The 71,309-nt window shown below is 41.5% G+C and overlaps 6 protein-coding genes across 9 annotated transcripts in view; 2 read left to right on the top strand and 4 right to left on the bottom strand.

Annotated features, from left to right (window-relative positions):
• Positions 1-2,997, top strand: part of LOC111979395 (homer protein homolog 3) — a 33,162-nt gene extending 30,165 nt beyond the window's left edge. Inside the window, exons 9-10 of one of the 2 annotated variants that reach the window (XM_024009905.2) lie at positions 323-403; positions 528-2,997. In XM_024009905.2, the coding sequence (XP_023865673.1) occupies positions 323-403; positions 528-713 (267 nt within the window). In that variant the 3' untranslated portion in view covers positions 714-2,997. The remainder of the gene's footprint in view (positions 1-322; positions 404-527) is intronic. The other variant, XM_070448962.1, reaches the window with a different exon arrangement.
• LOC111979405 (ubiquitin-ribosomal protein eL40 fusion protein) lies at positions 2,656-6,207 on the bottom strand. Of its 2 annotated transcripts, none has more exons than XM_024009915.2 (5): positions 5,996-6,207; positions 5,290-5,401; positions 5,027-5,113; positions 4,263-4,365; positions 2,656-2,814 (listed from the first exon to the last, which is right to left on the bottom strand). In XM_024009915.2, the coding sequence occupies exons 2-5, from the start codon at positions 5,390-5,392 to the stop codon at positions 2,721-2,723; spliced, it is 387 nt and encodes a 128-aa protein (XP_023865683.1). In that variant the 5' UTR covers positions 5,393-5,401; positions 5,996-6,207; the 3' UTR covers positions 2,656-2,720. The 2 variants fall into 2 exon arrangements, with proteins under 2 accessions (XP_023865683.1, XP_023865684.1); XM_024009916.2 differs by having other exon boundaries at positions 5,575-6,013.
• Positions 6,208-28,306: 22,099 nt separating this feature from the next.
• Positions 28,307-28,597, bottom strand: LOC139029355 (cortexin-1-like). The gene has a single exon (XM_070449091.1). The coding sequence runs from the start codon at positions 28,595-28,597 to the stop codon at positions 28,307-28,309; it is 291 nt and encodes a 96-aa protein (XP_070305192.1).
• Positions 28,598-37,859: 9,262 nt separating this feature from the next.
• On the bottom strand, positions 37,860-43,292 carry LOC111979397 (mitochondrial import inner membrane translocase subunit TIM44). 2 transcript variants are annotated; one of them, XR_011481599.1, is made up of 14 exons: positions 43,192-43,268; positions 42,760-42,864; positions 42,450-42,623; positions 42,078-42,158; positions 41,593-41,742; positions 41,111-41,244; positions 40,875-40,960; positions 40,465-40,557; positions 40,134-40,258; positions 39,865-39,915; positions 39,565-39,654; positions 39,267-39,377; positions 37,994-38,393; positions 37,860-37,956 (listed from the first exon to the last, which is right to left on the bottom strand). XR_011481599.1 is itself a non-coding variant. In XM_024009908.3 (13 exons), the coding sequence occupies exons 1-13, from the start codon at positions 43,243-43,245 to the stop codon at positions 38,274-38,276; spliced, it is 1,374 nt and encodes a 457-aa protein (XP_023865676.1). In that variant the 5' UTR covers positions 43,246-43,292; the 3' UTR covers positions 37,860-38,273. The 2 variants fall into 2 exon arrangements, 1 of the variants encoding a protein (XP_023865676.1); XM_024009908.3 differs by having other exon boundaries at positions 37,860-38,393; positions 43,192-43,292.
• A 5,081-nt stretch (positions 43,293-48,373) lies between these two features.
• On the top strand, positions 48,374-56,614 carry LOC111979402 (ras-related protein Rab-11B). The gene is made up of 5 exons (XM_024009912.2): positions 48,374-48,616; positions 50,277-50,472; positions 55,285-55,478; positions 56,124-56,204; positions 56,333-56,614. Exons 1-5 carry the CDS (start codon positions 48,577-48,579, stop codon positions 56,473-56,475), a joined length of 654 nt encoding a protein of 217 aa, XP_023865680.1. The 5' UTR covers positions 48,374-48,576; the 3' UTR covers positions 56,476-56,614.
• Positions 56,615-56,813: 199 nt separating this feature from the next.
• LOC111979399 (E3 ubiquitin-protein ligase MARCHF2) lies at positions 56,814-59,898 on the bottom strand. The gene is made up of 5 exons (XM_024009910.2): positions 59,690-59,898; positions 58,885-59,120; positions 58,389-58,584; positions 58,052-58,261; positions 56,814-57,576 (listed from the first exon to the last, which is right to left on the bottom strand). The coding sequence occupies exons 2-5, from the start codon at positions 59,061-59,063 to the stop codon at positions 57,421-57,423; spliced, it is 741 nt and encodes a 246-aa protein (XP_023865678.1). The 5' UTR covers positions 59,064-59,120; positions 59,690-59,898; the 3' UTR covers positions 56,814-57,420.
• Between the last annotated feature and the right edge of the window lie 11,411 nt (positions 59,899-71,309).

Below are 71,309 nucleotides of genomic sequence, written 5' to 3'. Positions count from 1 at the left end.
GAGCCTGTCCTAGCTCCTCCCACCAGCCTCCTCTGGTACAGCTGTTTGCCCTTTGCAACTTATGCATAAGATGAGGCTAGGGGGAGCCATTTCTAGTTCGGACCAAGATCAAAAGTAGCTGGGGTTGAAATGGAATTGTATGCAATTATAGATGGAGAACAGTCTTATCACAAAGATAGCATAACCAGGCAACTGATCTCAAATCAGTTGTCTTTAAACAGAATAAATAAAGGCTGATGTGAAAACCTGTAACTTCCTTTGTTTTGTGTTGCTGATCGCAAAGGTCCTAATGTGCGATTGATAATGTTTTTTTTTATCCCAGGAAATCCACATTCTGCAGAACAAGAAATCAGAATACCATGAGATGGAGCAGGAGAGAGAAGAAGCCATACATAGATTACAGGTAGAACTGCACACTGAAGAAGAATTTGCTGAAACCTTGCAGGAACAAGCAGCAAGTAGGATGCACTAAGGGTGAATTAAGACGGGTGAAATTGTCTTCCCTTTTCCCCCCTGTGGTTCTTCAGGAGATGGAGATGCGTAACCTGGAGCTGGAGCGGCGGGTGCAGAATGCCGAGCAGAACCTGGCCGCCTCCCTAGAGGAGCGGGACCACACAGAGAGTGAGGTGCAGAGGGCCATCGAGATCCTGGATGTCAAGCTCTTTGACCTGAACGACCTCCGGCAGAGCCTGGTCAAGCTGATTGACAAATGATGCCAAAGAGGAAGGGTCTGTTGGGGATGGCCAATGCAAAGAGGGAGCTGGTCCTCTCCTGCTATAAAGCACAACACCGCTTCTGCTGTGGGAAGATTGCTGCATCGCTGTACTGTACTTTCCAGCTTGTTAAGCAATATGTTGTGGTGTTACCTAGGCAGTGTTTCCCAACCCAGGTCCTCCATTGTACATTTTTATTGTAACCTGGACAAGCACACCTGATTCAACTTGTCAACTAATCATCAAGCCCTCACTGAGTTGAATGAGGTGTGTTTGTCAAGGGCCACAACGAAACGGTGTACTGTTGGGGGTACTGGAGAATCAGGGTTGGGAAACACTGACCAAGGCGGTGTATCTGCTGTGTCCGGTGTTGTGCTGCGTTTCATGTTGCTCTCTTAAGCAACATTCAAGGCAATAGTCTAAGTGCTAGGCTGTTTTTTTGCGATTAGGAATATTGTCAAGAATGAGAACAATGACATTAGGTGCTTGTAGATTTTGAATTCAACTGATTTTATACAAATTTGGTAATATAATGGTATAATGAGCAATGTGGATTATCTATTTTAATTTTCCAGTGAGAGGAGTTGATTTATTTTCGGGGGGAGAGATCTCAGTGCAACCATGTATTTGGAAAGGAGCATTACATGACGCATTAAAAAAATGTGGCTGACAGAATTCACATCAAATTAACATACAACTCAAGATAATTGGTATTCAATAACAAGAAAGTAAAGAATTAGCCTTATCAAAATATTCCGTTTGTTATACATCTGAGCAAAGTTAGTGTCACAGAGACCAAAAGATATGCCTCTGCAATAATCTTGGGACATCAATATGATTAGCGTAGTTAGGGCTCGATTCAATCCGTAACACTGAAGATCTGCACTGAAGCGCGATTGAAATGTACTTTTCCTTTCAATTTCTATTGTGCTTGTAGCGCAGGTCTTCAGCACTACAGATTGTTAGTCTTTAACCTGTGATATGTTAACGACTCATGTCTGCTAATTGTATACTTAAAAAAAAACAATGCATGTGAAGTGCTCTGAGCGATAAACAATCATGTTTATTGACAGAAACGTCAGATGTGTCCGGGTACCAGTTGTAAATATAAAAACTTTATTGGTACTATGGCATGCTGATAATAGTGTGATATAAGAGGTATGAGGCATGGGAGGGTAACTTGCATACATGTGAATATATTCCAACCATCTAAGAACTAAAAGGCACCAAAGAGAGTTGAGTTTCTCAAAGTAAGAGCTTTCAAAAGCTTGACTCAACAGATTCTCATTTGTGTTCATAGAATGTTAAATTAAAGCTAGATTAGTCCTGATAATTAGGTAGATGATTTAGATGAGCGCTAAGATTTAAGAGCTTGCTCTTGCAATAAGTCAATGTTAAATTAAGACTTCTCAGAGCCATTGTCTCTAGCCAGATTGTCTAATAATTGATAGAAAAATAATCCGTTCAATCCGTAGCGCTGGAAATCTGCGCTATATGTCGGCGCAATCGGAAATGACCTTTAAAATTTAAATCATGAATGCTAAAGCGCTACAGATTGAACTGAGCTCTTCATGAATTTTACGTAAATATAACTATCTTTGAGACTTGAATGAATGCATTTGATCAGCTCTTATTTCCCTCCAGCATATGTAATCACTAAGAGCAGTAGAAGTGGCTTGATGTTCAGCTTATAGGAGACAACGCTATAGGCCTTGTAAGTGGTTGTATGTATTTGCATTTACTGTAAAAAAGTATTCGTGATGAAATTGCAAGTTTCATTGCACAAATGATATTTAGATTAAGGCACTCAAGTGAAGTGGAGCAAAATCTTATTATTTTTATGAGCCTTGTTCAAAATAAACTGTCTAAAAAAAGGGCATAGAATAATGTGATCAAAACTGCCTTGTGCTATGTAGTAAGTCAAGGTTTGTGACAGCAAGAATGAGCCTTCCCTTTTTCCATTTTATTTTATTGAAAACCTTGACAAAAGATTGAAAGGATGCAAGTTTACTTCAGCTTCTTCTTGGGGCGCAGGTTGCTGGTGTGCCCACACTTCTTTTTGCGGCAGTTGACTGCACGGGGGTGAAGACGTGCATAGCATCTGTAATACAGAGTGCACCAACATCATTAAGTCCACAGACCTGGGTCAGTAGATGGCTGTAATTCTACACTGAACAAAAATAAAACGCAATATGTAAAATGTTGATCCCATGTTTCATGAGCTGAAATAAAAAAAATCCAGAAATGTTCCATATTCACCAAAAACATTAAAATTGTGCACAAATTTGTTTACAGTGAGCATTTCTCCTTTGCCAAGATTATCCATCCACCTGACAGGTGTGACATATCAAGAAGCCGATTAAACAGCATGATCATTACACAGATGCACCTTGTGCTGGGGACTATAACAGGACACTAAAATGTGCAGTTGTCACACCAGAGCTGTTGCCAGAAAATGTCATGTTCAATTCTCTACCATAAGCCACTCCAAATGTTGTTTTAGATAATTTGGCAGGGCTCACAACTGCAGACCGCGTGTAACAATGGCAGCCCAGGACCTCCACATCCAGCTTCTTCACCTGCGGAATCATCTGAGACCAGCCACCTGGACAGCTGATGAAACTGTGGGTTTGCACAACCGAAGAATTTCTGCAAACTGCCAGAAACCGTCTCAGGGAAGCTCATCTGCGTGCTTGTCGTTCTCACCAGGGTCTTGACCTGACTGCAGTTCGGCGTCGTAGCCAACTTCAATGGGCAAATGCGTACCTTCGATGGCCACTGGCACGCTGGATGAATCCCGGTTTTAACTGTACCGGGCAGACGGCGTGTGTGAGAGATTTGCTGATGTCAACGTTGTGAACATAGTGACCAATGGTGGCGGTGGGGTTATAGTATAGGCAGACATAAGCTATGGACAACAAACAACTGCATTTTATCTATGGCAATTTGAATGCAGAGATACCGTGATGAGATCCTGGGGCCAATTGTCGTGCCATTCACCTGCCGTCATCACCTCATGTTTCAGCATGACTATGCATCGCCCCATGTCGCAAGGATCTGTACACAATTCCTGGAAGTGAAAATGTCCCAGTTCTTCCATGGCCTGTATACTCACCAGACATGTCACCCATTGAGCTTATTTGGGATACTCTGGATCGACGCGTACGACAGCGTGTTCCAGTTCCCGCTAATATCCAGCAACTTCACACAGYCATTGAAGAGGAGTGGGACAACATTCCTCATGCCACAATCAACAGCCTGATCAACTCTATGTGAAGGAGATATGTTGCGCGGCAAATGGTGGTCACATCAGATACTGACTGGTATCCTGATTCACACCCTTACCCTTTTTTCAGGTATTGTGACCAACACATGCATATCTGTATTCCCAGTCATGTGAAATCCATAAATTAGAGCCTAATTTATTTATTTCAGTTGACTGAATTCCTTATATGAACCGCAACTTAGTAAAATCTTTGAAATTGTTGCATGCTGCGTTTATATTTTTGTTCAGTGTATTTTGTCTTCAGTTAATGAAAGCAAACATACTTGCGGCAGATCATTTTGTCACAGTTGTATTTCTGTGCCAGCTGTCTCAGGGAAGGCTCGATAATACCCCCTCTCAGACGAAGGACGAGATGAAGAGTGGACTCTGAAAAGCAAAGTAGTGAGACATCAACAAGATTACACAGTATAATTTATTTAATTGTATTTATTTAGCCAGGATAGTCCACTAAGTAACACATGCCACTGTTTTCCAGGTAGTATCACAAATTGTATTTCTAAGAGTTGAACATTTGCCCTGACATTTTTATATAAACATTTGTATTTTTGTTAGGGTCTTATATAAAGTTTTTTGTTTGTTAGGGCCTTATATATATATATATATTTGTTTTTTATATATAAACTTTATTATTATTTTTGTTTAGGGCCAGTGGCATTAACTGCTAATATGTGATGCATGACTATTACAGCATGCATAATATTTCACATTTTAGTCATTTAGCTGACGCTCTTATCCAGAGCGATTCACAGGAGCCATTAGGGTTAAATGTCTTGCTCAAGGGCACATCAGCAGATTTTCCACCTAGTCATCTTGGGGATTTTGAACCAACAACCTTTTATTTACTGGTTCAACGCTCTTAACCATTAGGCTACCTGCCGCTCCCCAGACAGACTGCTCACATGTTCCCATGGACTAAGATGTGATATAAGCCTCAATGCCATGACAGATTAGTGTAAACACTGAAGACTTGTCTGTCATTGTCTGAACAAACAGTATTATCTCCATCATTGGATTAGTCAAGAAGTACCTTTCTGAATGTTGTAGTCTGACAATGTGCGGCCATCCTCCAACTGTTTGCCAGCGAAGATGAGTCGCTGTTGGTCAGGAGGAATACCTGAAAGGGAAGGCAGCAAACTAAGTAGGTTAGCCATCAAACCATCCACATCACACCAACTGGAGTAGTTGTCCATATACACATATCTTATGTTGATTTTCGGTTCTCAGGTGGAAGGTAAACTAATCCTAGATCAGTGCCCAGCAACTTTTACTGTTGCTGAGATTGAGTGTTACCTTCTTTGTCTTGAATCTTGGCCTTCACATTCTCGATGGTGTCACTGGGTTCCACCTCAAGGGTGATGGTTTTACCCGTCAACGTTTTCACAAAGATCTGCATCTTTGTTGGCTGTAGAAACAAGGCAGGTAAACATTATAGGCCAGTTTCCTGGACACAGATTAAGCGTGGTCCTGGAGTGAAAAGCATGCTCAACGGAGAATATTTGACCAGTTAGCTTTAAAGATCAGCAGGCTACGAAATTACTAGTTTCATACAACTAGCACGTTAGTTAGCTAACTTACCGTTAATAAAACTGGCAATGCTTGTACGTTGTGGGCTGTTTAGTAAGTTAATAATATCTGAATAACGTTAGTCAATTATTTCACCAGTCACTTGTCATCTGACAATTACAGTACTGGATAACATGTTTGTAATGCTTTAGCTACACACTAGTGATATGGCTGTAGCTAACGTTATGAGTTTAGCTAACCCATTTGGAAATGGCACATGGCACACAGGGCCACGGTTGTTAGCAAGCTAACGTTAGCTAACGTTACCGTCTAATGTCACACAGCTAGCTATTAGTCCCGTTTCTCACACACTGATGAACAGTCACTCCTCAATTAATGTCAGATATCTAGACATAAAACACTCGCTGATAGTCAATCCTCAAAATATATCCATAATGTTGAAGATACGCTTAGCTGGTTTAACAACACTCACCGTCAGACAACTGCTTCTGGAGAACAGGAAAGCAGGAACTTGATCGTTTTCATCATTCTTCCTTCGGCTAAAGGTTGCCAGGTCTAGCTAAAATTTCTATCCCTTGACCTCTGAAAACCCGCCACAAGGCAGACAACTAGGTCTTTAATGTTTTTTTTTTTTGTAGCAAGAGAGGAGTTGCCACATTTATCCACGAAACCCTTAGTCTATAACGTATCGAGCGAATTAAGAAGGAATATCGACGTCATTTTTAACGACATAGGCTAGGAAGCAAAATTCGGTTTTCCATCAATATAATAATTCTTGCAAGTTTAAGAATATGTCACAAGAGAAAAGATAAATCACCCTTATTAAACTCTCCAGATCAATTTAACTTATTTTGACAGCTATTATTCAGTAATACGACCCAAGGAGGCGTGGTAATGGCCAATATACCACAGCTAAGAGCTATTCTTAGGACATAGCCCTTAACTGTGGTATATTGGTCATATACCACAAACCCCTGAGGTGCCTTATTGCTATTATAAACTGGTTAACAACCTAATTAGAATAGCAAAAAGTATTTTTGGGTAATTCCCGTGATACACAGTCTGCTATACCATGGCTTTAAACCAATCAGCATTCAGGGCTCAAACCACCCTGTTTATAATTGGAAATAAATCCTGCTTGCACATGTGCATAACTATAGATAAATCCAACAGGAGAGTTTGAGTGATGAAAGTTGGACAGAGGATCTTGAAATCTCTGTGCAAGAAACACTTGGACGAACTTCAAAAAGCGAATGTTGTACTATTTTCTGGAAATTGTGCTGTTATTATACTGAGGCAGAGATTGTCGAGCGTAGGTCTTTCGGAGCATGCAGTTGCATGGTTTCCTAACTATCTGTCTGACAGAACTCAGKGCACTCAATTTGATGGGCTCATGTCTGTTAAATTGTCTGTAATGGTGTGCCCCAGGGCTCTGTACTTGGTCTCTTCTTATTCACTATTTCTATAATTTAGACAAACATTTGCAAAATGCACAACTTCACTTTTATGCTGATGATACTGTTATTTATTGTTGTGCCTCATCTCTCACAAAAGCTTTCCAGAACTTGAAAACTGCTTTTTATACTGTTCAACATACCTTGTGTCAATTGAAGCTCATCCTCAATACTGACAAAACTAAACTAATGGTGTTTTCTAAAGCAATAAATAGACCTCTGAACCGTTCACCTATTACTACCTGTCAGGGCAATGAGATTGAGACTGTAACCTCATATAAATATCTTGGAATTTTAATTGATGACAGCTTCTTTTAAATGACAAAAAAAATGAAGCTGAAGTTGGGATTTTATTTTAGGAATAAGGCCTGTTTTTCTATTGAAGCCAGAAGGAGGCTAGTATCAGCTACATTTATGCCTTTACTAGACTATGGGGATATTTTATATATGAATGCTTCCACTCAGTGTTTGAGATCAATTGACACCCTTTACCATGGAGCATTGAGATTTATTTTAAACTGCAAAACCCTTACGCACCATTGCACTTTATATACAAGGGTTGGCTGGCCTTCTCTAGTCAATCATAGGCTCAGTCACTGGTATACCTTTACTTACAAAGCCATTTTGGGTTTACTACCATTTTATTTGGACATTTTTATTGTTCAGAAATGTGGTGGGTACTCTCTTCGTTCGCAGGACTTTATCCTGCTAACTGTTCCAAATGTCTGAACTGAATTTGGTAAAAGGGCTTTTATGTACTCTGCGTCATTGGCTTGGAATGCCTTACAAAATACTTTTAAATTGGAAGAACTTGTCCAGAGTGTTTTTAAATCATTGATGAAGGATTTAGAGGCTGATTCCCTGACCTGTCAATGTTTTTAATTAGCTATTTTATGATTTTGTTATACTCTTGTGAATTCTATGTTTTTTTACTAGATTACCTATAGTTTTTCATGTTGTCTGTCTGTAATTGTGTAATGACTTGTTGCTGCCTATCTTGGCCAGGACGCTCTTGAAAAAGAGATCTCAAATCTCAATGAGCCCTTCCTGGTTAAATAAAGGTTAAATCAAAATAAATAAATATTGTGCCAGATGTTAAGACTACAAACCATTATAAATGGCCTATTTGCGAGATTGACTTGTTATTTCAATAGGCATAGGCTACTGACTAAAATCTTGGTTTATAATTGCAATTCAAATTTGCCATGGTTTGCCTAGCTAGATGCAGATAGCCTATAGCCACTTATAGGCCAACATGTCATTTCAGGGAAAGTCCACAATGCATCTGACATTAAATGTGGAGAATGATACATTTGCAATAGAGCTGTGACCATGATCACAATTGATAACTTCCAATTGAATTAACTAAACGTGGCCATTAATAGTTGCATAATAACAAGGCTACAACAACCTGAGTTATAAGCTATTTATTAAATCTGTTTGCCAGCTCCAGGTAGGCTACACAAGTGGCCTATACATATTTTTATTTAGCTAGGCAAGTCAGTTAAGAACAAATAGTTATTAGCAATGATGGCCTACGCCGGCCAAACCTGGACAATGCTGGGTCAATTGTGCACCGCCCTATGGGACCAATCAATGCCAGTTGTGATACAGCCTGGATTTGAACCAGGGACTATAGTGACGCCTCTTGCACTGAGATGCTGTGCCTTAGAACGCTGCTGTGCCTTAGAACGATGCTGTGCCCCTAGAACTGAGCATGAGTAAGACCCTTCGCTTGATATGGTTAACCATAAGAAAAGTCGACATTACAATACAGTTTACTCACCTCTGATCGAATATATCTAAAGCGCTCTAGTACGCCTACAGTTATTTTCCAATGCGTTGTCGCCGTTATATCAGTTCTAGCGCGTTAACTTAATATGCTTTATGGAAAAAGTGTCTCCATAATGACCAATCTAAATAGCCTACCTACAACTGATAAAACTGCTTCTCTCAGTGCTCTCAATGCACACACACCCCTCTGGCCCTCCCCCAATTCAATTCAAAGGGCTTTATTGGCATGGGAAACATATGTTTACATTGCCAAAGCAAGTGAAATAGATCATAAACAAAAGTGAATTAAACAATAAAAAATGAACAGTAAACATTACACTCACAAAAGTTCAGTCACTCACTCACCAATCTAAATTGGTCACAAGGAAATTGGTCACAAGGTCACAAGGAAAAATATATATATTAAGAAAAATGCCATGGCGGCCGCGGTGCAATTTAGAAGTACACCAAAAACGCGCCACCTACGAACAATACATTTTCACCCGCAACATCGTTTTCAATGTAGCCCAATTTTCGGAAAACCACGACCATGGCAACCCTGCTGGGCTCCCAAACTCACACGTCACGCATCACGTTACCGCCATCTACTGGTCTGGAGGCTTCTTGGCGAAGTTGGCGCGTTGACCGCAAGAAAAAACGATGTCTTTAATAGCTACCTCTCCTGCGGTAAACACGGATAGGATTGCAAGTCATGCCATGCAAGAGGAAGATAATTGCCTACATCAGTTTACAAATGCTCTCCCGGGCATTGTTTAAAAAAAATCTGTGTTGTTTTTGGAAAGCAATCCTGCAAGTAGATGTCATATGTGTAGCAATGTCTCCCCTTTGCGGTTTCCGTAAGATTGACACTCACCAACAACAGATCGATAGAGTACCACAGTATGATTCATGATACCTATAAAAACTGGTGGTCAAACAAGGAAATTGTTCCATTCGTTTTTCCCATAGGGGATATTAGAAAACACTTACAATAAGGGCTGTGTTTCATGTAGGCTTACCCTGGTGTGACATTTTGATAACTGTAAATCTCTAGGACAAGGTGAAGTTTATCAAAATGAAATGCTAATTAGCTGCTAATGTGGCTATCATAAAGAACTACAAATGCCGTGATGATCTGGACGAGACTGCCGAATTGAGGCCAAGGTAAGAATCTCTGGATTGGCTAAATTCAGTCATTAATATTTTGGCAACATTTATTTGAATTGACAATTCTGTGAACTGTCTTGAGCAAGTTTTAAATTGACACAATAACTGTTGTTAGGGCTGCGTAAGTTCAACTGAGATAGGAACAATAGGACACCTGAACTTGATTAAAATAATTGTTTAATTCAAAAGTTAATAAATGGCAAATGCATTTTTCGTATATACGGGTTCACTGCACCACCCCGCAGGGTGGAACAGAGAGGACACTTGTTACTGACAAAGACATTATAATAAATACTCATGACAGAGATAGTTCCCACTTCCGAGCCGGCCTGTCAGAGTAGAGACTGGGCGTGGTTTAGACTCACCCAGCCTATCGTTGGTGTTGGCGTTTTAAGTCAGTCCTGGCCCCTTAGCGCATGTGATGTCCCGACGCTGTTGCTGTGTAGATTACGCTCCTTCACCCCAAAGACTGAGGTCAGACAGCTCTGCAATATTGTCTGAGCTATTCGCACCTGTATACAATGGCCACTGTTCTCGCTCAAGGCTAACCACAGCTTCCCAGCACACTTATCTGGGGCTAACTGTTACTTTCAGCACACACACACACACACAGACACCCAGTCTCCCAGGCCAACAGTTACTAATATTCAATCACATGTGTTATAGTATTGGGTTATAATGCATAATTCAGAACTTCACAGATGATCTTTGTGTGTATAGTTTATCTATTATTGTCTATTGTACACCATAGTCAGCAGTCTCCTGATTAACCCCCCTTCCTCTACACCCCTCCTGTGTCTCTGTAAGATTAGCAAAKTTTTGGTCACACAGTACRGCGCACACACATTTCACACTGCTTGTTCATATCTTATGCCCTTGTACAATGTTGCATACACACACATTCTCTAACAGTCAGGCTTCTGAGAATATTGTACAATGCAGGTTCACATGAGTCATAAATTCAAACTTTAATACATAGGATATTTTCTTGTTTATAGTTAGTTAAGAAAGCACACGTTGTCTGAGAGAGATTTACATGGTTATCAAAACATCACACCAGGGTAAACCTACACGAAACACAGCCCTCATTTTAAGTGTTTTCTAAAATCCCTATGGGAAAAATGAACGGTGTAAAAACGATTGGAACCATTTTCCTGTTTGACCGCTAGGTTTTATGGGTATTTTGACACCTCCACTGTGGGAATCTATAGCCTTTGCTTTCAGCGCTCACTCACCTGGTGGTGTAGGTGTGCGTATGGCCGCCAGCCGAGGAGGCCGATGCGGCTCAGGTCAAGTTTTGCTTCAGTCAAAGGTAAAGTTCTGCTTCTTGAGTCGTACATAAAATATGGATAAAGACTGACATTTAATACCACTTCATCCAAATATAATCACGTTAGGCTAGTCAAATTCACGAAGTTTAAAGACCTTTTTCCTCTAAAGTGAACCCCGAAGGCAGGAAAACCCATAGCCTAGTAAAAACAAGTATGCCTAGTCTGTGGGACCATACAAACAACACACATGTATGAGTTATCCTTAGTTCTGTAACATGCTACAATTAATACATTGCATTGCATATGATTAAAAGTTTCACCCCTAAAATGCTGGAAGTCACTGAAGGCATTATTTCGAAAATTATGTTTATTAGGCCAAGCATTTGGTATGACCCAGTAACCTGCACCCCTCCCCCAAAGGTAAATTGAATAAATGAAATACACAAGGTCATTAAACATGGGAAACTCACAGCATTGGTATATCGGGTCTACATTCCAATCTCATACTTTAACCAATGTCTTTGGTTTTAAAAAAGTCATAAATTGGTCACATGAAAAGAACACCAACTACACTGTGATAGAAGATTGTAGGACTTGTTATAGGCTAGCTAGGCTATGTTTTTTCTGCAATTACATTACATAAATTATAGCCATATAATGCTTCCGGTTTCTCCCAAGCTCACTCAGGTGTTTATTTTATGCCTGCTATGTAAGGTTATCATGGTACTGGCAGGACCTGAATAGCAGGCAGATGAGGGGACTTACTTTCCTCTTGACGTCCACAGAAAAAAGGAGAAGCAGAGAGACGAAGAAGCCCAACTCCAGCTGGTAGTAGCAGAAGTGGGCCCTATCAATGGGCTGCAGAGGACAATGAAACAGTGGGAAGATCTCAATGACATTCTCTTCTCTTCCTGTCTCCTCGTCTCCTACTCAAAACCCATTGGATGAGAACGCCAGAGGTCCCGCCCCTCTGACCTTCTCATCCAATGGGTTTTGAGGAGTCGAGGAAAGAGGACGCGAGAAGTATGCAATTGAGATCTTCCCAGAGTTAGTGTAAAGGACATTGCGCTTCTTGCTTAGCTTCCACCTGATTCTTGATCACACCAAGGCTCAAACCCAGGACCTCTGCTTTGCTAGCACGCGTGACCGTCCTACCGAAGCGTCTTACCAGTCGTGCCACACGAAAAGCTAGCTATTCCGCGGCACAAGTGGGGACAGTTCAGGCTGAGGAGTACGTTTCATACATCCCCATGTGCTGCATTAGCCTACTGGATTACTATGATTGGCTATAACATATACACACATCCAATGGCTATGTACCAGTGCCGAATATCAAAGGAAAATATATGTTTCTTCAAGGCAAAAATAAGATTCACAACCATAACAGGAAAGGATAGTCCCAGTAGTGTAGTGGAAAGGAAATGCACAGAAATACCAATTCCGCACCTTATTTACTTTGCGCCAGGGTTTACCCACTTTTTGCAGAAAAATGCATTGAAAGTATAGGGAGTGTTACTTTACTCACTGCGAACAGCATTTACCAACCAATTTTTTAACCACTACATCACTGTATAGTCCTATATACACTACAAGACCAAAAGTATRTGGACACCTGCTCGTCGAACATCTCATTCCAAAATCATGGGCATTAATATGGAGTTGGTTCCGCCTTTGCTGCTATAACAGCCTCYACTCTTCTGGGAATCCTTTCCACTAGATGTTGGAACATTGCTGCGGGGACTTGCTTCCATTCAGCCACAAGAGCATTAGTGAGGTCGGGCACTGATGTTGGGCAAGTAGGCCTGGTTCGCAGTCGCCGTTCCAATTCATCCCAAAGGTGTCCGATGGGGTGGAGTTCAGGGCTCTGTGTAGGCCAGTCAAGTTCTTTCACACCGATCTCAATAAACCATTTCTGTATGGACCTCGCTTTGTGCACGGGGGCATTGTTATGCTGAAACAGGAAAGGGCCTTCCCCAAACTGTTGCCACAAAGTTGGAAGCACAGAATCGTCTAGAATGTAATTTCCCTTCACTGRAATTAAGGGGCCTAGCCACAGACCATTATTCCTCCTCCACCAAACTTTACAGTTGGCATTATGCATACRGGCAGGTAGCATTCTCCTGGCATCCGCCAAGCGTGATTCATCACTCCAGAGAAGGCGTTTCCACTACTCCAGAGTCCAATGATGGCAAGCTTTACACCACTCCAGCCGACGCTTGGCATTGCGCATGGTGATCTTAGGCTTGTGTGCGGCAGCTTGGCCATGGAAACCCATTTCATGAAGCTCCCGACAAACAGTTGTTGTGCTGATGTTTCTTCCAGAGGCAGTTTGGAACTCGGTAGTGAGTGTTGCAACCTGTCTCTTATACACATCTAGATGTGTATAAGAGACAGCATACAGGCAGGTAGCATTCTCCTGGCATCTGCCAAGCGTGATTCATCACTCCAGAGAAGGCGTTTCCACTACTCCAGAGTCCAATGATGGCAAGCTTTACACCACTCCAGCCGACGCTTGGCATTGCGCATGGTGATCTTAGGCTTGTGTGCGGCAGCTTGGCCATGGAAMCCCATTTCATGAAGCTCCCGACAAACAGTTGTTGTGCTGATGTTTCTTCCAGAGGCAGTTTGGAACTCGGTAGTGAGTGTTGCAACCGAAGACAGACGATTTTTATGCGCTACGAGCTTCAGCATTCAGTGATCCCTTTCTGTGAGCTTGTGTGGCCTACCATTTCGCGGCTGAGCCGTTGTTGCTCCTAGACGTTTCCATTTCACAATAGSAGCACATACAGTTGACCGGGGAAACTCTAGCAGGGCAGAAATTTGACAAACTGACTTGTTGGACAGTAGTCATGCTATGACGGTGCCACATTGAAAGTCACTGAGCACTTCAGTAAGTCCATTCTACTGCCAATGTTTGTCTATGGCGATTGCATGGCTGTGTGCTCAATTTTATACACCTGTCAGCAACGGGTGTGGCTGAAGTAGTCGAGTCCACTAATTTGAASGGGTGTCCACATACTTTTGTATATAGAGTGTAGTAGGTTTATAAGCACACTTGGGATCCTACAGCAAAAGTGTGCAGTTTCTTGCTGACAATTCATAGCCATGAGAGCTAAGTCTTTTGAGTGGGATGTCTTTATCCACCTCTGAATTAATGTGGAAATGAATGAGTGTGAATTCCCAACCAGACTCAACCATACTGTACGACTTCAACAACAACTGCTCCCCAGGCGCCAATGACGTGGACGTCGATTAACACAGCCCCCCGAACCTCTCTGATTCAGAGGGGTTGAGTTAAATGCGGAAGACACATTTCGGTTGAATGCATTCAGTTGTCTAACTGACTAGGTATCCGATTTCCCTTTCCCATACTTAGGTAGGGCCATGAGTTTTTTTCCTGGTCAGTGATGTCTTGTTCCATCATGATTCTGCACAAAATATCAACGCCTGGTTATTGATTGCCAGAGATACAGTATGATCTAATAGAGAATAATTCCACACTGTAGTAAATTATACCATGACGTCACTATACACCAGCGGGACAAAAACAGTACAGAAAAGTACATATTTGTGCTCTGTAAGTTAAAAAGTAGATGTAAATTGAAGGGRAAAAAGATCATGTGAGCTCACTTGTTGTGGATATCCTATCCAGCATTCCCTCTGGTCCCAAAACCAGGATTTCTGTCGRAAAAGGAGATGGAATAAACAAGTTTCTCATGCAAATTAATCACGTGGCCTAAAGATAAGCAATAAGTAAGGGCTAGATTCACAAGATGCCACAAGAGCATTAGTGAGGTCGAGCACTGATGTTGGGCAAGTAGGCCTGGTTCGCAGTCGGCGTTCCAATTCATTAGACTGACGATTGTGCCATTAGACTGACGATCTCACTCTAAATATGAAGGGATATAGAGAGAACATATAATACAGCTATAAATGTAATAATTCACTGTAATAATTCACTGTTTTTACGGTAAGTTACTGTAAAAAAGTACAGTATGTAACTGTAAATTCCAGTAATGTACTGTTAAACTGACAGTAAGTTACTGTAAAAACAACAGGATTTTACAGTGCACAGCTCCCGCTAAAAGTTATTATATATTAGTCCAATATGTCCAAACCTATTAGTTTTCCTATGTAATCGCTATTCCAGTGTAGGTACACAGTAACTTTATTCTAAGTGGTATCACCTGTACCAATATTTTCCAGGAACTCGTAGACCAGGATGCTTAKGCAGCATCTATTCCACCATCTTAGCAGGCATGTCCCCATCACCGTTCCATTCCCACAGCGCAAACACTTCCAGCAGCTATGTTGATGTAAGAGATCAAGACTGGCATATATCATTATCAGAGTTTCATGTTTCTGACACTAACCTGAGATGGTGGTCGATTTTGTTGGGTGTAGAAGGACTCAAGCTTTGGAGAAGGAGTGGCAGCCATGTGAAATCTGTTCTGCAACCCCACTGTCACGCCCTGGCCATAGAGAGGTTTTTATTCTCTATGGTACCCTGACCTGTTCACCGGACGTGCTACCTGTCCCAGACCTGCTGTTTTCTACTCTCTAGAGACAGCAGGAGCGGTAGAGATACTCTCAATGATCGGCTATGAAAAGCCAACTGACATTTACTCCTGAGGTTCTGACTTGTTGCACCCTCAACAACTACTGTGATTATTATTATTTGACCATGCTGGTCATTTATGAACATTTGAACATCTTGACCATGTTCTGTTATAATCTCCACCCGGCACAGCCAGAAGAGGACAGGCCACCCCTCATAGCCTGGTTCCTCTCTAGGTTTCTTCCTAGGTTTTGGCCTTTCTAGGGAGTTTTTCCTAGCCACCGTGCTTCTACACCTGCATTGCTTGCTGTTTGGGGTTTTAGGCTGGGTTTCTGTACAGCACTTTGAGATATCAGCTGATGTAAGACTGGCTATATAAATACATTTGATTTGATTTGATATTTTGGTTAGGCCAGGGTGTGACTAGGGTGGGCATTCTAGTTTCTTTATTTCTATGTTTTCTATTTCTTTGTTTTTGGCCGAGTGTGGTTCCCAATCAGAGGCAGCTGTCTATCGTTGTCTCTGATTGGGAATCAAACTTAGGCAGTCCTTTTTCCCTCTTTCATTTGTGGGTTCTTAATTTTGAACTGGTTGTTATTTTGCCCTGCAGAACGGCACGTTCGTATTTTGTTTTGTTGTTGTCGGTGTTCAGTTAATAAATAAATAGAATGAACACGTACCACGCTGCGCTTTGGTCCACTTCTTCCCATGACGATCGTGACACACACACATCTGCCCAAGGGGGGAGCCACAATCCTGGCAGTGAGGAAAACATAAACACAGTTATTGATCTCCTCGACAAGATATATATATGACAATAGGTGTGTGTCTCTATAGCTCTTTGTTAATCTATACATGACGTGTTTGTGTGTGTGTATGTGTGTACCGGTGTGTGTGTGTGCACACTATGTGTCTGTATACAGAAAATATGTGCTTGTGTCTGTGTTGCTGTAATAACCTCTTTAAGCCATTTATTAGGCCAGAGAAAGCTTCTCAGGTTACCGTAGGAAACAGCTACTGTAGCAACAGAGCCCATCCTCTCTCCATCCTACCTGCTACTGTTCTCTCATTTAGCAAACCGCTCACACCTGTTCTCTCTACTATTCCCAACTGACCTGAGCTACCAATAACAATACCCGCCAGAGCACCTGTAGGCATACAGATGTAGGATCTTCATTTGATCCCCCTGTTGCAGGAGAACATTCCTGCAATGCAGGAAATTAAAAACGTGTAGTGTGTTTTAGGTTTAAAGAGGCTTCTGAAGTTTGATATTTCAATGCACTTTCACATTTCAGACTTGATTTTCCCTTACAAAAAAATGTATCAACCAATACAAAAATATCCATTAATTTTTATCCACATAATAATTCACATTTCCTGTTACTGCAAGATTGTTTTCCCGCTGTCGCAAACTGGCTCAAATTAAGATCCTACATCTGTACAGTGCCGGTCAACCAACAAAACAGCATCCTCCAATGAGGATGTAGAGCTCATGAAGGGGCATGACAATAATTCAATCAAACCTTTGATGCGGAACAGTCACACTGCGGAAAAATCATGCTATTATTCAACTATAAAAATGCTAGATACCGGTGTGCCATTACTCAAACATGTTCACTGGGTGAAAGTAAACAAAATTTGAGTAATCTTGATTTCAATGAAAGGGTGCAGTTTTGCAGTGTACAATCAGATTGCTCCTCTGTGTGAGTTGAATTGGTAACACTTTTTTGCTTAGGCCATCTGTAGATGCTTAGTAACATTTCAACTAACTATCTACTGACTCTGGCCCTAACCTTAATCCTTATCCTAACCCTTAATTTAACCCTAACCCTAACCATAAWCCTTATTCTAAACCTAACGCTAACCCTAACCATAATCCTTATTCTAAACCTAACGCTAACCCTAACCATAATCCTTATTCTAAACCTAACGCTAACCCTAACCGTAAACTTAGCAAGCAGTTGCTTATCAACAGATAGTTAGTTGATAGTATGACGATCTCCAGAACATCTACTATCAGGATTGTCCAAATAAAGTTGGACTGGATCTTCCCCTTTTTAAAATCACTGACTCATATTTCAGACACACATTCCTTTGTTCATGACATTTTTTAAAATGACCATTTATCCAGGGCAACCCATAGTAGTGAGTGCATACACTTTCATACTGGTCCTTCATGGGAATCAAACCCACAACCCTGGCATTTACAAGTGCCATGCTCTACCAATGTCACGCCCTGACCATAGTTTGTTTTGTATGTTTCTATGTTTTGTTTGGTCAGGGTGTGATATGAGTGGGCATTCTATGTTGTTTGTCTAGTTTGTCTATTTCTATGTGTTTGGCCTGWTATGGTTCTCAATCAGAGGCAGGTGTTTGTCGTTGTCTCTGATTGGGAGCCATATTTAGGTAGCCTGTTTTGTATTGTGGGTTGTGGGTTATTGTTCCTGTTACTGTGTTTCTGTGTTCACGTTACGGGACTGTTTCGTTGTCGTTTGTTTGTTGTTTTTTGTTTTTTCAAGTATTCTATTAAAATGAATACTCACCACGCTGTATCTTGGTCCTCCTCTCTTTCGCCCGACGAAGAACGTTACAACCAACTGACCCATACAAGACCACTACCAAAGTATTGTTGCAAACCCACATGAAGGTATCCAAGATGGAGTCCATACTGTCATTTTAAAAAAGTTACCTGTCAAATACATAGCGGAGGGCAATGAACCCCAGAGCCAGAGGCAAGGCAAACAGCAGGTCACAGGGTCGCGGATACTCCTCCATCTGCTCCATGTCTCTCCAGGTGATCCCAGGAGGCAGCCAGTACTCATGCTTCCACAGATCAGGCAAGAGGCCCATGCTGGATAGAGACAGGAAGAGGGATAATTGGCTTAATGATATATAATTGATTACTGCTGAATGAGTTGGAGCAGAATAAACTTCAGTATCCCAGGGCCATTTTGTTTGTGTGCGTTTGTGGTGTGTGTGTGTGTGTGTGTGAGTGCGTGCCTGTATTCATGGCTTTGTGATTATTTTAAGCTATGCAAGAATTTTGCTTGATGCTCAGTACTTTGACATTTAATCAAATACTGAATCATGTGACTATGCTATGGTTTGCAGGGGTCATTGATTCAACAATTAAAAACCCATCAGTACTGCTGAAAAGTTAACTTCAGGCTACAGTTTGACATCATTTTAAAAAGAAATCATGCGATCATGAGAAGCAATCATTTTTGTTAAAACAAACGTAATTAACGACATCAATCCATGTTGTTATTATAGTGGAGTCAAATATGCAACTGTATCTGTCCTGGTTGGCCTATATGAAAGATTTATTATTAATGTTTGTTAAATTTGTTGACTGGTGATTCTATGAATAACTATATTTATATTGAGAACTAATATTTCAGGTGAAAACAGTTGCAACAAGAACAGTTATTACGACGATCTACCTGTCAGAGATTCGATGCAGTAATTGAGGATTGCGTTGCCAAAGAGAAAGACGAATCACCGATTAATCAATATAACTGGACGTTTTTCCTCTCTGGTGATCAATAGCAGTTTAACAACTGTGCTGTGAACGTTTGATTCCACTGATGCCCAAGCGGCAACAAAAGGGGTGTGTTCAGTTAACGCAGCCTACTTAGGAATGAGGACAAGAGGGTAAAAAGGGGGGAAAAACGTAATGGTTGTAAGAACTCTTAATCAGCGAGGAAAAATGAGTCTATTTCCAGTAATTGCAAAACGTGAATGAAATTTGCAATAATAGAATATTGATTGTTATTGGGTTATCCACAACAACTTGTTTGAGGATAACACTGTCCAACCTTGAAACCAGGCCGAAGGTTATGTCAAGTGGGCCGGCGCTAGCCTTTTGTAGTATGGTCAAATACCCATCAGGCACGCAGGGCCGGTGCTAACCTTTTGGAGGCCCTAAGCAAGATTTGGTTGCCCCCCTTGCAGACAAAACATTTTAGTGTCCCCACTCTTAGCAGCAGAGAGAACATTTTAAAGTTTACATTTCCTGCAATTCTACACATTTTGCCATGGGAAATAGAGAACATTTTTCAGTTTAAAGCAAGCTTTCGGCAATTCCATTTTTTTTGCCATGGGGCAGAGGGAACTTTAGCAATTTTGTAACAAATGTCATGCAATTCTAATCATTTTGCCAATACTTATGCCATATTAATGATATCTGAGTGAGAGTGACGAACAAAATCAACGAGGGCCYCCTGGGCACATGCCCTGCGTGCCTGGTCGGTATTCGACCCTACTACAAGTGTAGATAGCTGGCTAGACTAACTTACCAATCAAAAAACTGTTAGCTGACATGGCTAATTGAATGACTGTCAGTGTATTCTACTATTCTAAAGCTCAACAGTAAGTTGATACCCAGACGGAGTTCCTAAAAAAAMMAAAAAAACATAATTTAATTATTTTGGGGTCGGGGCCCCCTAATGACCGCTTATGCCTGGARCCGGCCCTGACTACTTGACCACTGTGTGACACAGAGTTACATTTTTTAGTGCCTGTATGAAGTTAATTATATTATTGTATTTCTTGTGAGGAATGCAATAACGTTTTCCTGTCACTGTTCCTGAATAGTATGTCATCAACATATATTTAAATGAAGCCTAAGGTATTTGTTGTGAGGTCCCACGTTTAGAGATCTAATTTGAGAAGCAGGGACCATAGCTCTCTGTCTCCAAACATCATACAAGAAACATTTCTAAATTGTACTAAAATTCTACAAATTTAAGGCAGGTTTTATTTGACCTATATTTTAATTTGACCTTTATTTTAACAGGGAGTCCCGTTGAAACCAAAGCCTCTTTCACAAGAGAGCCCTGCATACACACCATTTACAAAATGCAATACAATACAAATATACAAAATTACAAACACACTCAACAATCACATTCCTCAGCACAGAAGTCCTCAATTAACAGGTTCATTGGAATCCCTCTAATGATAATGAAAATCTATTCAAAAGACAGCCTTTCTCAACAGTCATTTTTCAAACATGGCCCTCAGTCACAACCACTTTGTTTTAAGTTTCAAGTTTTATTGTCACGTACACCAGTACAGTGAAATGCATTTCTTGCAAGTTCTTTCCCAACAATGCAGTAATCAATATCAGTAGTACTAATTAAACAACAAAAAAAGTAAAGTAGAACAAAAACACTCAAGAAATATACATTTGTTGATTGCTCTTATCAGTTAAAGCAATAACTGTAAATTCCCTAGGGCTGCAAAATGTGTCCCTTCTTCACCATGAGGTTTTACTGGCATAGTGACGCTTGCTTACCTTTACTTTGAAGACGTCCAAATGTTGAAGAGGGCCAAAGAAGCCAAACCAACTTGAATTATAGGCCTATGTTTGTTTGCTCTTTGTGAGTACTAGGGTACATCAACAGTCGAGGAACATAAAGTTGTGTTGAGTACACTGCCGCCCACCCTCCAACACTACTGTCTGTTAACAGCCATACAGACCAGTAAGATGGGGAGGCTGGTGTGATAAGGATCCGGAAGACTGTCTCCAGATGTAATACACACACGTACACATGGCTTTCGATATGTGGTAGTGGAGTAGGGGCCTGAGGACACACACTTAGTGTGTTGTGAAATATGTTGTAAATGTATTGTAATGTTTTTTAAAAATTGTATAACTGCCTTAATTTTTCCGGAACCCAGGAAGATTGGCTGCTGCAATGGGGATCCATAATAAATATAAATAACTATTGTTTAGCAGATTCCACATTCTCCCACATTCCATTTTCTTATGCTGCACCTGTACATCTGATCCATGACTATGACAGTGGGCAGGCAAGAGGATTCAGCTGGCTAATGGCTTATAGATCTAAAGATGAAAACATGTGGAGCAAATGGTCTTGTATACCCCTTTTATACCAATGCCTGTATTTTGGTTACATGGTCTGTGAAAATGCAAGAATCATGACTAAGTCTTAAGGTGGCTTTTCATTTAAATTTTTTTTGTTTGTTTTACCCCTTACCCTTTTCAGATATACCAAAAAGCTGGTCTAAAAAAGCAGGCATGGTAAATTAGTGGAATGTTGGTCTGTGTATGAAAGGCATATCAGAACCTCTACGGGATCGGTGTCCCGCTCACGGGACTGTTGAGATAACGTGCGCTAATGTGATTAGCATGAGGTTGTAAGTAGAAAGAAAATTTCCCAAGACAGACATATCTGATATGGGCAGAAAGCTTAAATTCTTGTTAATCTAACTGCACTGTCCAATTTACAGTAGCTATTATAGTGAAAGAATATCATGCTATTGTTTGAGGAGAATGCACAGTTATGAACTTGAAAATGTATTAATTAACCAATTAGGCACATTTGGGCAGTCTTGATACAACATTTTGAACAGAAATACAATGGTTCATTGGATCAGTCTAAAACTTTACACATACACTGTTGCCATTTAGTGGTCAAAATCTAAATTGTGCCTAGATTCTTAAGTCATATATTGGCCTTTCTCTTGCATTTCAAAGATGAAGCACACAAAAAATACACTAAAAAATTGGTGTTTTGTCCGTAGTAGTGTCTTTTAACAGATCTAATGTGTTAGATTCTCCTACATTAATTGAACATTTCCACAAACTTCAAAGTGTTTGATTTCAAATGGTATGAAGATTATGCATATCCTTGCTTCAGGTCCTGAGCTAAAGGTAACTAGATGTGAGTATGTCATTTTAGGCAAAAAAAAATTAAAAAAAGGGTCTGATCCTTATTAATAGTAGTTGGTGGCATAAGGGGTGAGTAACACCCAAACAATGGAATACTGAGAGAAACATGTTGCGAACWACTCATTTTTTTCTAGTTTTCAAATATGCACATTCTTCTCTTCTCCCCTGCAACTCCTCCCTGGGTCCTTAGTGTACAAGAGAAAGTAGTGCACTATGTTTTCTGTCAATATACCTTGCAAAAGAATGGTTAATAAACTACTCTAAGGGGGCCCTATACATCTGTGATTTCCCCCCCCCAGAATACTGTTTTATAGTTTCCCATATTCTCTTTTCTCAGTTTTATTTTTCCTGGTTTTAGATTTGTTTTGATTTTCACTCTCAAAATTACAATTGTTCAAAGAGAAACAACGAAATTGGATGTTCTGAGTGCATGTTAATGCTTAAATCACATCCGAAGATAAACATTTTTTTTTAGGTCTGGAAGAAAACGAACAAATGTAGATTTCTTTGTGTAATTCCCCTTTAATTGTGCATCTATTCAGTGAGGAATGTGCCGGTCTAACGATGGTTCTGTCTGCTGCTGCACATTTCATGGCAAAGTTAGCAAACAACAAATAATAGATACAAATTATGTACTTATAATATACTTCTGCCAGGTAAGACTACTTTGTAGTTAAAATTTAATTGAGAAGGTTTTAGTGAAAGTATTTCTGTCAACCCACGACAGTTATCACATTAACATCAACACGAAGTGATAGACAAACACGCGCACCACACAGACAGACAGGAGCAGTATTGCTAGAAATTAATTGCCATTTATTGTGTTAGATTTGGCTTTTTAAGCTAATAGTGTCTAACTAGGGGTGGGATAATGTCAATTTTGCGTTGATTAAATAGTAGTTATGCACATATTTTCACTTATTTTTATGGGGAATACATATTGAAATATTTATTTTCTAAGCATGTCAGCCATGCAAAATGTTTAAAGGTTACTGTTCAAGACTTCTGTATTATTTTATACAGTGTGTCAATGCTTTGGTCTGCGGTAGTGAATGAAGAGCCCCATTGGCGTTGTGCCTACGAGGTTACTACATTGTTAGAACCCACTGTGGCATAATCTGCATCGGTAATTGCTTGCCTAATGAGATGGGAGGTGTGGCTGTTATTCAGAGCATCCTATTGGGCTCCCTTCAACTGGAAGCAATTAGCATGCAATTTTAATTTGGTTATAACTATTTTTCATATTACAATAGCAGCATGTGTCACTGGTAACACACCATTCATTTACATTGTTTAAGGTGTAATTACAAAGGGCCAATGGATATACCTTCACAGAGGCCCATTGTTGATTGTTGTAGGTCAGTCACTCACTAGGAGGTGGAATTGCAGGATAGATATTCGAATTACGTTCCTGGAGTTTGCAGTGTGTACACCAATTTACCTGATAATTGTACTAGAAATGTCATGAGTCAGGGCAGAGAGTTTTTCCTGGTCACGTCACATGATGTTTATATGCCAACGTCATCATCACATGTAATGAGTTCATGGGTTTCTGTTTGTCTGTTTGCATTCCCACAAAACAATGCTGGTGATGCCACAAACTACGAAGGACTGGCACAGAATGGAGCTGTAAGTACCCCAGATTACCAGAAGAGGTCCTCGGTTAGCAGAAATAGAAAAGACTACCAGCTCTGAACTCATTGTCCACCTCTAGAAATTGTCCTGACTTGACACAAGAGGATAAGACAAGACTAATGCTTGCTACTTAGCAAGTTAATATCATTCCTATTGGGACCAATTTATTAAGATAAAATACATAAAATCTAACAATCAAGCTGTTCACTAATCATGGTACCATATAGGTGGAGGTAGAGGCTGCTTACAAGCATCAGTTCCATACAGTATCTTATCTGAGGGTGATCTGTCTCTCTGGGAGCGCTGATCCTCATGAATTAGCTGGCAGTGTCTCTTTATGAGGCACCTATAGATTATTCAATAGATTACGTTTGCTTTAAATCTCACTGCTACTGATAGAGAACAACAGAGGGGACAACCTGTTCTAAACGGAAATCAGAAATGTCATGGGGGCTTGGTGTGTGTGTGTGTGTGTGTGTGTGTGTGTGTGTGTGTGTGTGTGTGTGTGTGTGTGTGTGTGTGTGTGTGTGTGTGTGTGTGTGTGTGCAAAGAGGATTAAATAGAAATGACTGTAAAATGAAAGGTTTTATATAATTATAGGAATGCTTATTGAGAAAACGACAGTAGATTCAACATCTACTCTTCAAGCAAACATAAATGGTACATAATGCCAAGTCTATATGACAATCAGTATCAAGATGATGTACCTTCCAACTATCTGGCAACTTAGATGACAACAGTGTATTGAAAAAAATACTACAGAAAAAGCCTCTCGTGTTCTGAAAGACAATGCTGGCCACTATATCGTTCACCAAGGCTAGGCTAAACAAAGAGAAAGAGGATGACGAGTGATGACGTTGATAGACATGACATTTCATGAACACAATAACCAATAGACATACAGAACATGCTGTCATAAAGCCCCCACTTACAGACAGTATAACCTATGGCTTAACGGTACAGGGGAAATAAAAAAACTAATCTCAATGTTCACAGATTGGCACGGTAACAASACATTGGATGACATCAATAGTAGTCCGTGTATCAGTTCCTGTGAACCATGTATTAACCTGAAGAACAGCGAATGTTTGTGGAATAGTTGCATCTATTTTCATGATATGCAAGGAGATAGACAGGCCATACACCACTAGGGCCAAGACTAAATACGAAACCGCGCTAAAGCACGCTTCACATTTAAAGGTAATTTCCAATTAAGCCGACTTCTGCAACGTTTATGGGATCTCCACAAATGCGGTAACACTTCCCTTAAAAGCCAGGTGTATAACAAACGAGTAACAAGCAGTGAAATCTCAGCTTTTTTCTTAGTATCCTCTCTCTGAGTGACTTTCATGTCTAACATGGCTACAGACTACCTCTGTCCATCAGCTGAATTTTATTCCATCAAAGATTTCCCTCTCAGAAATAAGGGTCACTGTTTCTCGGAGTCCTGCAATCCATAAATGACTGATGCCAGGGGTCACAATTACATGGATCAAGAAGTGGACAGATGTTCTGCTCTTTCCTGTCCCGGGCTACATCCCAAATGGCACCCTATTCACGGTATAGTGTTGTCGCTCTAGACCAGTGGTTCCCAACCAGGGCTACCAGGACTCAAGGGGGTATTTGAGAAGACTCATGAGACCATAGGCCTACTGGTAAAATGCACGTGAGGGGATACTCCGGGCAGAATTCACTTGGTGGTACAGTAACCGGAAAAGGTTGGGAACCAGACAGGTTGTCTCCCGTAATGTTTCAATGTTCCATCTTGCGCCTCACGTCCACCACATGCATCAAACTATTTGCATTCTGGAGGAAGTCATTCATTGTCAAAGGATCAGTCCGCAACACTATGTTGGGGGTTCCGCACTAAGCTGCACATGTTCAATATTTTCCACTTGTGCTTTACCATGCGGTGGTACAAACTGAAGTACACACACAGACTCCAACTAACTACAGTAGCTTTTAGCTAGTTGAAAAGCCAAGTACATTTGCGTCAAGTACAGAAAATGCGGGTTACACAGCTAGCAAAACAAAACGCATATGCATCTGGCGGACATTGGGCATTAAAGCCTAAATCATAGTCCAATCATAGTCCATTGCTTGAGAATTTGAAAAGTATGAAAGCCAAAGGTCCAATACTCTAGAACACTGCTGTGCCTACGCATTCATGTTTTGGACTATGATAGACGCTTAACACATCTGTATGAAATAAGGTATAGCATAGAGGAACTACATCACTGCCTACATCCCTGCCTGCATCTCTGGTTGCATCACTGCCTGCGTCACTGCCTACATCTCTGGTTGCATCACTGCCTGCGTCACTGCCTACATCACTGCCTACATCTCTGTTTGCATCACTGTCTACGTCACTGTCTACGTCACTGCCTACATCACTGCCTACATCACTGCCTACAGTACATCACTGCCTACACCACTGCCTTATCTGCTTCTTGGCCACAACCCCTGGCATAATAAGTAGCTAGCAAGATGGAGATCAGAGGTTATTTTTAAAGAGTGCAGATCACACTCTTTAAAAACCCCTCCAAAGGTTTTGCCTGCAAACTTTGGTTTTGAGTCACGACTTCTGGCACGTCTGCCTCGTGATTTGATGGGAGAGTTGTCTGTCTGAAGATGACCCATCTCTTATCAAAGTTACCAAGAGAGTCATATCTACCAGACCCTAGTTACTGTTGTCGCCTAGTGTCATATCTACCAGACCCTAGTTACTGTTGTCACCTAGGGTCACATCTACCAGACCATAGTCACTGTTGTCACGTAGTGTCATATCTACCAGACCCTAGTTACTGTTGTTCCCTAGGGTCATAGTCTACAGACCTAGTCACTGTGTCACCTAGGTCTATCTACAGACCCTAGTCTGTTTCACCTAGGGTCATATCTACGACACCAGTCACTGTTGTCACTAGTGTCATATCTACAGCACCGTTACTGTCTGTCACTAGTGTATATCTACCAGACCTAGTCACTGTTGTCACCTAGGGTCATATCTACCAGACCCTAGTTACTGTTGTCGTCTGTGTCATATCTACCAGACCTAGTTACTGTTGTCACTTAGGGTCACATCTACAGACCCTAGTTACTGTTGTCACCTAGTGTCATATCTACCAGACCCTAGTCATGTTGTCACCTAGGGTCATATCTACCAGACCCTAGTTACTGTTGTCACCTAGTGTCATATCTACCAGACCTAGTCACTGTTGTCACCTAGGGTCATATCTACCAGACTAGTTACTGTTGTCACCTAGGGTCATATCTCCAGACTAGTCACTGTTGTCACCTAGGGTCATATCTACCAGACCCTAGTTACTGTTGTCACCTAGTGTATATCTATCAGACCTAGTTACTGTTGTCACCTAGGGTCATATTCTACCAGGCCTAGTCACTGTTGTCACTATTATTGGAAATAGGATTGCATTGATTTGAGACTCAGTCCTTCCCACAAGCTGCTTCACAAAAGTCCACTTCTTCTTCCCAAACCATCTGAGCCAGAGAGACCCTAGACTTTGGAATGGTCTGCCAGAGGAGTGCAGGCTTGCAGATTCAGTGCCTGCTGATAAAATGACTGCTGAAGATACACGTTCATAAAGATGTTTTTAATGTAGGATTACAATGTATGATTTTATTGAGCTGTTTTAAGTAATTCTCCTTCCTCCTGTCTTTGTTTCTTTGTTAGTACTTTTATTTTATTTTATTATTCGTGACCTGTATTGAAAAGCGCTATATAAATAAAGGTATTATTATATTATTATTATGAAGCAGACTATCTAATACTGCATTCAAATAGGCTACTCATGATGACAGGACCAAACCGGATGTAATTGTTTTCAATGAGACAGGGACAGCAATTTCCATCCACGTGTTCTCCCTCTCTAGCTACAGGTGTAGGATCTTAATTTGACCCAGTTTGCTGCAGCAGGAAAATAATCCTGCAGCAACAGAAAATGTGAATTATTATGTGGATTATAATCAATATTTTTGTAGGGGTTGATACATTTTTCGTAAAGGAAATGTCAAACTTCAGAAGCATTTTTAAACCTCAAATACACTACAAGTTCTCCTGCAACAGGGTGATCAAATTAAGATCCTACATATGTAGCTACTTTTTTTGGTCTCATCCAAGTCCGTCCGAAAGTTAGGGCAACATCCCCCTTGAACCTGCTTCAGGGTCCCAAAACTCTCCACATCCCTCTTCTTCTCCCAAACCCTCCTACACCAGGGCGTAGTCAAACTGGCCCCTCTCCAACGGGTCCCTGGGGTCGTTGGTCCAGGAGGTGGCAGTCATACTGTTGTAGGGGTCCAGCAGGATGCGGATGCAGCGTACTATCAGGAAGAGCAGGAGGAGCAGCAGGAGGCCCACGAAGCACAGGGCCATACACTGTTCCACGTGGCCTGCTACAGGCAGCAGCCCCGTGCCTGAGGGGCCCCTGGGGAAACTTGCTGGGGTCGGGGACAACAGTTCATAGTGTTCATAGTCCAGCCAGGAGGGCACATCACTCATCTTGGAGTTGGAGTGTCAGAAATGTGACCTACACTGAAAAATGTCCTTTGGTGTTGAGATTGTTTTGTTTTCGAATTAAGGTAGAAAACAGAGTTTGGGCATGAAAACAGTTTGGGTATCGGTCATCATCTAAAAGGTTCCTTTGTGTGGAGTGGATGTGGGTATTTGGGTGTCAATTCAGTTCACCCTTTGGCCGCATAGGCAACAACAGTGATAGAAGMCAAACAGGGATGACATGATGATAAGCAGTCCTATGGATTCATGAACACTTCAGTAAACCAATAACAGACAAGTTGGAACAGGCTCACTGGGGCTTAATTCATTTTCAAGGACTCGTCGTGTTCTGGTGTCCATGTGGGATGGTAACAGCCAAGGGACACAGCCCTGTACGGTACATACAAGCTGAATGTGACAGTTGTACCAAAGTCTTCCCCGCGTACCACTTACTATTGCACTGACAACTGTAGACTCTCTAACCTGTCAAATCTACTTCTTTAAGCAATGGTCCAACTATGCCTTGTGAATAATGTGAATAATTAGAAACAGGAGGCGGGGTGAGGGGGATACATTTAACTGAGTGGTTGAAGAGGAATTGTGGATCAATGACCTAGTATATAGTGCTTGTATGTTCAAAGGTTCACAGCTTAATAAGCTTCAGGTCAGGGTAAGTGGAGTGAGAGATTTTCTTAAGAAGCTTGGCTCTGTGGGCCAATATAACAAGAGAGAGAGTATTTCTTATCCCCAAACTAATAATAACATTATAACCGACTCATAAAGTCCATTGATATTTCTGACTGGGCTCACCAAWAAGTTAGAAGTACTGTAACACAGGAAATGTCTGTATTGTATTGCTATTAATTCTTCTCCTTGGGTCAGTAGTTAAAACGCCTGGTTGGTTATTGCCAGAAAGATGATTGAAGAGTGATTGCAAGGTCTAATTGACAGGTCAGCTTGAACAGGAATAGAGTAGTCAGAGGCATCTCTTCACTGTTGGGCTGAATAATTGCTCSTCTCTGTTGGGGATGCCATAGTCATTCATCATTCGCTCCAACGGTGCTGTGTGTCTCCATTTGGAACTCTTCAGCGGACAACCTGAAAGAACAAGCAACCGAGTCAAACAAAACACTACAGTCAATCAGTGCCCAGCATGAAGTGAACAACTTGAGGAGCTTGGTTTATTCTACTGTATAAAGGCTTGATTTAAAGTAATGTTCAGACTTCAGATAACACAAACAAACGTCTGCAAGTCCAACACTTCTGTGTATTTCACCTCGGAGAATGAACTCAAACATTTGTCTCAAACACTTCAGACTGACGTAAGAAAGTCAGCAACAGAATGTGCATAGGACTAAACACTGATCCCAGGGAATCCTTGTGATGCCAAGAACTCAGTCTTGTTCAGAAAAGACAATCCATTTGAATGGGTGATGAGAGCTTAGCAGGAGCAGCTCACTCTGCAGTCTGCTATGTCTATTCCATGAGGCTTCTCATCCTCTCCGGCTCCTCACAAAGACAAGCTAATAGCCTGCATGGGCTCAGGACAGGCTGAAAGCTTTAATGGAGACTGGATCAAATAAGGAGATGATACCCTGGTCCTGTCATTTATCAAACAGCTGCAGCTTATAGGGTTGGACAGTTGAGAAAACCAAAATAAAACGCTTGATCAACATTGAGTGCTTAAATTCAACATATCAGACTCCGTGGTGAATGACTACAGGGCAAAGAAARGGTGATAGGAAATCTCAATCCTGAACAGTAATGGGCCGAGGGAAGTTCTATTGACTTCTATTAACTTGAAAACAGGACCGAAAAGTAAAGAAAATATGTAAGGAAATATTAATGCAAAAAAAAATGTAAGCGCAGGGGTGTGAAGAAAAAAGAACAGAGCACAACCATGAATGTTTGGAATAACCACATTAAAATGATTGTCTTGAAAAGCAAACAAATACAGCTTCCGCCCTCTTCTGGTTCCGAAGCATTAGATCAATCATTTAGGTGGCTGTCCAGATGTGCTCTTGAACACACCAAGACTCAGAGCCATGGTCACAGCAGCATCACAGAGCCATGGTCACAGCAGCATCACAGAGCCATGGTCACAGCAGCATCACAGAGCCATGGTCACAGCAGCATCACAAAGCCATGGTCACAGCAGCATCACAGAGCCATGGTCACAGCAGCATCACCAAAGCCATGTCGCAGCGGAGCGAGCATCACAGAAGCCATGGTCACAGCAGCATCACAAAAGCCACAATGCGTCACAGCAGGCATCACAGAGCCATGGTCACAGCAGCATCACAGAGCCATGGTCACGTAGCAGTCACAGAGCCATGGTCACAGCAGCATCACAGAAGCCATGGTCACAGCAGCATCACAGAGCCATGGTCACAGCAGGCATCACAGAGGCCATGGGTTACAGCAGCATCACAGAGCCATGGTCACAGCAGCATCACAGAGCCATGGTCACAGCAGCATCACAGAGCCATGGTCATGGTAGCATCACAGAGCCATGGTCACAGCAGCATCACAGAGCCATGGTTACAGCAGCATCACAAAGCCATGGTCACAGCAGCATCACAGAGCCATGGTCACAGCAGCATCACAGAGCCATGGTCATGAATACAGATGATAGAAGGCTACAAATCCACTAAACTGATCCTGGGCCAGACTGGGACCAGAAATCGTCCCTGGCATTTCTAACACACAGGCCCAATTTTTTCCCCTGAGGCCCCTATTATTAGCCCAATAATGATAATTTACCTAAAAAAACAAGTTAGATAGGATTGCTCTGCTAAAAATGGACCAGCCCATCTAGCATTTGCCCGAAATGCCAGATGGCCAGTCTGCCCCTGAGCTGATCTTTAAGTTATTACATGTGCTGATGTGAATCACATACTGTAAAAACACTTCACATGTCAGTAGCTTTGGCCAAGGCTTTACATTTTCTCAAATTTAAATTCCATAGGCAGTGGCAGCTATATGTTTTTTTGTCTGAACCAAAATGTTTATATTGTATGGTAGTTTACAGAATTGTGACCTAAATTAAATAGTAGCCTAAACGAAATATAACTTATAAAAGATTAGTTGGCACAAAAACACGTGGACATTTACAACTTGAAAAGGGTGTTTTCAGCCATAGACACCCATTATTTGCATGCAAAACGAATCAAAGTATTCAATACAATTTCATCCCTATATCGTCAGCATCTGCATTTCATTAAACTTCTATAAAGTGGACAAAGTCTCTCAGAACACTGAATAACTGACGACAATTGAACTGTTGAATTGATTGACTTCGGTTTCGTGAAGTCTCTTGGTCGCGGCGGATGCGCAAGTCTTCTGGTCCACTTGACTGGAATCCCTTGTGAAGTCGTGTATTCAGCACCACGGTCAGCGCTCCTTTTATCACCGCACTTGCTCGCGGTGTCCTATATGTTCGCGCGCAGTCTATCCAAGGGCCAGCCTCTCCACGCGTTAAACCCCTACCCCACTCATTCCCTCCCATCTCATCCACTTTCTCAACAGCTAGTACATAGGTACATAAGTAAAGGTAGACCCTTATGTGCAGATGCGCTTAATTTAATATGACCTTGATTCTCACAGCAGGAAAATAATCCTGCAGCAACAGGACATGTTAATTATTATGTGGATTATAATTAGTGGACATTTTTGTAGGGGTTGAGATCAAAAGGTCGGTGGAGATCATTGTTCATATGATTGCATAAAGTGCCTCGGGCTAAAAGGCCCTCTCTTATGTAAAATGAATGACCAGGCCTATGAGTGACACTCAACGGCCAGCAGGACCCCTCTCGCACCAATGCTCTGCCAGTATAGCCTACCACACGAGAATAATGCCATAAAAATGGTTCATTTACAATTCAGGAAGCACTTACATAAGCTCTTTACTTGAAATGTAGCACAATGAAGCTCTTTACTTGAAATGTAGCACAATGAAGCTCTTTACTTGAAATGTAGCATAATGAAAGATGCCAAAACCCCATGACTTTGATTTGAAAGATCTAAAAACATTCAAAAGCTCAACTGTCCTTTTTAGTATATAGACTAAAAATGGTCCTTATTATTCCCTCACCTTTCAAACTTCTGTTAAGCCTATTTGATATTTGAGGGACAACTTGGTTGATCGGAAAGTATATATTTTGTTAAACTTCTTATGGCTGCAATCCCGTTAACGGGATGATATGACAACAGCCAGTGAAAGTGCAGGGCGCCAAATTCAAACAACAGAAATCTCATAATTAAAATTCCTCAAACATACATGTATCTTATACCATTTTAAAGGTAATCTTGTTGTTAATCCCACCAAAGTGTCCGATTTCAAATTTACAGCGAAAGCACCACAAACTATTATGTTAGGTCACCGCAAAATCACAGAAAAACACAGCTATTTTTCCAGCCAAAGACAGGAGTCACAAAAAGCAGAAATAGAGATAAAATGAATCACTAACCTTTGATGATCTTCATCAGATGACACTCATAGGACTTCATGTTACACAATACATATATGTTTTGTTCGATTAAGTTCATATTTATATCCAAAAACCTCAGTTTACATTGGCACCATGTTCAAAAATGCCTCCAAAATATCCGGAGAAATTGCAGAGAGCCACGTCAAATAACATAAATACTCATTATAAACTTTGATGAAAGATACATGTTTTACATAGAATTAAAGATACACTTGTTCTTAATGCAACCGCTGTGTCAGATTTCAAAAATCTTTACGGCAAAAGCACAATATTCAATAATCTGAGAACAGCATTCAGCCACAAAAGTAAGCCATACAGTTACCCGCCAAATTGTGCAGTCAACAAAACTCATAAAAAGCATTATAAATCTTCACTTACCTTTGCTGATCTTCATCGGAATGCACTCCCAGGACTCCCACAAGAAATGTTTGTTTTGTTCGGTAATGTCCATCATTTATGTCCAAGTAGCTACTTTTGTTAGCGCGTTTAGTACAAATCAAATCAAATCAAGTTTATTTTATATAGCCCTTCGTACATCAGCTAATATCTCAAAGTGCTGTACAGAAAMCCAGCCTAAAACCCCAAACAGCAAGCAATGCAGGTGTAGAAGCACGGCGGCTAGGAAAAACTCCCTAGAAAGGCCAAAACCTAGGAAGAAACCTAGAGAGGAACCAGGCTATGAGGGGTGGCCAGTCCTCTTCTGGCTGTGCGGGGTGGAGATTATAACAGAACATGGCCAAGATGTTCAAATGTTCATAAATGACCAGCATGGTCAAATAATAATCAGGAGTAAATGTCAGTTGGCTTTTCATAGCCGATCATTAAGAGTATCTCTACCGCTCCTGCGGTCTCTAGAGAGTTGAAAACAGCAGGTCTGGGACAGGTAGCACGTCCGGTGGACAGGTCAGGGTTCCATAGCCGCAGGCAGAACAGTTGAAACTGGAACAGCAGCAAGGCCAGGTGGACTGGGGACAGCAAGGAGTCATCATGCCCGGTAGTCCTGACGCATGGTCCTAGGGCTCAGGTCCTCCGAGAGAGAGAAAGAAAGAGAGAAGGAGAGAATTAGAGAGAGCATACTTAAATTCACACAGGACACCGGATAAGACAGGAGAAGTACTCCAGATATAACCAACTGACCCTAGCACCACGACACATAAACTACTGCAGCATAAAAATCTGTCTCTTATACACATCTAGATGTGTATAAGAGACAGGAATCATCATGCCCGGTAGTCCTGACGCATGGTCCTAGGGCTCAGGTCCTCCGAGAGAGAGAAAGAAAGAGAGAAGGAGAGAATTAGAGAGAGCATACTTAAATTCACACAGGACACCGGATAAGACAGGAGAAGTACTCCAGATATAACCAACTGACCCTAGCACCACGACACATAAACTACTGCAGCATAAATACTGGAGGCTGAGACAGGAGGGGTCAGGAGACACTGTGGCCCCATCCGATGATACCCCCGGACAAGGCCAAACAGGAAGGATATAGTACACATATCCAAGTATATCCAAGTACACATATCCAAACGCTCATGCAGGTCCAGGCGAACGTCGGACGAAAACKTCAAAAAGTTATATTACAGGTCGAATAAACTTGTCAAACTAAGTATAAAATCAATCTTTAGGATGTTGTTATCATAAATATTCAATAACGTTCCAACCGGAGAATTYTTTTGTGTCTATAGAAGTAATGGAACGCAAATCGATATCATGTGGAATGCGCATGACCAGGACCTGGCTCTCTGCCAGACCACTGACTCAAACAGCTCCCATCCGGCTCAACATCACAGTAGAAGCTTCATTCAACGTTCTACAGACTGTTGACATCTAGTGGAAGCCGTAGGAAGTGCAAACAGATCCATATCCTACAGTGTTTTCAATAGGCGATGTGTTGAATACCGACCAACCTCAGATTTCTCACTTCCTGGTTGGATTTCTTCTCAGGTTTTTGCCTGCCATATGAGTTCTGTTATACTCACAGACATAATTCAAACAGTTCTAGAMACTTCAGAGTGTTTTCTATCCAATACTACTAATAATATGCATATATTAGCAACTATGACTGAGGAGCAGGCCGTTTACTCTGGGCACCTCTGTGCACCTTTCATCCAAGCTACTCAATACTGCCCCTGCAGCCATAAGAAGTTAAGTTACAGAAAAGTTAAGTAAACATCTGAGCAGAGGAATCTGACCAAAGGCTATGAGGGATGGCAGTCAGGACCAKGGACAGCACCTAACCACCTAACCATTGAAGAAAGTAGACAGCGCCCACCTAATTAGGACCATGGGCAGTGCCCAAGCCATCGGGTCAATGGGCAGAACCTAACCATAACCAATCAGGACCATGAACAGCAGCTAAATAGAGAGAGAGCTAGACAGCACTTGCCAAAAAGAAAACATYCCTATTGATTCCCACGTCTGSGACCTGTTGGATTGGAGGGTTAGGGCTAGGGCCATTCCACCCCAGAAATGTCTGGGAACTTGCAGGTGCCTTGGTGGAAGAGTSGGGTAACAKCTCACAGCAAGAACAGGAAAATCTGGTGCAGTCCATGAGGAGATGCACTGCAGTACTTAATGCAGCTGGTGGCCACACCAGATACTGACTGTTACTTTTGATCGCCCCCCTTTGTTCAGGAACACATTATTCAATTTCTGTTAGTCACATGTCTGTGGAACTAGTTCAGTTTATGTCTCAGTTGTTGAATCTTGTTATGTTCATACAAATATTTACACATGTTGAGTTTGCTGAAAATAAACGCAGTTGACAGTGAGAGGACGTTTCTTTTTTTGCCGAGTTTGTGTGTAATGCATTGCAACGATAGACTATTATTATACCCTTAAAGACTGAACTTTGTGAATGACGGCCAATGAAAAACAGGGACAAAGCTTCAGCATCATACAGCATTCTTTATTCATGGCAGAAGTAAAACACATTGTTTTATGTCATTGTTAAAAACCAACAACAAAAATGGGAAAAATACAAACATTTATTTTGGTCGACTCAAATTAAGTGGATGAATGTAAACTAATTTGATACTCTCGCAGTTGAATCCTAACTTGAGATCCACGCGTGTACCTCAATTTCCACAAATCTCCCATAAACATGAATTAATGTTTGCATGAGCCAGAGTTGAACATGAGTGTCTCAAGTTAGGATTCAACCAAGAGTGGAATCAGGTGATTTTACACTAAAAACCCTGGTCTTAAATAAGCTGTGTAATACGAGGTTTCTGCCACTACAAGGGCTGATCACTTCAACATCCTGTGAGCTTCTAGGAGTTGCCCCATCCCCTGTTCCAGGATCAGATATATTTATACCCCATAAAGGTTACGTATAGGATTGGGCATAGGGACCTAATGGTTACATATATGACTGGACGTAGGGAAATCTGATTCTAGGCCTTCAAATTGACCTCATCTGTCAACAGCTAAACCTGAAAAATCTGGTTAATATAGTTAGAAACAGATCTATAGTCAGTTAGAAACTAACCTTGTGTCAACACATTCATGGTCAAAGTTGTTCCATAAAAACTCCAAGTCCTATATCCTTTCATTTACAAGCCATATTTAACCATACTTTATACAATGTGGTCATTGTTTTGTAGAATAGTCCATCTCAGAGCATTACATGTACATGCTATTTATATAGACGGCTGAAATATGATTGTCCATTTCAAAATGCTTTCTTCATGCTAGAACCAACCAACTCTTCACATCATAATGCCGGTCATTGTTCTGTAACGTTAAACACAATGAATCAAACACTGAAATCAGTTAGCTACAACCAACCAGAAGCACTTCAGAAATATCCATTTGAGTTAGAATTATGGATACAAAAATAATCATTTCAATTACCAGTATTCTGGTTTCCTGATGTGAAAACCTTGTAATACAGTCAAACAAACTTATGTAATAAATAAAAAAATCTCAAAAACAGCCATAAAAAGTAGGAATGTAGCTGTTGCTGGCAGCCATCTTCTGTACTGTACCCTGTACGTACATGTGGAGGTATTGACAACATAAGTGCAAAAGGTGAAATGGCAATTATTCAGCTGAAGTAGTAGTGGCCTTATGACAAACCTGACTGTGGTGCCAGCCTAGCTTGCTAAGAAGCAGTGTTTGACATATTCATTTAAAATACGCTAAGTTTCTTCTTGTTGAAGACTCATGACAGGATGGAGCTTTAACCATAAATAGGCTTAAATATGACTATATGACTATTCGAAGGATCCCTCTGCTCCAAAACAGGCAACCAGCATGAAAGAGCATGGACTCTTCCACTGGGAGAGATGGAGAAAGAGAAAGATAGAGAGAAAGATAGAGAGATAGAGATGGAGAGAGAGATATAGAGAGAGAGAGAGATGGAGAGAGAGAGAGACACAGGCGCTTTGTTTTTGGAGTCACTTGGTGAAAACAAACTGTCCTTTTACATCGAGACCTCCTCCTCTGTCCGGAAAACACACTGTTCTGTTCCCAGGACCACACACTCACACACTCCAGTGTGCTTCTCTAGAGTGGCACGCTGCCACGTCCTGTGCATGTCCTACTGACGGGCTGTGTGATGTTGCGGTGTATACTGGGTTGTGTGTGTGTGTGTATGTATACTGGGTTGTGTGCGTGAGTGTGTGTGTGTATGTACACTGGGTTTGTGGCAACGTGAGGTGGTGTGTGGTGTGTGTGTATATGTGTGTATACTGGGTGTGTGTGTGTGTTGTGTGTATGTATATACTGGGTTGTGTTGTGTGTGTATATGTGTGTATATGTGTGTATACTGGTTGTGTGTGTGTGTATATGTATACTGGGTTGTGTGCGTGAGTGTGTGTGTGTATGTTACTGGGTTGTGTGCGTGAGTGTGTGTGTGTGTGTATACTGGGTTGTGTGCGTGAGTGTGTGTGTGTGTGTATACTGGGTTAGTGTGCGTGAGTGTGTGTGTGTGTGTGTGTGTGTGTGTGTGTGTGTGTGTGTGGTGTGTGTGTTTATACTGGGTTGTGTGCATGTGTGTGTGTGTGTGTGTGTGTGTATATACTGGGTTGTGTGCATGTGTGTGTGTGTGTGTATACTGGGTTGTGTGCATGTATATATACACTCAGTGTGTGTGTGTGTTGTGTGTGTGTGTACTGGGTTGTGTGTGTATGTATACATGGGTTGAGTGTGTGTCCCTCTGTCTCTTCTCCTTCCCTGGTCTCTCAGAGAGCCTGCTCAGTGCTGGAGGCAGAGATGTCCAGTAGTCTCCAGGCAGCTTTGGGGTCGAGCTCCTCCTGGTCCCGACACAGAGCCCATACGTACATCATCCTCAACACCTTCTCCTGGGGGGGGGGGGGGGGGGGGGTTAGGGAGAGAGAAGGAAAGGTTGGAGGAACAAGAGATATCACCAAGAGTAGGCGAGAGGAAGAAGAGACAAAGAAGACAGGCCAATGGTTAGAAGAACGGGAAAAAAATATCAAGGTTAAGGGAAGCAGGAATGGGCTAGAAGAAACAGGGCTAGAAGAAACAGGGCTAGAAAGAGGTCTAGGGAAGTAGGACAAAAGATACCATCTGTATAAAAGCCTGTTAGATTTAGATTTAAAATCCTGCTAAATTTAATTTGAGATTCTGGTAAACTCTGGATGTTTCCTTTCATGTGTTCTACCAATTATTATTATTTGATTATTCTCCATGGCAACCTATTGATAAAAAATGAATTAAAGGTTATTTCTCAGTTTTCAGTTGGCTTTTGTGGAGACCAGGGATATTTGTGCGTTTTTGACCAAATGTAAGTCATAACAAATACTTATTTAAATGCTATAAGTTTCCTATTGTTATATGTAAATACAAGTAATGTGTATGTAGAGGTAACTTTCTTCACCATTTTTTTTTTACCATGTTGTAATATGTGATTAGCCTCCCAGTTGGTGTAACTGTAATGTTCATTCTCCTGAGAGGAATTACGGTGTGTTATTTTTCTCTTATTGTAAATTGTGTATAGAGACTGCTGACATGACTGTTTACTGTAATAGTCTTTGACCAGAGTGCAGTCCGGTATCCGTCTACTCCCAGTGGCTAACCACATATTAGAGAGTATCAGACTGCATATTACCATCAAAGGCTAGAGAGATGGACAGGTTAAGGAGCAAAATGACCCAGGATAGAGAGAGATGGGTAGAATAGATAACACAGAGGTTGTAACCATGGTAACTCACTGGATCCCCTTCCACCAGGTCTCCCTTGGGACTACGAATCACCATGACCACCTGGGCCTGGAACGTGATGATCAGCACAGGGCCTTGATCCATGAGCTTCCCCATCGCCAACTGAGAGAGAGAATAAGAGAAGGAATGAAGGAATGGCAGAGAGGGAGCTGGGGAAGGAAATTATGTTAAACCTGAAATAATGACAATCAGCTGGCTACCAAAATGTTGGTGACCGACTTGTACATGTAGCTCAAACAGAGTAATGACGTGGCCTGGTTGGGCTTGACAGACACATTAATGTACTTACATCTATGTTGTCTATATCTAGGACCTTGGACTGGAACATTAGACCCAGGGCCCTGGCCTGTTGGATAGGGTGGGCCAGCTGACTGTATGTCTGAGGACAGAGAGAGACGAGGGTCAAAAGGAAGGAAGAACGCCATGAAAGTATTTTTCACCCTGATAGTGATAAGAAAATCTAATAAAAACTATATTTCTGAGAAAAGAAAGCATGCCAAGTAAACCCTTTTGTACATACACTACTTGTTACAGACATCAGTAAACATAGAAAATAGGAATAGAGTGCAGCCTGTATAAAACTACTTACAGCTTCATAACACCAGTCCTTCAGGACCTCCAGCTCTCCACGGATCATAGCCTGCACAACACAGCCACATAGGTGCATTCCTAAATATTAGTTACTGCAGAGCTGTACAGTTCCCTTATCACAAAGCTAACCAACATATATTCAATTCTAGTGATTTATGGATTACACTTCTGGTGAGCATTTCAAAAGCTCCAAGTGCTCATGACTAACAATTCAAAACAACAAAAACATTGATTAAAAAAAGTGCTTGAAAGTGTTAGTGCCCTTACCTCTAGGATGTTGGGGATGATGTCCTTCTCACACTGTTTGAGAAAGGAGTCCTTGTCGAAGCTGGGGTCTGCCTTTAAGATCTCGGTCAGCACCTGAGACATCTCAGTCTTCGAGAAGAGACCACCTGCCAACCAAATAACAAGGATTTGATGTAAAAATAGTGGAAACCCATGTAGTCCAACCATCCATCAGAACATCTGAAGAAAAAGAGGGTAGTCACTTTGTGGCTATTGACATACCAGACAATATAACAGAGAAAGTATTGTGCACACCCAGTAATCCCCTCAGAGTGATTAAACCGGGACATCATTTAAAAGAGAGGTTGTTTACCTAGTAGATCGGTGACTCTGTCGGTCACGGCTCGAGATGCTCTGACAAGGGCGTTGTCACTCTCGTCATATTTCATTTTCATCTCAAAGAACCCTGAGGAGTGAGAAGAGGTACTTTAAGAAATGCTGAACTGCAAATATCACAAAGACTTCTAGACTCTGGGACCCTCCACAGAAAATCAAATAAGATACAATGTAAAAGAAAGTGTTTCTTGATCAGGAAAAATCCCATCTCTGAAAGTCTTGACATCGAGATATAAGTATAACACCGAAAACTTTGCCTCCACTTTGCCCATATAATGAATATAGTGCCACCTGTTGACTGGCCAGTGAAGTGCACACAACCATGAATGTGACCTATGATTACATCACTCTCATGTTATCTGATGAAATACAGTAACATTCTCTTACTGTTGAAAACCATATTGTTGTCCTTGAAGTCCTTCCACTGTGCGTACCACTTAGAATCCTTGTGCAGAACAACACCTATGTCCTCTCTGTAAATCAAAATAGACAATTTATATCAATTGGTTGTATTTCCTAATAGTTTCAAGCATGGCTGAATGGACACACATAGCATTGTTGGCGAATGGGAAAATGTATCTGTTAACCATGTCATGGTTATGAACAAGTAAAAAGGGACATACTCATTGGCCTCAAAGACACGGTTGTCACTCTCCCCTCCCTTGAAGGAGAATTCACTTCTCTTCCTGAGTTGAGAAGGAGCCCTATAGGTACCATCGTCTACCACATCAATCTCTCTCTTCACTGACTCCATTCCCTGTACACACACAGAGGGAGGGGGAAAAGGTGATCAGTATATCAGTAAAATTATTCCATAGAATTAATGACGTTTGACTCATTTTCAGCCTCCATTTGATGCTTCAATGTTTCTTAAAAAGTCCTTCCAACAGCTGGTATTTACCCCAAAACAACTGGTTACAACTGCTACATTCTTATGCTTATTTAAAATCATTCAACACAATTAATGATACATAGTAATCATGTAAATAAGCCCATTTTTAAGCAGGAACTGGGTAAATAGCAGACAAAATAATAAAATAATAAAGCGTAACCAATTTCCTTCAATGGAGAGTTGTGTTACTTATTTTAAGTGCCAGTCTCTGACCTGTGAGATGGCCCTGAAGGCGCTGGTCGCTCCCAGCTTCTCTCCTCCCTTGGACACAGACTCAGCAGATTGCCTGGCCGTCTTGGCTGCCTCCTCCACCCCCTCCTTGATYTTCTTCCCCAGGTCTGTACGGGTCACTTCCTCAAAGCCCTGGACAGACAGACATGGACCACAACAAGTTATAATGACTTTACTACAGGCAGATTAGTGGCAAGCTACTATAAATAACAGTTCCACATAAATGTCATCTTTGGGTTAGAACTGATATAGAAGTGAAGTTTAACTCATAAGCTGTCCAATACCTCAGCTGAAATAAAATTTTTATAAGAGAAATATAAAAACAGATTTACACCATTGATGGGCTAAAAGGAGTACATAAGGATTAAACATTTGCATTTAGGATTCATTCTGAGGGTTTACTTCAACTGATAATGTCAATGACCTTTGTTCCATGCATCATTTTCAAGAGTGTTACAATGACTCACCTCCTTCACAGTCTCTGACAGAGTCCCCAGGGTCTTCTTGAACACCTCAGAGGTCTTTACCGTCTCTGATTCAATTGTTTTCTGGCAGAAAGAAACGGTTGACATTGATGAGACGTCACATTAGTCAAGCATCAAGTGTGCATGACATCACAAGTGTTTGTTCGGAACACAGATGAAAGTCAACTTGCCACCAACCCTAGTCCTGGACGGCATGTGCAGGCTTTTGTTCCAGCACAGCACTGACCATTAACCTTATCATCAAGACCTTCACTAGTTGAAGGTTAGTACTGGGCTGAAACAAGTCTGCACAACCAAGGTGAGTGACCATGGGCTTAAAGGGACATTACACTCCAAAATCAAATTTGAACTTACAAATTTCCTCCGAGCCTGTTGCAGGGCATCCGACTCCTCCAGCCTCTTGGCCTCCTCTCTAAACTTCTTGATGTTCTCCTTCATCTCCTTGTCCTTCCCAAACTCCTGCCTCAGGTTCTCCACAAACCCCCCGAAGAAGCCTTTACGACTAGGTCGTTCTGACGCATACCGCACCTGAGAGAAAGATGGCACTTAAAATATAAGTGAATGACAGAATATTAACAGTTGGTGTATTGGCTAGTTAGCTACCACCAGATCCATCACTATTCGAAGGTCAACTAGGATAATGCGTTGGATAATGCATAGCTACCTGCACAGGGACAGCCGGAGACCAACCAATTCTGTAGGCATCTCCTCTACTGAATGAGGAGAAGACAGCACGGGATGGCAGGAGTAGAAGACGTCTTCCGACCAGCTGAAGAGAATTACAACATGGGCTATAACCAAACATTCCTATTGAAGCTATTACAATACATATCTACCTGTTCTAGCGTTATGGTGTAAAAAAATTGAAATAATAGGCTATGAAGAATGCCTGATATGTTTAGCTAGCTAGAATGTTCATGAACACCGACCGGGGGGGGGGGGCTATGGCCCATTTCATAACTGTCATCACATAATAAAATGTCACGTTATTCAAGAAATATCGTCGAATGTTAAATACTGAGCTGTAAAACAAAGCAGTCAATATCCATCGATTGCCAGTGCAAGCAAGGGAGAGTTAAACTAAAACAAATCTCACCTCATAGCACCGACACACGGAGGCTGCCATCTTGATCTTGAATACATGGGGCATTGGGCAATGAATGGAGGAACGTCTAACGCCCCACCCCGCAGACTGTCGACCAATCGCGTTCAGGTTGTTATGCTGCGTCACGCGGTTGCTAAAACTAATCGTCACGAAATCCCTTTTTAAAGTCAGGGTATGAGTCAGGAAACGTGCCTATTTTCCTCGAAAGTGCGTAATGTCACGATTCAAAAGCTATACAATATTACAGATAGCAAGTGTTAAATTGCCACACACAATGTTGTCGAACATTTGCTAAAAACCTGTATGCTACCCAGCCAGCATAGATGTTATCTGCATATGAGAGTTTTTATCACATCACGGAAAATATTTGTAATGTTGTACTTCTTGTTGACGAAATTCATGCTAATGTTGGGTTGTTGAGCTAGCGCCCAATTGACTCCCATTCACTCCTTGAAGGAGCTGGGGCAACGTACACAATGGGCGTTAATACGATTCTAATGGAGTTTCCCATCTCCTTAAAAGTGTCTCTGATGGAGCACGTGCAACTCCGCTGCAGCTGACCTCCTGACGGATCCAATGGGTGGAGACTAATTTGAGGAGGTGAGTGTGTGTCCTTCTGCAGTCAAGTGCCTGCCCTAGCATCAGTAAGGAGAGGTCTGCAACCTGGTCTCTGAGCATTTTGTATTTCTGTATGATATGTTACGTTTTGTATTAATTTCTGGATGTCCATCATCCATTTCGTATGATATGTTACAAATTGCAATTTGTACAATATGTTATGAATTTGCCAAATATTCAATGTTTTTTATTTATTTAACCAGGTAAGTTGACTGAGAACACATTCTCATTTACAGCAACAGAATGGGGAATAGTTACAGGGGAGAGAAGGGATGAATGAGACAATTGTAAACTGGGGATGATTAGGTGGCCGTGATGGTATGAAGGCCAGATTGGGAATTTAGCCAGGACACCAGGGTTAACACCACTACTCTTATGATAAGTGCCATTGGATCTTTAGTGACCACAGAGAGTCAGGACACCCGTTTAAGGTCTCATCCGAAAGACAGCACCCTACACAGGGCAATGTCCCCAATCACTGCCCTGGGACATTGGGCWATTTTTTTTAGACCAAAGGAAAGGGTTCCTCCTACTGGCCCTCCAACACCACTTCCAGCAGCATCTGGTCTCCCATCCAGGGACTGACCAAGACCAATCCTGCTTAGCTTCAATCCTGCTTAGCAAGCCAGCCGTGGGATGCAGGGTGGTATGCTGTGGTATGTTACGAATTTGCAAAATGTATGATATGTTCGAATTCCAATTTGTTGTGGCTAATGTTAGCTAGGTGGCTAACATTAGCTAGCTCCAGGGGTTAGGAGTAGGTTAAAGGGTTAAGGTTAGGGGAAGGGTTAGCTAACATGCTAAGTAGTTACAAAGTAGCTAAAAAAGTAGTAAATGGTTGCAAAGTAGTTGCAAAATGATAAAGTTGTCTGTGATGAGATTCAAACACACAACCTTTGGGTTGCTAGAACGATTATATCCGCGGGAGTACGGGTTTAGGGTAATTAAATATTGTGTGGCTGAAGGGCGGGTTGGTGCTGGCAGGTTGAAAATCCATAAATGGATCATTCTTCGGCAATTTATATAGGTTACATTGAGGTTTCTCTTTCATTATTTTAGGCTATCTGGTATTAGTGCATAAGCCTAAACKTTAGGGCTTAATTGTACGCACGCCAAAAAGCCTACAAAGCCAATCTCCAAATAATGCTTTTGGGAATGGGCAGAAAAATCCACGGAGGCAAAAAGGACATTGTCAAAGTTTAATTCTATAAGACAAAAGCTGCGAAAGGAGAGTTGAAAAAAAAGATGAGTGAGTGCCAGAAAAGTAATGTTTGGGAAAGATTTGGTGAAGTGGTAAAAGAGGATGATAGAGGCTGTTGTGTGTGATGATTGTGAGGCAATATACATATTAGACAGTCACAAGATGGGGACTTCAAATAGGCCTATGGCATGTCAAGGGAACTGTAGCCTACTGTTTAGATGGGTTAAATGGAAACTGAAATCTGGACACTGACTGTAGGTCTATAACCTCTCACACAGCCTTAACAATAACTCCTGCAGAATTAAGCATTTCTTGTAGTAAAATTATTTACCAAATGTAGGCAAAATTTGGACTTGGGAACAGGAGTGGGAAATATGATTTCTTTCTTTCTGCATCTTGAGAGAATGCAATGCTCAGTTAGATACAATATGTAAAGGTGTTGTCTTCATCATAAAAGCTGATAGTAGGCTTTTTCAACCACATAAAATATGCATCGCAGCCTAACTGAAATCTTATCAGAAACACATTGCATTGTTTTCATAGATTTCTTTTTCCTTACAACCGGTCAAACGGATGTAATTTGGACATTTTGCACAGAAAATCTTTCCCTTTGTTTGTGCGTTATTGTATTTTCTCCCCGGTCCCTAAACGTCTTTGCTCCGCGAAAGATGACAGAGAAAATTTAACCAATGTCAACTAGATTGAATATTCATTCTATCGATCTATTACATTATTCTGTTGAGCAAAGGTTTATTTAGTCTTCTAGGGCAACATATGATGACAAAAGAGAAAGTTGACCAACAAATAGCCTACCGAAATGTCGTAAATTATAAGCAGAAACATATCCCTGTCATATTTGACTGTAGCCTATAGCGCATTTGATATATTCGCGGGTAAGGGTTGGTTGCGGGCCTCAGATTTTCACTTTATCACATATAGTCTGCCGGTTGTGCATGGCTTATGAGTTACTAACAATTGCGGGTGAAGAAACAGCTGACCTGCGCACCACTAGTTCGCGTTATACCCTCCTTTAGTTTTTGCCTTAAGTAACTGTCTATCTGTAACTGTAACAGTAAAGTTCGTCCCCTCGCCCCGACACGGGCTCGAACCAGGGACCCTCTGCACACATCAACAACAGTCACCCACGAAGCATCGTTACCCATCGCTCCACAAAAGCCGCGGCCCTTGCAGAGCAAGGGGAACCACTACTTCAAGGACCTAGCTAGCCATTTCACATCGGTTACATAACCATACCAAACGTAACTTATCATACTAATTCCAGTGTCCCGGAATTACATTTACTATGTTATGTCATACTCTGAGACCAGTCTGCCATTTCTAGACAGAAGTTTGCTTCAAAACCCTAGATATCTTTAGCATTGACGTCTATGCTAAAATTAATTTACATGTTCATGTTATGCGCATTGAATATATCACATGGCTTTTTCTTTGCAACTCTTCACTGTTGACGTTGAGACTGGTGTTTTGAGGGTACTATTTAATGAAGCTCACAAGTCCTCAACTGGCAGCTTCATTAAATAGTACCCACAAAACACAAGAAGCGACTCCGGGATTCTGGCCTTCTAGGCAGAGTTCCTCTGTCCAGTGTCTGTGTTCTTTTGCAAATCTTAATCTCTTAATCGGCTAGTCCGAGATAAGGCATTTTCTTTGCAACTCTGCCTAGAAGGCCAGCATCCCAGAGTCGCGTCTTCACTGTTGACATTGAGACTACTGTTTTGCGGGTACTATTTAATGAAACTGCCAGTTGAAGACTTGTGAGGCGTCTGTTTCTGAAACTGGACACTAATGTACTTGGTCCTCTTGCTCAGTTGTGCACCGGGGCCTCCCACTCCTCTTTCTATTCTGGTTAGAGCCAGTTTGCGGTGTTCTGTGAAGGGAGTAGTACACAGCGTTGTACGAGATATTACGTTTCTTGGCAATTTCTCGCATGAAATAGCCTTCATTTGTCAGAACAAGACTAGACTGTCGAGTTTCAGAAGAAAGGTCTTTGTTTCTGGCCATTTTGATCCTGTAATCAAACCCACAAATGCTGATGCTCCAGATACTCAACTAGTCTAAAGAAGGCCAGTTGTATTGCTTCTTTAATCAGAACAACCGTTTTCAGCTGTGCTAACATAATTGCAAAAGGCTTTTCTAATGATCAATTAGCTAATCCAAGTTTATAATTTTAAAAGGCTAACACAACGTGCCATTGGAACACAGTAGTGATGGTTGCTGATAATGGGCCTCTGTACACCTATGTAGATATTCCATTAAAAATCAGCCATTTCCAGCTACAATTGTCATTTACAACATTAACAATGTCTACACTGTATTTCTGATCAATTTGATGTTATTTTAATGGACAAAAAATGTGCTTGTCTTTCAAAAACAAGGACATTTCTAAGTGACCCCAAACTTTTGAACAGTAGTGTATATATTAAAATACAAAAACAGTCATAGGAAGCACAAATAAAACATGACAAATCACCCAGAAAAACCATTACAGTCCTCCACAAATAAGTCCCCAATCAATACTTTAAATTGCCCGAACGGCACTAGGACATCAAGATGAAATGTATTTAGAATGTTGTTCCTGCAATACGGTGCATTAAAACTAAAATAAGATTTACCTAGCTCGGCGGAGACCCTAGGAACCTCAAAAGTTAACCAATTCTGTGAATGGGTTAGGCAACTAAGGTGTCTATACTTCAACATCAAAGTTAGATAAAACGGCATTTATGAAGTAGCGCCTTGTAAACAAAAAGGGAGTAATGTAGAGATCTACAGGTCATTAGCGAAGTCCAGCTACCTTTTGATACAGGATGCAGTGATGAGTATCAAAACTGTCCCCTGTAACAAAACCAAGGACACGATGGTAAACTGAGTCTTAAGGTTTAAGAGTAGTAGCAGCTGCACTTTGATAAATAATATCACCATAATCAAGAAGAAAGTATGAAAATGTATCCACTCACTAAGTAAGTCGCTCTGGATAAGAGCGTCTGCTAAATGATTAAAATGTAAATGTAAAAAGGTCGACTGAATGACATAATAGCCGTCTGTTCAAGACCTCACCTCTCAACCTGACTTTCTCTTGATTGCCAATATCAACTTGATGAGGAGAGAGACTATACTTGAATATTATTAGTATGCAATTAATATTGATTTGTTTGAGAGTGATGTAAATATTGATCAACCATATGCACAAGGGCCCACTGCTAATTTAGGACATGAACTACAAGGATGAAGAGTTGTGTGATGTTAACAAAAAGTTAACAAACTTTCAATGGCCCTCAGCAGGGATAGGTTGTGCTGTTTGTTTCCTATTAGTATGACAGCCAGCAGCGCCACCGTGTGGAAGGTATGGAAACAGGGACTCCTCCCCAGTGCAGAGTTCGGAGATCTCTCTTCCTGCGGTCAGCCTTGTTTGACAGGCAACATTGGCGCATTGTTTCACACATTTATAAAAACAATTATCCCGTACATACCGATAATTCAGAGGCATACAGTTTTGCACATTATTTTCGGGAACAAGCGCTGGAGAGGCCTCGTCTAGAATGGGGAACAGAGACGATGAATACGATTTCTTGTTCAAAGGTAAATTTTGATGACTGCATTCGCCCGTTCATAGGACCTTCAATAATTCTATCATTGTTGCGTTCTGTCCAATGACAAATCAGACATCAGTGTGAACGAATAATAACAAATAGTCTGGATAAATGTTTTTAGAAATAAACATTGTGTCTCTTTGGTGGAAAACGTTTGCTACTATGGCTACATAAATGCTGTCATTGTAACATTGTAACAACGCCCACAGCTATATTTTTAGGTAAGGTGCAACACCCTATCTGCGGTTGCTTCTTTGACTTTATCAACACTGATGAAACCATAAAAGAGGAACTGTTTATCAATAGGTTACTGACAAGAATGCTGTTTTCCCATTTATGGTTAAAAGAGCTATATGAAGTTTTATTTTTTGTGTGAATTGTAGCCTCCCATATCCCATAGATATATTATTTAATATTTTATTTAATGTGGGACTATTGATTATGCAAATGTTGAATTAATGTAGATTTTTATGGAATTAGTGAAAGGAAATGTAAAACTTGGCAATGTAGACCAGTGTCCAAGGACCATATAACACTGTGAATACTATGTTCTATCTCAAGAAATCCCCCTTTGATCTATTCTAGAATGTCATCCTTTGATTTCCATTGAGCTCGCCAGCGACACCCTGTATAGAGGTCTATTTATGAAGTGATACAGAGTATCTTCTGTGGAGTAGACATCAGCCGATAAAGGGTTCTCCTCTTCCTCCCTCACCATCATTTAGAAACCCTGTTGAAACAGGAAAGCCAAAAGTGGTCCAAAACTGTCGATTTAGGTTTGACGGAGCATGTTATCAGCTTCCTGCAGCAGCAGTGATGCCACAGGGACAAAGTTCAGCTTTATTTACTGTACTGTGAGAATACAAAAGGGCTCCACCTCGACAGCCCCAATGTGACTGCCAGGCCTACTCCTGTCACCTCAGTGTTTTACTGTAGGCTAAATACAGTAGAATAGGCCGTTTGTCAGCCTGTTATTGTAGTAATATTATTAATAGTAAAATTGTATCATTGAGTTCAGTGTTTCTCAGCAGTGCTCTTAAGGGGCCCAACTTTGTACATGCTAGAATTTCACTCAAACTGAACATCAATTAGACACCAACTACTATGTCTCCTTGGTTAAGGGGTAACCAATTAAACAAAAGACCCATAAGCTCTGAGAAATATTGACAGAAGTATATAAAGACATATACCACTTCAAATAGGTCGATTTCAGCCATCCACTTATTCAAGTGGCGGCAGGTGGACTAGTAACCGAAGGGTTGCAAGATCAAATCCCCGAGCTGACATGGTAAAAATCTGTCGTTCTGCCCCTGAACAAGGCGGCCACTGTTCCTAGGCCGTCATTGAAAATAAAAATTTGTTCTTAACTAACTTGCCTAGTTAAATAAAGGTCAAATAAAATAAATAAAAAATATTGTCAATGGATGTGATTGGAAATGACAACCCGTATTATGTAACAGTTGTAGGTGGGAGGGCCAAGTCACATAATGGTGAAGAATGCAGGCATTGATCCAAGGTCTAACCCAGGATCCTGGATCCTAGTACATCTATGACACACTTGTTGACTAGGCTAGCTCATCTGACAGTTAGGCTGTAAGAATTTCTCTGTCTTTCTCATTCTCTCCATCTCTTTCTGTCTCATTATCAAGTTGTGCTAATTGGGGACTCTGGCGTCGGGAAGAGTAACTTGCTCTCTCGGTTCACACGGAATGAGTTCAACCTTGAGAGTAAGAGCACCATCGGGGTGGAGTTTGCCACCCGCAGCATCCAAGTGGATGGGAAGACGATAAAGGCCCAGATATGGGACACGGCTGGACAGGAACGTTACAGAGCCATCACCTCCGCGTAAGTCGGGTGGGATTCCTCATGGCTGCCTATTGAGGCCTCTTGGAAAGTAAATTATTGTCAACAAGGACAACAGAAAACAATAATCTAGTGGTCTCAAATCTTAGTCCCAAAGAGGTACATTGGTGACTCAACTAATCAATAAATTGCTAATTTCCTTGATGACTTAAATCAGGTGTTTTAGTGCTGGGTTGAAGTGTGGAACATAAACCTACACACCCTATAGCAGGTTAGCGTTTTCGTCATGAATCTTGTTCTGGAAGTAGCTCTGCAGAGTGGTCACTAGCTGGTACAGCCACTAAGTCATACAATCTGATTTGAAACTTAACCCTAACCTTAACCACACTGCTAACCCTAATACCTAACCCTAACCGCGAACCCTAACGCCTAACCCTAACCACACTGCTAACCCTAATGCCTAACCTTAACCTCACTGCTAACCCTAATGCCTAATCTAACCTTAACCACACTGCTAACCCTAATGCTTAACCCTAACCTCACTGCTAACCCTAATGCCTACCACCTGCTACCACGCTAACCTATACCTAACCCTAACCGCCGAACCCTAATGCCTAAATCTAACCTTTAACCACACTGCTAACCCTAATGCTTAACCCTAACCTCACTGCTAACCCTAATGCCTAACCTCACTGCTAACCCTAATGCCTAACCACACTGCTAACCCTAATTCCTAACCTTAACCTCACTGCTAACCCTAATGCCTAACCTAACCTAACCCACACTGCTAACCCTAATGCCTAACCTCACTGCTAACCCTAATGCCTAATGTTAACCTCACTGCTAACCCTAATGCCTAGCCCTAACCTTAACCTCATGCTAAACCTAATGCCTAACCTTAACCTCACTGCTAACTTAATGCCTAACTAACGCTTAACCACACTGCTAACCCCAATGCCTAACCCTAACCTCACGCTAACCTAATGCCTAACCTAATCTCACTGCTAACCCTAATGCCTAACCCTAAGCTCACTGCTAACCTAATGCTAACCCTAATTCCTAACCTTAACCTCACTGCTAACCTTAATCTCACTGCTAACCCTAATGCCTAACCACACTGCTAACCTTAATGCCTAACCTAACCCTAACCTCACTGCTAACCCTAATGCTTAACTCTAACCTAACCTCACGCTAACCCTAATGCTTAACTCTAACCTAACCTCACTGCTAACCCTAAGCTTAACTCTAACCTTAACCTCACTGCTAACCCTAATGCCTAACCCCACTGCAAACCCTAATGCCTAACCTTAACCTCCCTGCTAACCCTAATGCCTAACCTCACTGCTAAACCTAATACCTAAACACTTAACCACACTGCTAACCCTAATGCCTAATGCCTAACCTAACCTTAACCTCACTACTAACCCTCACCTTAACTTCACTGCTAACCCTAATGCCTAACCTAACCTTAACCTCACTACTAACCCCACCTTGACTTCACTGCTAACCCCAATGCCTAACCTTAACCTCACTGCTAACCCTAACCTTAACCTCACTGTTAACCCTAACCTCACTGCTAACCCTAATGCCTAACCACACTGCTAACCTTAATGCCTAACCTCACTGCTAACCCTAATGCCTAACCCTAACCTTAACCTCACGCTAACCCTAACCACACTGCTAACCCTAATGCCTAACCCTAACCATACTGCTAACCCTAATGCCTAATCTAACCTTAACCTCACTGCTAACCCTAATGCTTAACCGTAACCTCACTGCCAACTCTAATGCCTAACCACACTGCTAACCCTAATTCCTAACCTTAACCTCACTGCTAACCCTAATGCTGACCACACTGCTAACCTTAAGCCTAACCTAACCCTAACCTCCCTGCTAACCCTAATGCTTAACTCTAACCTAACCTCACTGCTAACCCTAATGCCTAACCTAACCACACTGCTAACCCTAATGCCTAACCCTAACCTCCACTGCAAACCCTAATGCCTAACCTTAACCTCCCTCTAACCCTAATGCCTAACCCTAACCTCACTGCTAAACCTAATACCTAACGTACCCTTAACCACGCTGCTAACCCTAATGCCTAACCTAACCTTAACCTCACTACTAACCCTCACCTTAACCTCACTGCTAACCCTAATGCCTAACCCTAACCACACTGCTAACCCTAACCTCACTGCTAACCCTAATGCCTAACCCTAATCTCACTGCTAACCCTAATGCCTAACCTAACCCATTGTCTCAGAAGACCCATTGTCTCGGATTGTGTTAGTCATCTCCAGCAGCTGAATTCATAGATCATTTTCTTAACCCCATCTCACAAAAACATGCCAGTTACATTAAGGACATATATCACTTCATAGATACACTTCGTAAAATCCCAGTTCCAGCACATGCATACCTTTTCACCGTAGATATAGACTATTTTTATACAAACATAGACATTCCCTCAGGGATGGCAGCAGTGGGAGCCGCACTCCGAAGATATCCAGATAAACAGAGACCAGACAAACACATTTTACAGCTACTTGAACTGGGGCTCAGAAATAAGGACTTTACATTTAACAACCAACACTATCTACAGATTCATGGGACAGCAATGGGCAAAAAGTTCGCTCCAGCATACGCAAACGTATATATGGCGGACTGGGAGACTACAGCTTTGGAAAAATGCCCACTGCTTCCCTTGTTTTACAAACGCTACCTGGATGATATCTTCGGAGTGTGGCAACACAATCTACAGGACTTCACCACATTCATAGACATCTTGAATAATCACCATCCCACCATTACAGTTAAATATGTCATACACCCACATAGAATAAACTTCATAGACACCACCGTTTTCTTTCCGGACACTGAAGCAACCATAGTTGACCTACACACTAAAGTTTACTTCAAAGAAACAGACACACATGCATTACTCCACCGATCTAGTTTCCACCCCAAACATACCTTTAGGGTAATTGTCAAATCACAACTCATCCGATTCTACAGATTATGTACTCAACAGAAGGATTTCAATACAGCTACACACACATTATTTGAGGCATTGAGGAGGAGGGGGTACTCAAAGCAGTCACTGAGATACATCAAAGCTGACACGCTTGTAAGCATCATCCAAAATCAATTGCCTCTCCCTCCTAACCTTAATCCAGGTGGCACTGTTCCTGACCCTGACTCTAACCCTAACCTTAACCCACAGAACCCGGTTTCTAACCTTAACCCAGGTGGCACTGTTCCTGACCCTGACTCTAACCCTAACCTTAACCCACAGAACCCGGTTTCTAACCTTAATCCCAACCCTTACCCCAGGATCAGGACCAAAATGCCTATAAGGACCACCAGAACAATCCGACTCCGACCTCCACCCTCAATACCACCACCATAGACCTCTGTGCCAGCTACCCATTTCCCTTTCTCTCCCTTTCCCTTACTAGGGTCTGAATCCCAATCCAATCCCCTTCCACTACCCTCAGACTTTCCCTAGAACCCCCAACCCCAGAGGTTACCTATCATCATCACCTATTCACACACAAACCAACACATACACTYAAGACTAAAAAGCACATTTTTAAATACACAACATGCCTTCCTCCCACTACAACTACTCCGAACCATCTCAGCATACAGGAGGAATTCCAACCTAAAGGACCTCTTAGTCCATGCTAAATTTTCGAACAGGCCTTCTCCCTCATTACCCATAGAATATCACTAATACAGACAACTGACAAACATACTTAACCCACACACCTTCTGCCCAATCAAACAACTGATGAACATAAACAGCACCAATATCGTCTATGCAATCACCTGTGCATTATGTCATAAAATCTATGTCGGGGAAACTGGGTTTACAATCTTAACACGTCTTAAACAACACCTATATACAATCACTAATAATAAATTGTCCACACATCTAGTCACACATTTCCAAACACACCCCATTATACACCTGAACATCACTGGGCTATAAACGATCTCCACCTGGACTATAGCCCAGAGAAAGGCTGCAGAATCCAAGTGGATAGCCACCCTTAAATCTTTGGCTCCACCTGGACTGAATGGCAAAATATAAGGGTAGGTCAACTATTCATACATTTTACATTTTCACACACACAAATCTTTCCATAAACCCAGGATTGGAAATAATAACAGAGGAGATCACAATAGGCCAGTGCAACTCAAGGTACAAAAGCTCAAACATAATTTCCCATAAACCTAACCACACTGCTAACCCTAATGCCTAACCTCACTGCTAACCCTAATGCCTAACCTAATCCTGACCTTAACCACACTGCTAACCCTAACATCACTGCTAACCCTAACCTTAACCACACTGCTAACCCTAATGCCTAACCTAACCCAAACCTTAACTCACTGCTAACCCTAATGCCTAACCCTAACCACACTGCTAAACCTAACCTCACTGCTAACCCTAATGCCTAACCCTAACCACACTGCTAGCACTAATGTCTAACCTAACCCTAACCACACTGCTAGCCCTAATGCCTAACCTCTCTGCTAACCCTAGTGCCTAACCTCACTGCTAACCCTAATGCCTAACTCTAAATTAAGACCAAGATCATTTTTGTTTTCATWAATTTTTACAATATAGCCAATTTTGACTTTGCAGCTGACCCATCTATCGGAAATCACTCCATTCTGCCGCCAGGGCAAGAATCATGACAATAAAYATATCTCCAGGATCAGGTTTGGCGAGCACTAGCCGATCACGAGCCTCATCACCAATCAGAGTGTCTGACTTGGAGCCTCACTGGAGCCCCATACATTGTCTGTTGGTACATTGAGATTGATAAGCAGTCTTTCCTACAGCTATTACAGAGGGGCAGTGGGTGCTCTCCTAGTGTATGACATCGCCAAGCACCTGACCTATGAAAATGTGGAGCGGTGGTTGAAAGAGCTGAGAGACCATGCAGACACCAACATCGTCATCATGCTGGTGGGCAACAAGAGCGACCTGCGCCACCTCAGGGCCGTGCCCATGGATGAGGCCCGGGCTTTTGCAGGTACTCTGGTCTTTTGGCAGGGGGAACATGGCCTGGTCCCAGATTTATTTGCGCTGTCTTGCCAACTCCTATGGTCATTGTCATGGCAATGACCATAGGAGTTGGCAAGACAGCACAAACTAATCTAGAGCCAGGCTAAGGGGTACATAATCTTGGAACAGCCTTCTTGTCTTAATTAAGTGGTCATAAGGGAACACTGATTTTGAAGAGATGGATAGAATGACAATAAAATGAGAGCAGCTCCATATAGTTGCTTCACCTATCTGGAACTTTTATATCAGTGATCATCACAAGGGAATGGGAGGAGGGTATTGTATTGGGACAGTATTGCTATATTTAGCAGCCTAAATGTGTAATGCAAATGGTATTGAGGCAGCCTAAATGTGTAATGCAAATGGTATTGAGGCAGCTTTAATGTGAAATGTGGCTGCAGGTAGCCTAGAAGTTAAGACCGTTGGGCCAGTAACTGAATGGTTGCTGGTTCGAATCCCCGAGGCGACTGGGCGATCAAGACACTTAACCCTAATTGGTTCTGGAAAACAGTGTCTGCTAAATCACTCAAATGTAAATAGAGGGTATTTTTTTCTCCAGGAACTGTTTAATAATGATTGTGTGACTCACTTTGCCCTTTCTCTAAACCTGCAGAGAAGAACACTCTATCCTTTATTGAAACTTCAGCCTTAGATTCAACAAATGTAGAGGAAGCTTTCAAGAATATCCTTACAGGTACAGTATTTCAGCAAAAGGACTGTCTGGAAAGCCAATTGCTTTGACATAGTGAAGATGAAATAAACTAGAAAATCCTCTTTTGAAGTATTGAGATGCACCACAACAGTCTAGTCTACTCTCCACAGAAATCTATCGCATCGTATCGCAGAAGCAGATCGCTGAGCGGTCCGCCCATGATGAGTCCCCTGGAAACAATGTGGTGGACATAAGTGTTCCGCCCACCACGGACCAGAAAGGGAACAAACTGCAGTGCTGTCAGAACCTGTAACCCATAATGACGCTTACCTTTCTGTCATCTCAAAGTGTTGTGGCGCAAACATTCTTCATTTTGTGTAATATACTTTTGTTTTTGATAGCTTGTCAACTCACATTATATTAATGCCATAAAATAAAATTTTACAATATTACAGTAGTTGAGTGGATCTCTCATGTTACCTGTGTACTTTGTATGCTCCTACATTCTGGACCACTTGCAAGGAGTGTAGTCCCTTAAATGTCCACTAGATGGTGGTATGTTTGGTGCAGTCAACTGCATCAAGTGATCATTACCGATCTAATACTCCTGTATAAGTAACTTAGAGATTCAGCACACATGCATTCCAGATGTGCCGACTGCAAAGACCAAGAGTCCCTTATGTTTTATTGCACAATGACCCAGCTTACTCAAGGGAGTGCAACATAAAATGATTTTGCATACCCTGCATACATTGACTGACAATCCAAAGCCCACTCCAAAACACTGCAGTTTGTTCCCTTCTTCTCTCTCCCACTTCTACCAGCTTCCAAAGAGCAAAGAGTTAACAACAGAAAACATCATATTTAGACTTGGTTGTTCACATGGTCATTGTTCTGAGAGAGTAAATTCATAGGGCTATTGGATGCCAGTTTTCCAAAAACAGCTAAATACATTGTGAAGGGGGGTAGTATGTTTCAAATATACTGTATTAACATGCTGCATCAGTTACATCCCGCTACATTAGCTGTGTCCTTCCGTTTGTGTCCTGATTTTCCAGGCCAGTGTTCATAATCCAGCGATGACATCAGTGACACTTCATTCCACGAGTCCAACACGTCCCAAAACCACTGGTTATAGTTAATATCTGGGCTCAAGTGTTTCAAATAATAGAGAATATGGAGAAATAATCCCCAGAATGGTCTACAAGTGCAGAAGTTCAAGATATATTACACTTTTTTTTAAGTGAGACCACAGCGCTCATACGATGGTCTCGTCAGTCATTTTCTTGGTCGACTTGGTTGGGACGGAATGTTGGGTAGAGTGCGCTCCTTTAATTTCAGGCATGAGCAGGCGCACTTTCTGATTGGTCCTCCTCCACTCCGAGTATAACTGACAGTGATAGCGGAACGATACCTGAGGGGCACGGAGACAGACGTCAATGAAACTACATCAGACGGTTTCATACGCACTGCAGAGCAGATTTGTTAAATATACCGTTGCTGTCGCAGGCACGCACAATACAAAGTTAGACATATTGCATGACAAATTTGTATTTGGTCTGCAAAATGGTTCCGCTTCATTTGATGATTGTGTAACTATTGTAAGCTTTTTTTCAGAGTACAAACAAACAATTCTTGTTGCAGGCACAAAAGATTTGTTGGCACATTACTTGTCTCCCCTGAATATAAAATGGGAAGGGCACAAAATACCATAGACAAGAAAACAAAACAAACAATGCGCCACAAATGTCTAATTTGTCTCACAAATGTACTAATAGCAATTGTAAAGCACACATTTACACTGCAAAAATMTGCTGTCAATTAACAAAGGTGGAGTAAAGTAACCCATGGTAATGGTGATAAGGGGTGTGTGTGTGTGTGTTAGTTACCAGTGTCCAGAGAACGTAGATGGTAAAGAGAGCAATGGTGAGGGCGATGAGGCCCACAGCCTCCAGCCGGCTGTTGAGGGTCAGGTGGTCCTGGGCTCCCCTCAGACACAGCCAGCCAGAGATGGCCGCCAGTGGCGTGATGAGCATGAAGCAGGCCATGTCGCACAGAAGCGTGCGCTTCTCACTGCGAGGGCCTGGGTCCCGCAACCACTGGGAGAATGCAAGGAAAGGTTCATTATTAATATGCTAATTATTCTGTCATTACTATGGTGATGGAGGACTTAAACAGAATTACCCATCAACCTGTCACTCACTCACACACACACTGCCATTTTACCTGTGTGAGGGGCTGGGGTCGCTTTTCGACGGTGAACTCGGTGTGGCAGAGCTCACAGTAGCTGGTGTTGGAGGAGGACAGCCATTTCTCCAGGCAGCTCTTGTGCACCTTACCCAGGGTCCCTGTGCAGCTGCAAGGGGAGAGCAGCATCTCACCACCGGCCCCCTCGTGGCAGATCCGACACATGCCTTCATTACTAGACAAATAGGGGAAGAAATTTTTCCTGGTGACCACTCGTTTCAAAACAAATGACACATTAAATGCACTATAAACAAAACACATTATTTTCATCAATATACAACATGTATTTATCAGATATGCTGAATCTGAAAATGATACAGTATGTTGCCCTCTCCTATAAGCTTTGAGATCTATTTGTCCATCGTTTATCTCCATTCAAGGAATTGTTTATTTATCAGATCGAAGCCAAGGGTCACATTCCCGGTCATCCATATTTACAAAGAAAGATAAGAACCTTCTCGAAGAACCTCCTTACCTCTGTGAGCCCATAGCCTTGACAACAGTGGAGAGTGGGCGGCCATCTTTGGCCGTAACCTTAGCGACGTACTGGGCCTGGCCGGCATCTGGCTCCTCTACCTCCTTGGGCAGGTCGGCAGCGCTGCCTGAGTAGTCACACAGGGAGCCAGGCAGGTGGCAGCAGCCTGGTGTAGTCATGGCACGCTGGTGTGGGTGACACGCCTCTCCTCCCACTGCTGTGGGCAACTGTTTGGACTGAGTGACAATGTTAGTATGTAACATTGTTACAAGTTACTTGTGATGGTTCATGACATGTGAGGTGATCAGTCCATAGAAATAGAATCCATATTCTATTGATCATCCTTTTATCATGACAAAAACCTTTGGCAAAGGCTTTGCAGACAATGTCAAAACAGGATTTGACACGGGAAACTATGTAATAAAGAGGATTCGAATTAAAGGGGACATTCTTTATAGCCAGGTGCATACTTCATTTTGACAAGCTTATGTGGTGGCGGGTCATCAACATGTCATCAACATCATAGATAAAACTGACTGTCAGCAACTATAGACAAAGCTCGGCTCCAGTGAATCAATAAATGACCAACAGACACAGCCAGACAGGATAAATGGTTGGCTGTCTAGTTACTGTAGCTAACTACGTTACTGTTAAGCATTCATGTTTTCACATCCTCTCTACGTTAACGTTAGCTAGCTACGACATTCCCACTAGTTAMCAAGCTGGCTAAATCAATCAATACAATGCAATGCTATGCATGATGAACAGTTATCTAGATAGCGTTTCGAAACAAGGGATAACGCACCGTATAGTCGACACCAGCTCCCCCTGGCCTTAGCTAGCTATTTGGCTAGCTAGAGACGAGAATGACATTGACATTTAGACATAAAACGATGTTTTGGGAGGAATACAATATATGATGGCAAGTCGTGTATCTGCTCCATTGGCTGGATAATTTATTCGTTCGTAACCATCTCCCCGTCTTCTTGCAGAAACGGTGTATTTTTCACGGATTTATGACAGTTAGCTGACTTGCTCGCATCTCTCTCAGCTGTGCAGTGACTGTATCGTTATGGTCACGTGATCATYGTGTCTGGTGACGCATTATTACCAMGATACAAGGGTAGCATGATTATTCATATGGTACAAATTATTCTACAAATTAGGCTAATATGTGAACACCCCGAAGTGGCAGTAGCCACTGTCCTAAGACTATTGGCAAGAGAAAACAATGCAAGACAAGATGGTAAACAAAAAGTGTATTATATATATATTTTTTGCCGCTAGGTTACTCCACTATTGTCAAATATTTAATATCTCAGTTTTAYAGTTGGACATTGTAGGCATACTTCTACTTGTCTATGAGGTTCTTAGGTTGAGATTCATATGTTTAAGCAGAAAAGGTTTGATTTATACTTTTACTTTTAATACTTAAGTATATTTTTGCAATTACATTTACTTTTGATGCTTAAGTATATTTAAAACCAAATACTTTTAGACTTTTACTCAAGTAGTATTTTACTGGGTGACTTTTACTTGAGTAACTTTCTATTAAGGTATCTATASTCTTACTCAAGTATGACAATTGGGTACTTTTTCCACCACTGCAWGCTAGTAGATACACATAGACTTCCAGCATTGGCTCGCGAAACTACCTCCAACTTCCTTTATTTTGGACACAGATATAAAGAAGTATCCACAAGTTTATCTGACTCTGGTGATGTAGATAAAAGGCCTCATTGCCAAAATTCCAAAGTATCCCTTTAACATAGAAACCTGCGGCAGCTGTGTTTTCTTTCACTTTAGTCATTTTCTATTAAGGTATCTTTAGTTTTAAACAAGTATGACAAATGGGTACTTTTTCCACCACTGTCTACGTAAACACGGGTAACAACTCAGGGTAGAGTCTAGAGGAGCTGCAGTACCAAGGGGTCCTGAGGGTGGATACATGTGATGAGGTGGAGGTCAAGGTGCCAGTAGACATTGACTCCTTGACAGCGCTGGACCAGATAGCCTCCTTGAGGACTCTTCAGGAGGAGGTGAACAGACTGCTGGACATGGACACTTTGGATTGTCTCTCGAGAACAATTCGCTTTGAAAGCAGCCCAATTCAGGAGAGGAGTGGAAGCGCAAAGACATATTGCAGTAGTGTACGCACGGCCACCCATTTCAAAACCATACGTTTTTTTTGTTTTACCAATCCTATAACAGCCTATGCTTTTCTCATTCTTACTTTAATTTTAAATGTGAAAGTTAAAAACAAGTCCTATATTTATATAAGTTATCTAAATAAACCAAATGTTATCTAGTGTAGATCMCTTACATCTATTGACGCAACACGGGGCTGAAAATGAGGTGGAGGTCAAGGTGCTAGATATCGACTTCGCTTCATTCACACTGAACTGTATTTCCTTCTACAGTAGTCTTCAGGAGAACGACAGAGTGTTGGACATGGACAAGGTGAATTGTCGCTCCCTGTTTTTACATTTTTTATTTAACTCGCAAGTCAGTTAAGAACACATTCTTATTTACAACGACGCTGKGCCAATTGTGCACCGCCCTAATGTCGAGAACAGTTCACCTTGAAACCAGCCCAATTCCCGAGAGGAATGGAAGCGCAAAGACGTATTGCAGTAGTGTACGGTCAGCTTTGACTACGTTATTCATTCCATTCTCATTCTTGAAAACAGGCCCTAAACAGATCTATGACAGTCACTTATCTGATAGTCAGTTTTGTTTCAAAACGCAATATTCACACACTCATGTGTTTTATCGCCTTTGTTTGTGTAAAATATTACTATATTAATATTCTYAGATTTTTAATTAGATTGTAGCTTTAAAACGTGTTTAGTTGCAAAGCGGTATATATATCCAATGTTTAACAAATACATACACCATATAAGTGTAGCATACCCAGCTGAATGAATGGTCACCTCTCAAACTGATTGTTCATGAGTTTAATGCGGTACCATTTCCATAAAAACACCGTAAGAGCTGATGCAGAAACATACCAAAATGCTCTTACAATATAACCCACAAACAATACACGTGTACGCAACTTTACATTAGCGTGCTTCATACATCAAATGCATCAATATGCGTGAGAATTTCTACCCAAATAGTTGATTACATGCTAACAGCTTGCTAATGTAGCGCAAGTTTAACTAATATTAGCCAGCACAAACAGTGGAGCTAGGCCACAGTTAATGACGTCATATTGCTAGCAGACTTCAGAACATTAATTACAAATATCCGTTCAGTACACGTTCAAAATAATTAGAAAGATTTCTGAAACAAGACCAATATTGAAACACAGTAAATTCATTGTTCTCTTTCCAACTAGATGCTAAGATTGACGTTGTTTCTTGGACGCTTGAACAAYGTTAACAAAGTTATCTGCMTTTTCTCTCGCGCCCGTTTCCCATATACCCTTTGCGCGTAATACAGAGAAGGCAAAAAACCTGCTGTCAACATAAATGTCACACTAAACTGTCAAATATACAGTGACGACTGAAAGCTTGTACAAAGAAAATAAAAGTCCAAATAAATAAAGAGCAGACATTGATCTGACACTGTTTAGGGGTTCATTTACAATATGCATTGTGACAGCATGGTTACTAAAAAAACACACAAAAAGAACAGAGGCCAGTGGAATGTAAGAGGATGATAGTTCTTTTGAGCCTGAAATTTAAAAAATGGGTGCAAATTGTAAGAGAAGATCCCCCCCCCCAAACTATTACGCATTCCTGCGTCTGTCTTCCGATCCTTCCTACCAGCGTGACAGTGGTTGAGGGCCAAGGAGTTCCTTTGATCACCCCCTCAGCAGATGGAGACAGGGATGGCAATGAGGAAGGAAACTTTATTTGTAAAAATATAATTTGATCTGTGAAATAAAGCTAATTGATTACACCCGAATTGGCCATTTTTAATTTATAGGATTCATATAATATTCAATTATTATAGTACGTAAAATCTTGCCTGATGACTCAAACTGAATTCTTCTGCTGCTCAATGTTCGCTACATACTTCAGTCTGAGTGCCATCGYTGAAGTCATTTGTGGTGACGTCAAAACAAAGTAATTAGTGATTGGATCATCTCTAACCAATCAGAGTATTAAAGTCAATGACACATTTTCTGAACGCTGCATACCCTCGTGTGTTCTGGCTCTGGCACAACCCATCGGTTTCTGGGACCAATCAGAACGGTTAGAATGTGTTTGCGTTCTAGAAATTGTCGGGGCAGTACTCAGATCCAGACTCATTGCGGAGAAGAAACTAACATCCGTGGGCGTGGCGTAGCATTTGGCCAGRGCACGGAGTCTGGGTAGCCAGGCAACCTAACATCCAATTTGGACCAAACTTTTTCTAACAATGAGTAAGACATGAGGAATCCAAAGATGTGTCAAAAACCATCCACGGACTCCCCACACCCATGTCAATCTCACCCCAACAGTTCTTGGGTTTATGTCCCATCCTACATCCTGTTACCAGGTTCTGACCACTAGATGGTGCCGTTCCTGTTATTAGGTGATTTTTTTTTCTTTCTTCTTTSTTAAAGAACCCCCCCATGGTTAAAGAGTTCACCCAAATTCTAAAATTACATATTGKTTTTCTTACCCTTGAAGCAGTCTATGGACCAGAGCCCTATACTACGAATCAGGTTTGAGGAGTTAGCGAGGTGGCTCACCTTTTAGCCAGGTATATTTTCTATGGTAACGAATTCTTGAGAACTCACCTGCTCTATGGCAGGCTAACATGGGGATAACTCAAATTTGATCCTAAATGAAGTGTCTACCACGAGTTAAGGACCAATGAAATCAAATACCCTCCCTCTCGCAAAGATTGTGTCATCGTCCCCTTCATTTGAGGAAGATGACTGATTTAAATATTTTATCAAATGTGTTTTGTAAAAAAAAAAAGTTAAAATACCTATCACATTACATATTTAGTAATGACAGCATTTACTTTCCAAACTGTATGTTTTTCGCACAATTGTATTTTGAAATTTTGCTTTAGGCAAACTGACAACCGCAACCAACCATAGACATATAATCCATAGATGGTAATTCCCATTCAAGTCAAGACTGACAGCCATTGCTAGCGTATCCATGAGTTTAAAAGTCATATTGCCAGAGTTAGAGGTTCCAAAACCCTTCTATGGATTATGTGTCTATGGCCACAATGCAACAAGCTGTTCCACAGATAGAAGAAGCGATAGGAGTGGGGAAAAAGTTGATTGTGCATTGAAAAGCACACCAAAGCACTCCAAAGACAGCATTAATGATAAGTAATAAAATAAAGACGGCGCTTCTAAAAGCCTATTTCACACCATAGCCTGATGAATTTGCAAGATAACTTTTCTTTCATTTTGATTTCGGGACAAATGAAAATGTGGCACTGACTCGCCCGTGCATTGATGTTTCAGCATAGAGTACCACAGCATGAGTCATAAAACCCATAAAACCTAGCAGTCAAACAAGGAAAAGATTCCAATCGTATTCCCACCATTCATTTTTCCCATATGGGGATTTTATAAACACTTAAAATAAGGGCTGCGTTTTGTGTAATCTCTTGCGTGATGTTTTGATAACCATGTAAATCTCTTTATGACAAGGTGATTCGTTAAAATCAATATAGTTGCCTGTATTTGCCCCCCAAAAATGAAAAGCTAATTAGCTGCTAATGTGGCTATCATAAAGAACTACAAATGCCACGATGATCTGGACGAGACTGCCGAATTGAGGCAATGGTAAGAATCTCTGGATTAACTAAGTGTAGTAATGAATAAATTGGCTACATTTCTTTAAGATGACAATTATGTGAACTGTCTTGTGCAAGTTTTAAATTGACACAATACCTGTTAGCAAAGATGTCAGCTAGAGATGATTTGGGTGCAATCAATTAGCTTAATTTCTCAGAGATATAATTCAACAAAATAATGTTAAAGGAATGTTAATCTTATCTGTTTCTAACAACAGAAACGATTTCAGAAAAATCTGAGATGGTGGGAGTTTCTTTCTTGTTTCTTGTGCTTTTTGAGCTGGAAGGTTTTCATTATTTTGGGCAAGGCATTGAGACCAACTTGTACAGGAAATGTATTGGTATTTTGACTGCAATCAAGCTTGTTTGACATTCTCCTTTGAATTCTTCTTTCCTCACACTTAACAACATCAGAGAAAGAAAGTCAACAAAGTGGATATCGCTCCCAAGGACCACCAAGGATCCTGCTGATGTCGGCTATAATAGTATGTATCTAATAGATTACTATCTTTGCTTTCAAAAGCCACATCCTTTGTTCACAATATTCTGCACTACTCCAACACTGAGAATGCACCACGACAAGAGGAAGATCTTGCCTCCTGCTCCTCACAGAGGAAGGAGAGGCCAAAGAACCAATTATTTTTAATCAGGGTATACTCTGCCATGTCTAGGCATGACAACAGCTAGCGTCAGTAGAAATGTCCTTTTGGTTATTTGGCAACACAACCAGAGGACCATCTCGTCACCTACTCCACAACGAGGAAGTAGAGGCTCAAGACGCAGTCCTTTTTCACTGCCATAACCAATTATTTAAACTCAGTCCTACTGTTATTTGCTGTTGTCAGTCTTCTACACTGATTTGGCAACTCAGAGGATCTTCCCGCCTACTCAATGAGGAAGGAGAGACCCAAGAATGTTTCCATTTTTGTCAACCAGTCCTTTCAAAATTCCAAAACTCTCCTTTATCTATTAATTTCCATTACGAAGCTTCCAAAGATCTTTATCAACTAAACTGTAAGTGGATCTCTCTCCCATTTAGGCAATTCAGGGTGAGACCACCAAGGATCCTCCGCATGCCCTTTTGATCATCCAGAGTGAGATGTAAAGCATACAGGTAGTTCTGTGCATGATCGGTATTTGTTATAATCTGTTTTTTAAATGCCACATCCTCTTGTTCAAAGTTCACACACCACCACCAGAGGAGGAACTTGCCTCCTGCTCCCCAATGAGGAAGGAGATGCCCATGAAGCGTCCTTTCACTTCAATAATAAACTGCCACTTCATGCATTTATAAGTGCTTTAGTGAAATTTCAATTTAAAAAAGTAGGTTAGAGATTGACAAACAAGGAAATTCATAGGCATTCAAAGTTCAAAGAAATCCTTCATGACATTCTATGACAATTAATGAGACTCCAGTGGTGGAGTTCAAAACAGACTATGTAGGCCAAGCCTGTAAATTCTATTCTAGTCTCCCCTTTGGACTCAAATATTGATAAAGTCCGTGGCAATCAGGTTCACGTGTGACACGAATGGTCTGACAAGAATATTGGCTGAGTAGAACACTACAGCAAACCTTGAGGCAAGCTGACCATCTCCAATAAATAGGACGTCCGTCAACATTGTTACCGTTTAAAATGCTGTCCATAATATAATGTGATCCAATGTTCAATCACACATTTGGTTGTAACGGATGATATATGTGAAGTAGCGGCCTTCACTGTAATTCAGAGTTTCCCAAACTCGGTCCTGGGGACCCCAAGGGGTGTACGTTTTGGTTTTTACCCTAGCTCTACACGGATTATTTAAAAGAATCAACTAATCAAGCTTTGATCATTTGAACAAGCTGTGTAGTGTTAGGGCAAAAAACTAAACGTGCACCCCTTGGGGTCCCCAGGACCGAGTTTGGGAAACGCTCCTGTAATTTGTATAATCTTATTTATTTCTATAGCCCTTCTTACATCAGCTGATATCTCAAAGTGCTGTACAGAAACCCAGCCTAAAACCCCAAACAGCAAGCAATGCAGGTGTAGAAGCACGGTGGCTAGGAAAAACTCCCTAGAAAGGCCAACACCTAGAGAGGAACCAGGCTATGAGGGTTGGCAAGTCCTTGTCTGGCTGTGCCGGGTGGAGATTATAACAGAACATGGCCAAGATGTTCAAATGTTCATAAATGACCAGCATGGTCAAATAATAATAATCACAGTAGTTGTCGAGGGTGCAACAGGTCAGCACCTCAGGAGTAAATGTCAGTTGGCTTTTCATAGACAATCATTGAGAGTATCTCTACCGCTCCTGCTGTCTCTAGAGAGTTGAAAACAGCAGGTCTGGGACCGGTAGCACGTCCGGTGAACAGGTCAGGGTTCCATAGCCGCAGGCAGAACAGTTGAAACTGGAGCAGCAGCACGGCCAGGTGGACTGGGGACAGAAAGGAGTCACCATGCCAGGTAGTCCTGAGGCATGGTCCTAGGGCTCAGGTCCTCCTCCGAGAGAGAGAATTAGAGAGAGCATACTTAAATTCACACAGGACCTGTCTCTTATACACATCTAGATGTGTATAAGAGACAGATACTGGAGGCTGAGACAGGAGGGGTCAGGAGACACTGTGGTCCCATCCGATGATACCCCCAGGCAGGATATAACCGCACCCACTTTGCCAAAGCACAGCCCCCACACCACTAGAGGGATATCTTCAACCACCAACTTACCATCCTGAGACAAGGCCGAGTCAAGCACACTAAGATCTCCGCCACTGCACAACCCAAGGGGGGTGCCAACCCAGACAGGAAGACCACGTCAGTGACTCAACCCACACAAGTGACGCACCCCTCCTAGGGACGGCATGGAAGAGCACCAGTAAGCCAGTGACTCAGCCCCTGTAATTGGGTTAGAGGCAGAGAATCCCAGTGGAGAGAAGGGAACCGGCAAGGCAGAGACGGCAAGGGCGGTTCGTTGCTCCAGTGCCTTTCCGTTCACCTTCACACTCCTGGGCCAGACTACACTCAATCATAGGACCTACCGAAGAGATGAGTCTTCAATAGGGACTTAAAGGTTGAGACCGAGTCTGCGTCTCTCACATGGGTAGGCAGACCATTCCATAAAAATGGAACTCTATAGGAAAAAGCCCTGCTTCCAGCTGTTTGCTTAGAAATTCTAGGGACAATTAGGAGGCCTGCGTCTTGTGACCGTAGCGTACGTGTAGGTATGTACTGCAGGACCAAATCGGAAAGATCGGTAGGAGCAAGCCCATGTAATGCTTTGTAGGTTAGCAGTAAAACCTTGAAATCAGCCCTTGCCTTAACAGGAAGCCAGTGTAGGGAGGCTAGCACTGGAGTAATATGATCAATTTTTTTTAGTTCTAGTCAGGATTCTAGCAGCCGTATTTATCACTAACTTAAGTTTATTTAGTGCTTTATCTGGGTAGCCGGAAAGTAGAGCATTGCAGTAGTCTAACCTAGAAGTAACAAAAGCATGGATAGATTTTTCTGCATCATTTTTGGAGAGAAAATGTCTAATTTTTGCAATGTTACGTAAATGGAAAAAAGCTGTCCTTGAGGCCATAACAGTTTTATTTGAGATGACTGTACAACCATCAAGATTAATTGTCAGATTCAACAGAAGATCTCTTTGTTTCTTGGGACCTAGAACAAGCATCTCTGTTTTGTCCGAGTTTAAAAGTAGAACATTTGCAGCCATCCACTTTCTTTATGTCTGAAACACAGGCTTCTAGCGAGGGCAGTTTTGGGGTTGCACCATGTTTCATTGAAATGTACAGCTGTGTGTCATCCGCATAGCAGTGAAAGTTAACATTGTTTTCGAATGACATCCCCAAGAGGTAAAATATATAGTGAAAACAATAGTGGTCCTAAAACGAAACCTTGAGGAACAACGAAATTTACAGTTGATTTGTCAGAGGACAAACCATTCAGAGACAAACTGATATCTTTCCAGACAGATAAGATCTAAACCAGGCCAGAACTTGTCCGTGTAAACCAATTTGGGTTTCCAATCTCTCCAAAAGAATGTGGTGATCGATGGTATCAAAAGCAGCACTAAGGTCTAGGAGCACGAGGACAGATGCAGAGCCTCGGTCTGACGCCATTAAAAGGTCATTTACCACCTTCACAAGTGCAGTCTCAGTGCTATGATCGGGTCTAAAACCAAACTGAAGCATTTCGTATACATTGTTTGTCTTCAGGAAGGCAGTGAGTTCCTGCGCAACAGCTTTTTCCAACATTTTTGAGAGGAATGGGAGATTCGATATAGGCCGATTTTTAGTTTTTAAAAATATTTTCTGAGTCAAGGTTTGGCTTTTTCAAGAGTGGCTTTATTGCTGCCACTTTTAGTGAGTTTGGTACACATCCGGGGGATAGAGAGCCGTTTATTATGTTCAACATAGGAGGGCCATGCACAGGAAGCAGCTCTTTCAGTAGTTTAGTTGGAATAGGGTCCAGTATGCAGCTTGACGGTTTAGAGGCCATGATTATTTCATCATTGTGTCAAGAGATATAGTAGTAAAACACTTGAGTGTCTCCCTTGATCCTAGGTCCTGGCAGAGTTGTGCAGACTCAGGACAACTGAGCTTTGGAGGAATACACAGATTTAAAGAGGAGTCCGTAATTTGCTTTCTAATGATCATGATCTTTTCCTCAAAGAAGTTCATGATTTTATTACTGCTGAAGTGAAAGCCATCCTCTCTTGGGGAATGCTGCTTTTTAGTTAGCTTTGCGACAGTATCAAAAATACATTTCGGATTGTTCTTATTTTCCTCAATTAAGTTGGAAAAATAGGATGATCGAGCAGCAGTGAGGGCTCTTCGATACTGCACGGTACTGTCTTTCCAAGCTAGTCGGAAGACTTCCAGTTTGGTGTAGCGCCATTTCCGTTCCAATTTTCTGGAAGCTTGCTTCAGAGCTCGGGTATTTTCTGTATACCAGGGAGCTCGTTTCTTATGATAAATATTTTATGTTTTTAGGGGTGCAACTGCATCTAGGGTATTGCGCTAAACTCAAGATTAAATTGAGTTCCTCAGTTAGGTGGTTAATTGATTTTTGTCCTCTTACGTCCTTGGGTAGGCAGAGGGAGTCTGGAAGGGCATCAAGGAGTCTTTAGGTTGTCTGAGAATTTATAGCACGACTTTTGATGCTCCTTGGTTGGGGTCTGAGCAGATTATTTGTTGCGATTGTAAACGTAATAAAATGGTGGTCCGATAGTCCAGGATTATGAGGAAAAACATTAAGATCCACAACATTTATTCCATGGGACAAAACTAGGTCCAGAGTATGACTGTGGCAGTGAGTAGGTCCGGAGACATGTTGGACAAAACCCACTGAGTCGATGATGGCTCCGAAAGCCTTGGAGTGGGTCTGTGGACTTTTCCATGTGAATATTAAAGTCACCAAAAATTAGAATATTATCTGCTATGACTACAAGGTTCGATAGGAATTCAGGGAACTCAGTGAAGAACGCTGTATATGGCACAGGAGGCCTGTAAATGGTAGCTATAAGAAGTGATTGAGTAGGCTGCATATTACTGTATTGTTTGTTTATATTTATAGAATCCTAAAATGTCCATTTATTATCACATGCAAATCCAGTTAATTGATATTTTCCAATCAGTACAAATCAAATCAAACGTTATTTRTCAAATGCGCCGAATACAACAATGCAGTTCAAGAAAGAGTTAACAAAATATTCACCAAATAAACTTAAGTAAAARATTATATAAAGTAACAATAATGAGGCCCCTGAGCAAGGCAGTTAACCCACTGTTCAAGGGGCGCCAAAGACTTGGATGTTGATTAAGGCAGCCCCCCGCACCTCTCTGATTCAGAGGGGTTGGGTTAAATGCGGAAGACACATTTCAGTTGAAGGCATTCAGGTGTACAACTGTCTAGGTATATATACAGGGGGTACCGGTACTGACTGAGTTTGGGAAACGCTGCTGTAATTTGTATAGTGTGTTTTTATATTTCTAGGATCCTAAAATGTCAAATAAACTAAAGTAATCAGTTCAAATCACATGCGCCGAATACAACAGGTGAAATGTTTACAAGCCCTTAACCAACTATGCAGAAAATATTTACCAACTAAACTAAAGTAAAAAATAATAAAAAGTAACAATAACGAGGCTATATACAGGGGGTACTGGTACCGAGTCAATGTGCGGGGGTACAGGTTAGTCGAGGTAATTTGTACATGTAGGTATGGGTAAAGTGACAATGCATAGATAATAAAACAGCGAGTAGCAGCAGTGTAAAAACAAATTTGGGGGTGGGGGGTCAATGTAATTAGTCCAGGTGGGCATTTGTTTAATTGTAAAGCAGTTAAGCGTTGTTTGAACAATCTCCTATTTTCAGCTCTGCTAGGATATTCATAAATAACGTTAGCCTCCATGCATGTGACTTCAACTTGTAAAATTGTGCCTCCAATTAAGAAACCACGAGATCCATTAATTCCAAATGAGTTCAGCCTACCAGATTTTCCCATAATTGATGTTACAACCTTAATTGGGGCAAATGGGCTCGTGGTAATGACTGGAACGTAATCAGTGGAATGGTATCAAATACATCAAATACATGGTTTCCAGGTGTTTGATGCCATTCCATTTGCTCCATTCTCTCCATTTATTATGAGCCGTTCTCCCCTCAGCAGCCTCCACTGCATTT

This window comes from Salvelinus sp. IW2-2015, linkage group LG19 (genome assembly GCF_002910315.2).
Source record: "Salvelinus sp. IW2-2015 linkage group LG19, ASM291031v2, whole genome shotgun sequence".
Taxonomy (NCBI): domain Eukaryota; kingdom Metazoa; phylum Chordata; class Actinopteri; order Salmoniformes; family Salmonidae; genus Salvelinus; species Salvelinus sp. IW2-2015.
Note: the sequence above shows the minus strand (reverse complement) of the source record. Positions and strands in the feature narration are given on the sequence as shown.

What these genes read in the sequence shown, in the direction of transcription:
- LOC139029355 (XM_070449091.1), bottom strand. Translation starts at nt 28,597, where the DNA reads ATGAGTGATGTGCCCTCCTGGCTGGACTATGAACACTATGAACTGTTG.
- LOC111979405 (XM_024009915.2), bottom strand. Translation starts at nt 5,392, where the DNA reads ATGCAGATCTTTGTGAAAACGTTGACGGGTAAAACCATCACCCTTGAG. An exon ending in CAAGATTCAAGACAAAGAAG is followed by an intron (nt 5,114 to 5,289) that starts GTAACACTCAAT and finishes CTTCCCTTTCAG; the next exon opens with GTATTCCTCCTGACCAACAG. An exon ending in GACAAAATGATCTGCCGCAA is followed by an intron (nt 2,815 to 4,262) that starts GTATGTTTGCTT and finishes TCTGTATTACAG; the next exon opens with ATGCTATGCACGTCTTCACC.
- LOC111979402 (XM_024009912.2), top strand. Translation starts at nt 48,577, where the DNA reads ATGGGGAACAGAGACGATGAATACGATTTCTTGTTCAAAG. An exon ending in TACAGAGCCATCACCTCCGC is followed by an intron (nt 50,473 to 55,284) that starts GTAAGTCGGGTG and finishes TCTTTCCTACAG; the next exon opens with CTATTACAGAGGGGCAGTGG. An exon ending in TTTCAAGAATATCCTTACAG is followed by an intron (nt 56,205 to 56,332) that starts GTACAGTATTTC and finishes TACTCTCCACAG; the next exon opens with AAATCTATCGCATCGTATCG.
- LOC111979399 (XM_024009910.2), bottom strand. Translation starts at nt 59,063, where the DNA reads ATGACTACACCAGGCTGCTGCCACCTGCCTGGCTCCCTGTGTGACTAC. An exon ending in GACCCCAGCCCCTCACACAG is followed by an intron (nt 58,262 to 58,388) that starts GTAAAATGGCAG and finishes GCATTCTCCCAG; the next exon opens with TGGTTGCGGGACCCAGGCCC. An exon ending in TCTACGTTCTCTGGACACTG is followed by an intron (nt 57,577 to 58,051) that starts GTAACTAACACA and finishes CGTGCCCCTCAG; the next exon opens with GTATCGTTCCGCTATCACTG.